Genomic DNA, 71,559 nt, shown 5'->3' on the forward strand with positions numbered 1-71,559 from the left:
CGTGAGCAGGGTTGGTGGGACGGGAAGATGAACAGAGAGCTGGGGGTTAGGAAAGTGATGGGTGTGAGCAGCCGTGTACGTGAGGATCAGGATCTGCTATTTGAAATGGTAAAGAAATGGATTTCTCCTTACCGAGGAGGGAGCTGGGTTAGGAGAGACAGGGGGTTTTTGGACATGCTGTCATATGGCTAATGGGTTAGGGGTGAGCTTAGTCCCTGACACCGTCCTCTTGTTCCTGCGGTGAATTACTTGGTCTTTCACTCTCCCAGCTGGAAAATATCCCCCTGACATAAAGTTCACATTAACGTGAAGCACAGGCTGGACTACCAGACAGACAGCACGGAGTCAAAACAATCGGCTGTCCGTAATTTAAAATAAAGATACTTTGGAGGAACCTGAGCAGTGGTTTCACGCTTGACCTTGCAGCTGTCAGCCGGGGCTGAGGGACATGGTTTAGTGGTGGCCTTGGCAGTGCTGGGGTAACGGTTGGACTCGATGATCTGAAAGGTGGTTCTGTGATTCTACGACAACCCCAGGGCCCGACGGGGACGGGGGGGCTTGCTTTTAACGAACACGGGCAATCTGGGGGGCACACGGCAGAGCCGCGCCGCAGCCGGGGGGCCCCGCATGCCCCCAGGCCCCGCCGGAGCTACCCTGGGCCGCAGGCCGCCCTCCCTGCTCGCGGCACCGCCTGTTCCCGCCGCCGCCGCTCCCGCACGGCCCCGCCGCACACCTGCCCGGGGCCAGGCCGCCTCCTGCCGCCTCCGCCCTGCCCTCGGGGGCCCGGCCCTCCGCCCGAGGCTGCCCCGGCCCGGGCCTGCCCGGGGGGGCCAGGGGCGGTGGCGGGGCGGGGCGGGGGAGGGCTCGGCCTGTTCCGGAGCCCCGGCCCGGCCAACCCGCGGCCGCCGGGGCTGAGCCATAAAAGCGGCGGGAGCCGGCGGGGCCGCGGCTCCAGCTTGGCCGCAGCCGTGCCCGGCGCGCCTCGGGGTGGGCAGCGCGGCTGGCCCCCTCCTGCCGCCCGGCCTTCCCCAGGCACCGCGCCGGGCCCCCCCCAGCCCCTCCTCACCGCAAGATGCTGTTTTGGCACACGCAGCCGGAGCACTACAACCAGCACTCGACAGGCAGCTACCTGCGGTGAGTCCCCGGGGCGGCGCGGAGCCCTCGGCACGGGGACTGGGGGGGACGGGGGTCTCCTGCATCCCCACAGCCACCCCTGCGCTGGGCTGCCCGGCAGGGACCCGGCGGGCAGCGGAGCCGCGGCATCGGCCGGGGTTAGTGCTGCGAACTCGGAGACATGTGGGCTCTCTTTTCTTTCTTTTTTTTTCCCTTTTTTTTTTTTCTTTTTTAATTTTTCCCCTCGCTCCTGGTCAGACAGCTCTCTGCAACCTTGCTTATCGCTTCTGCCCGCTTCCCTCCTCCCAGGGGCTGAGGTAGCGCAGTTCAAAGGCAGGAGGTGCGACAGTAGCGGAGCGCTGCCAAAAGCCTCGGGAAAACGTCTCTTGGCAAACTTAAGTTTCCTCAGGACGGGATTTCTTTTTCTTCTTTTTGGGACGATGGGTAAAAACCTCAGAATTTCACTTTCTGAACTTGTCTAAACCAGCTTTTTCCTGCCTCCACACAGTCGCGTTTAATTAAATGGGACTAATTTAAGCACAAGGGCTGCTAAACAATAGCCTGTGACATGTGTAGCGCAAACCCGTATTTCCTCCCTCCAAAAGACAACAAAGCAGACAACTTTGGGAGTTTCCTTTCTGCTGGGTGCTTACGAATCTTTTTTTTTTCCTGAATATGTAAAGCTGAGCTCTCAGGTGGTGTCAATTCCTGCTGCTGCTGCTCCGCTGAAGTGTGATTTTGCTGAATTGTGGCAGTGGAGAAGCTGGCTGTGGCCCAAGAGCTTTGCTTTCAAATGGTCCCCCCAAATAACCACTGCTGAGGGAAGAGAGAGTTTGTCTGGCAAAGCTCTTCAAACACAGATAATACCTCCCTTTCAGGGAGACATGCAGTCTTAGCTATTCCTACTCCATATCAGTGTGTTTGCAAAGGATTTTTTTTTTTCCACTGAATAATGATTTCCCATTATCAAATGATACAATACGGTGAGATTCTTCCTTTCTGGCAGCTTCCCTGTTTCTTCATACAAGGTGCTTCGCTTCCTTCCTCTGTCCCAGTAAGTCTCTTTTAGCAACATGTATGTGGCAAAAGTCTTGTTCTCCCTTGCTTTGTGCTTGCAAACCTGGTTAGTTGGGGACAGCGAGAATGGCAGAGGTACAAGTATTGGTACTTGTGTGTATGGTCCCTGAGTTTGAGAGCATTTATGGTGCTTTAGGTTGCTTCGTTAACACCATGGATTTGTAGCACCAGAGTGCTACAAGGTCATAAAGTCTGGGTCAGGCTCAAGCCCGCAATTCACATTCCTTGGAATTGACCAGAAAACACATTAGATGATTTCTCCTGACTTGAATGCTAGCTGGGGGGATAAAGGATAACCTGATCTGGCAGGAAGGCTGCTAGTATGAAGGTAACCTGTCAGTATTTTAGGAGCAAACTTCAGCTTTAGTGTGTATCTGCCACTGTGATTATGGTGGATTTGATCTGGGACTAAAAGCCCTAAAACCAGTTTTATGGCAGCAATGGCCTCAGGTGTTTCAGGGAAGGTCAGCTGAATAAAACCATTGGTTTTTTGTAGGGACCTATAATTCTGGCCAATTCACTCTGCATGGGAATGTGTCAAGACATGCATTTCTAGAGGGGCATTTTTTTGCTGAGTGGTGCCTTTCTGAAGGATCTCCATACCCACTTGTAGCGACTTTGCGGAGGACGCTGAAATAGTACAACCCTTGAAGGAGCTGTAGGAAAAGTTTGTATCAATTATACTTTGCAGAGATCAAAGGCTTTGTGTGTATCTGAGACACCTGTGTAAATTCTGCTGTACCTCTGTGTTATTTGTAGTTATAGCAAGGCAAATACTACAGAAAAATCCTTGTAAATCTTCATTCATTTTTATGGAAACCCTGTATGTGTTTCATTCTCTGTTCTGCCAGGTGGCTGAACTGTCTCAAATAGCTTTCTCCCTTCCCAGGTAAGTGGACTAGCCCTTGTTTAAGACCAGGATTGTAAAGCTTTAGCATAAAGGTGAAACTTGGGAGAGTTTTAAGGGTTTCCACCTTCTTTTTTTTTTTAAAAGGATGGGAACTGTTGTAAAAACCTGCTTTCTCCAAAACTTGATTTGCATCTCAAGTGAAGAGGGTTGAACAAATACTGTGATGTCTTACATACCTATAGCTTAGAAATTCTTTTAAGCCTTGATCTGTTGTTCACAATGTTCTAAGTTCCAAACCTTTTTAATAAGGTGCAATAATTTAGATGAGCTTCATCCAAAGCCATGGATACCCCTGACTGTTGGTTCAAATGCTATAGGAATAAAAATGTGATAATGTGATATATGGGAATAAAGCTTGTGTGGCTTCATCAGTGCTTTAATATGGCGAAGCTTTCCAGAAACCAAATCCTGGATTCCTCCATGCTTGGTCTTCAGTGATCAGACAGCTGTTCCAGCAAGTGTAGGGGTGTTAAGAGCCTGATGTGAAATACGATATTTGAATTTCAACTTCCCCTTGCCTAAATTTCTCAGCTGTTTCAGCTGAATAGGTGTACAAATTCCTCACCCTTAACTGTTAAACCTGGGCCAGATTTTGTGCGCTGTTTTTTTTTTTTGCACAACTGCAGAAGCTTTCGGGCTTCAGAGTTTTTGATCCGTTCTGATCTGTAAAGCAACATGCATTCCAATAGCATTGTGCAGATGAGCACGTTAAGAGTAGATGTTGGCATCCAGGGTGAGTGAGATGACTCTCAGGAGAGATATCAGATCCTGTATGTGTGGAGCAATGCTATCTATTTCAGAAATCTACTGCAGGCATCTCTGTCACTTCATTACTGTAGTAAATCATCATCGCTAAGGGGGGAAAAAAAAAAACCCACTCTATGGCTGCAGTTAGGCAAGAGCTGTGATTACGTCAGTAATGCCAGTAAGCAAATGGGGCTGGATGCCTTCGAGTTGGTGCTAATATGGAGAGGGTGGGCTTGGAAGAGAGAATGGAAGCAGACTTGGGTGTTTCTTTTTTCCTGTCAATATCTGAAATGGCACAGTTAGCTCTCTGGCTTCATTTTGCCATAAATAGGAGTACCTGTGTTTGAGCCACGTACTTCAGCAGTTTGATGTGAACTGCTGCACTTTTTCACTGATGACCTGGGTAGTCTTCAAGGTTGGGGGTTCTATGAATGAACGCAGGGTGGATCATTAACTGAGCAGGCAGGGAAAAAATTCTTAATGCGGCACTGGTGAGGCTGTACCTTGAATATTGTGTCCAGTTCTGGGCCCCGCACTTCAAGAAAGATGTTGAGGTGTTGGAGCGAGTCCAGAGGAGGGCGACCAAGCTGGTGAAGGGTCTGGAGGGTCTGACCTACAAGGAACAACTGAGGGAGCTGGGGGTGTTTAGCCTGGAGAAGAGGAGGCTCAGAGGTGACCTTAGTGCAGTCTACAACTACCTGAAGGGAGGTTGTAGTGGAGTGGGAGTCAGCCTCTTCTCCCGGGCAACTAGCGATAGGACAAGAGGACACAGCCTCAAGCTTGGCCAGGGGAGGTTCAGGTTGGACATTAGGAAGCATTTCTTCTCAGGAAGAGTCATTAGCCATTGGAAGGGGCTACCCAGGGAGGTGGTGGAGTCACCATCTCTGGAGGTGTTTAAGAAAAGCCTGGACATGGCACTTAGTGCCATGGTCTAGTTGACATGGTGGTGTCAGGGCAACGGCTGGACTCGATGATCCCAGAGGTCTCTTCCAACCTGGTTGATTCTGTGAATGCCCTTTCCATAGGGAGCATGCCTGTACACGCTGGCATGTTCCTGAACAGTTTTTCTTAAACCTTTTTGTGTCTGGGATTACTGAAAGGAGCAGAACTGCAGCCTCTGTAATGGCAAGCTCAAGTCTTCATGCATCTGGAGGAAATGGAGGAGAAAAAAAATAATCACTTCTTATTCTGAACTGTCTCCATGTTCAACATAATCCTCCTAATTTGGAAGGATATTGATGTCTGTGGACACAATGATCAGCGATGTTAGCGACATGGGAAAGGCTAATGTGGTTCTTCAGTCTCAGACGTGCTAAGATAAGAATCCTGACATCTCATTTTGTACTAATCACTCTGTTGTGCTCTCAGCCTTGTTAATACCTCTTCTGCTTGGGGATTAGTGTGGGTTAGGATCAGTTTGACTGTAAATCAGCAGGCAGGACAGCATGAACCCCTTGTGAAGGAGCCAGAACTGGGGCTGTGCACAGGTCCTAGTGAAGCTGCCCCTGAGCACTTTTGTGCCCATTTAGGAAGGTAGCCCTGTGCTCTCAAGAGCTATGCAAATCCTTGGGACCAGGTTTATTAGAGGGCAAGATGTCACGAGTCAATTAATCCAGCAGTTCATGCCATTGGTTACCTGAATGTCTCATTTTTACACCAGAGCTGTGTCTGCTCCTCACCCTTGGCTGCTGGTTCTAGACATTCTACTAATTTGACATTCATCTGTCAAAATAAAGTGCCCTTTCTTGCCTTTTTTTTTTTTTCTGAAAGGCTTTCATCTGAGAACACAAGAACTCTTAAACAAATGTGTTTCCATAAGGACAAAGACTCTATTTTTTTATAATTTCTTTTCCTCATCAGGAAGACTGTTTAACTGAAAAACAAACCTGATTTATGTTTTAAAAACGTAAATTAATTATCAGAAATAGACTATTTTGTTAATGCTCTCTTCTGTGTCTAGTGCTGACATCCTAGAGGCAGAAGTTGCCTTGTTACGTTATACAGGCCAAATTCTCTTTTTTTTTTTTTAGCCATCATAACTCCAGTGTTTCTCCAGAAACCATCTTCCATTATCTCAGAGCATGAGAATCAAATGCAGATTGAGGTGAGAAGATTCCATGAAGTCTTTGTAACTAAATGTGTGTGAATTGTGTGTTGCAGAGATGTCCTTGCGCTGCCGATCTTCAAGCAGGAGGAACCGCAGCTGTCTCCTGAGAACGATGCCAAGCTGCCTCCCTTTCAGTACGTCCTCTGCACGGCCACGTCACCCGCTGTGAAACTGCACGAAGAAACCCTGACCTACCTCAACCAAGGTAGGGTTTGTACTACACTGAAGGAGGGCGTGTTTCCTGGGAACAATTCATGGGAGAGAGATTGAATCCCATACTTGTGCCTTACCAGGAGGGCAGCGGGATGGGAAAGAGATGGGGAGGGGGATGGAGGAAAGGAGGAACAGTTAATTTTTCACATTCATATACCAGATTGTCAACTGATATAAAATAGTGAAGTACCGTTGATTTAACTGTTGACTGAAAGCAGCATTATAGCATGCACATTTGCCTGTGGCCGGGTACTGGTTTGATCTCAGACAATTTAAACTGCAGCCTCCTACCTTCGTTCTAAAAGGCCAGATTAATTAAGCAGGTTGGCAAACTTTGGGTTGGGGAGTGTCTCTTGACATTGCAAGTCTCCAAGTGCTGCTGGAGGGCGTTGCCAGAGGATGAGTTAGCAAGTATTCAAGGTTTCCTCAGCGGTCTGGGCAGTGTGATGTTGCCTCCACTGGCTGGGTGACGTGGTCTGCTCAGTCCCTAACTTGGCAGGGTTGCTGGACATAGGTCCTGGAGGGATCCAACTTCTCCAGGCACAGATTATGCTAAAACTTACTACACTTATTTTCTGCCAGGTTGTAAACAAGGGCATTGGCCTAGTGACAAACTGAATGCTGTCTGCCCTATGTTACTGAGATCCTCTCCTGCTTCAGGACACTGCCCCAGCTCTTCAAGCTTTGTGCACTGGGCGTGAAGCTCGCTCAGGTGCTGCTCTGGCTATGCTTCTCTCAATGTTTGTATAAAAGCAGGGCTCTGGTCTCGGGTGCGTCTGGCTGCTAGATCTGTGTTGCTAGCTGGTAGGCCCATGGAGCCCCCCTAGGAAAATCAACCAAGTGCTGCAGGCTCTGTCCAAGGAGCCAGATGTTGCTTGTCACATAAGATGGCATGTGCTGTCTCATAGATCAAAAGATTCTTGAGACTTGTGACTGTTTTTGCAGTTTATCTGTCCAAATACAGCAGAGCCCAGGAGGTGATACGGGGCATATAGAGGATGAGATGGACGTGAATCTTCCTGTGAAATAGTAAATTCTTTCCTGTTTCAGAGTAAAAGATTTTCTGTTGTGAAAAGCAGTTGACGGCCAAATATTTTAGCATACATGAGGCAGTGCCTGCTGCTTTGCTTTGGTAGGGCAAAAGTTGGACAGCTCTTTGCACAATACCATGAGTTTTAAAAAACTGTCTGACTAGAGCAGTCTAGGTTTTCTTATGTAAAGTAAGACTGTTACTGCCTTTGCAGATAGGCCATGTTGTGCTAGGCTTTCTCCTGCTTACTGTCACAAGGAGTTGTCTCTTGCTCCATCTTGACAAAGTAATGACCTGTCTCCTTGGCAGACCACCAGTTCTCATATATGTTCTGCATCTGTCTTTCATCCCTCAAGGGGGAAGGTGGGATGTGTCCTTGCAGAATACACCCTGGAGAGCATGAGGCCAGACAGGCCTGTTGGAACAAAGGAGGGATGAGGCTGGCAGGATCTGTGCAGTGGGACAGATTTGAGAAGGGACTGGTGGAAGAAGTGGGCACTCCTTAGTGCTGTTGGCTTGCCACAGTGGATGGAAACAGCACCTTTTCCTAGCGGGTCTTTGGGGTGATTAGTGGTAAAAGGTGGTGCATCTTCTGACAGCTGAATGGCTCACTGCTTTCTGTTCCTCTTAGCAGGAGCTTCGCATCTGCCTGCCACCTTCTCAGGAGCATCCTCACCTCATTTAACTCCCAAGCAACAAATCTTCCTTCCTACACTGACATGCTTTGTGTTTCTTAAAAAAACTCTTGAAATTCAAGCTGCTCTGTATGTAGATGAATTTTTTTTTTTCCTTGAGATCTTGTGATGTACCTACCTTAAAAGCCATTCTGTTCCACTCCAGCAGGTTGCTTCAGAGGCCACACCACTGGCTGCACTCTTGCTCCCAGCATTGACCATTTCCAGTACAAGGGCAGACCTTGACTGTAAATTCATCTGACATGTAGTCTGCCTTGATACTAAGTCCCTTAGACTACAATCCCTTGCCATGCTAGTTAGGAAAAAGGGCCTGGAGTCTGCTCCCACGTGGATATGAGCTGCTGTGAGAAGCTTGTGTGTTCATTGAAGGTAACTACAAATATGGGGAGAAGAGGATGCTGGATGCACCTTTCAACCAGCTGTGGTCAGAGCTGGGGAGTCTAATTTCTGTTGGTGGGATATCAGTGATGACATTGCCTGGGCTTAGAAAGAGATGAAGATTTGTCTTGCAATTCCAGGACAAAGAATCAATTTGAATTGTCAGGTAACCTCCCATTTCACTTGGAGATTTCTGTTTAGGAACATCTTTCATGACATCTGTGTCAAAAGCATGTTCCTCATGCATTGACCTTCTGGGATAAAAAAATAGAAGGTGTGTCTGTTTAAAAGCAAAAATTAAAGTGCTTGAGTAAAATTTTCTTCTCCTTTCAGCAACAATTCTCTGTGGGAACCACTTTTGATTCTTGAGCTATATATTTTCCCTGTTGTGTAGGTATTTTCCCTGTTGTGTAGGTATTTTCCCTGTTGTGTAGGTATTTTCCCTGTTGTGTAGGTATTTTCCCTGTTGTGTAGGTATTTTCCCTGTTGTGTAGGTATTTTCCCTGTTGTGTAGGTATTTTCCCATCCCTTCTCCAAACCAGAGGAGGGTGCTGCAACTCTTTACCTGCTCAACACAAGCCAGGGAATCCCACGCTGATCCCAGTTGTCCTGCCCGAGCTAGAGCTAAGTGCGAGTTAAAGGCTCTGACAGAAAATTAGTCCCATTAATAGAATTACGTTGTATGAGCCTGAGGAGGTGTGTGAAGGGGACCTGGAGGTAGCCCAGGTCCCTGGAGCTGGTACTCACAGCGTGGCAGAAGAGCTGAATGACTCCAGAGCACTATGACCCAACTGCAGTGCCACAGCCATCTCAAGAAGCAACTTAGGCCATTCCCTACACCTTATCACCTTACCCTGACTGTAAGCAAAGGGACACCTCTTGCACCTTACCCTCTTTCTGTGCTTATCATGGCCTGGCCAAACACAGTTACACAAAAACTTCCCTTCCTCCTTGTATGCTTGAGTTTTGTGATGGATTACTTTAGCAAATGGGTAACTTCGTTAGTGTATGTGTCTCCACCCTGTCTGTGCTGGTGAGAGCTTCAGTCACAGCTAGCTCCTAGTAAGGCAGATACAAAGACACAGTGGCTGTCCCAGCTCCAACAAAGCAATTCACATCCAGTGTGGTTACTTACCCAAATCGTGAGGTCTGGGTTTGGGGTTTTCTACTTGCTGGGTGACTCTTGCCACTTGCTGTCCAAATGTTCCTTCCTGACTTGAGCTCTTCACCATTCAGTAACTGACCTTTTGTCACCATGAAGCAGCTCTACTCCCTGCCCTGGAACACTTACTCCACATGTGACTGGTTCCATGGGGGTTGGTGAGTGGACCAGCTCAGGAAATAGTCCATGTGCAGGACTGGATAGAAGAAAGGTCAGGTCTGACAGAGCTATGGAGTGAGGAAAGCTGGAAGAATGGGTAGCAAATTGAAGGCCAAGTTGCATAGCAGAGAGAGACGAGGAACTTGTGGAGAGATTCAGGTGGGAACTGAAGGGGTTTCATACAGTCTAGGAAGAAAGGCTGTCCAGTGGCTGTGTTTGTGTACAAATGGGAGAGGGCTCCAGGCTTGTGGAGCATAGTGACTTCTTGTGGGATAGACTCAGAGAGATGGTCAGTGGCATTGGGGGGGGTAAAGAGGTCTTTGGCCTGGGCTCTACACAAGGGTGAAGGAGGAAGCTGACTCCTGAGCTGGAGACCAGTGTTTTCAGCAAGGGCAGGGGAAGAATTTGTGAGGGAGCATAAGGGAGTGAGCTTAGCTGTTGTGTTAAGTTGACTTGGGGACATTGAGCTGTGGCAGCCTCCCAAGCTTGTCTGCTCCAGTTTGAAACCATGAGTGCTCGCTGGCTGCAGCTCTAGAACCAGCCTGTAAATGAAGTAACTAGAGTCAAATCCTTAGCTTGGTTTCCAAAGACTGACTCATTACACTTGTCCTTCCTGATCTCTTTTCCCCCCTCCGCCTTCCCACATTCCTTGGGAAACTGTAGCCAGAGCCCTGTTAGCCCAAATTGAACATGATCTTGGTTTGCTAATCCTTGGGGCAGTTCCTACATTAAGAGATCTTTACTGGACCTCAGGAGGATTACTCATCCGATGGGACAACGGATAGACTTAGTATGGTGTCTTAACACCAGTCCACCTTCAGTCCACAAAACTGGTAAAGGTGCTGTGGCCTCACATCAGGAGCTGCTCCTGGCATCACTCCTTTGGTCGGGATCACATCTGTCAACAGAGCTACACTGTCCAGAAGTCTGCACCACAAACATCGCCTAACGTTTTTGGAACTAGCCTGCCTTTTAGCACTATTTCAGTGTCTCTTGTGGATAGGGATTTTTCAGACAAACAATCAACCAGCAACCATATTACAAACCGCTGCTTTAGCAAGAGGGCTTGATGCAGTTCAGTTGCGTATTCCATGGTCTGCAGTCATATGGGGTGTGGTTTGACCATGGCTGGTTGAAGCTAGTTTCAAACACGGACAGAAATGGGAGTGATGAAGGTGGTTCAAGAAATTGCACCAGGAGGGGTGTGGAGGAAACAAGCACTGTACAGCAGATCTGAATGCTAATAAATGTGAGGAAATAAAATCATTCCTTTAAAAAACAAAACAAAAAGCCAAAAAACACAAAAAACCTGAAAGTCATTGCCTAAGGGAATCAGCTCGCAGTGCCAGAACCACATGTGGACTGTGAGCTTATTCAAGTCATGATTTTGTTTCATGACCAGCATTGGGTTGGCTCAGACCCTCAGATCTAAATTACTCCAAATAGAGGGTGGTTAAGGTTGATGGCAGGGGGTCACTGAGAGCAGGCTGTGTGACAATCCAGCCCTGTCCCCCAGTGGTACTTCAGAGTAACTGGCCGTCACCTGCCTGTAAAGTTTTCCTGGGCTCTGTTCAGCTCTTCAGATCTGCGGTATATGACTTGTGGTTCTTGGCCATGTGAGGATTTTAGCATACAGCTGGTCAGGATTAGGAAGGCTGGCCATCTCCGCTTTGCAGTGTCTTCCAGGAGTCGTCTTTATGGCCAGTCCTAGACAGTTCAGAAAACAAACAAGCCAAAAACCCAAACCATGAGAGAAAACCACTAACATCTGAGAAGACCTGTGATGATAGGGGGAGCGTTGCTGTGAGGTGCACAAGCAACGGATGCCTCATGAAGATAAAGATGGACTTAGAGTCTGGGTCACGCCTAAATGAAAGCCCCAGATTTCAGCCCTCAGGTGCAAAGGCATGTATCCAGGTTCAAGACATGTGCGTAAGCTGGTACGCTTTAAACTGTGCTGTGTTTAAAATCTGCTGGGTGTTGTCCTGCCCCAGCTCGCTGCAGACACGTCCTGGCTTCTCCTCCAAAGAAACATGCAGAAAGCACTGGGCAATGAGCAGCTGAAGAGGGCATCTTGAAGCTGATTGCAATTGCTTGGGTAGGAGATGAAATCGCTTGCAACAGAAAGCAAAAGAAAACCTTTGCCTCCCTTAAAAAGTCTGAAGTTCAAGTTCGGTTGTCTAATCTTCCGCAACCAGAGAACCCAGTTTTAAACACTGAGATTTACAGTAAATGAAAAAAATCTGGTTTGTATTGACGTTAACTCATACGTAATTGAGTTTTTATGGGGTCACAACTGACTGAATGTTTTAGTTTCCTGGAACAATTCTTTATTTGCCTAAATGAAGTGTAGAGAAGGCTGAGTGACCAGCTCTGCCTGGGTGTGCTTCTGGTTTAATTATAGCTCTGTTTGTGGGGATATTTTTTGCTTTGTCCCATGCTAAGAACTGTCTCTTTTCCTGACAATCACTGCCATTGCTGACCGGGCCCTGGGTATTTCAAGGAGCTCTGCTGCTGGTGGCCTCTCCCATGTGAACATGCGCTCCACCCTTGCCCGAGACCACAAGCGCAATAACGACTCTGTGTCGTTGAGACTGTGCCTATCAGGTGCTCCCTGGTGGCTGCCCACCTGTGTGTCCTTGACCCCGATTGTTGTGGGGTGCCGTACTGCTCCTTGACCCCTTTCCACTCTGTTCCTAGGTTTGGATGGCTTAAAAAATGGCTAACAGAGCTGGTTTGTCTTTCCCATTTCTGAGACTGGCTACTTGGTATTTTTGGTTCTTGTGGTGCACCTCTTCGTCTTTGGAGAAGGAATTTGTCTCCTGCCTGACTTTGAAGACAACTCTGAGTAGGTTTTGGTGTCTCGGCTGAAGCCATTAATTGTGCTAGCAGCAATTTCCCCATATGTTTGGCAGCTCCGTCTTCACTTGGCAGCCCAGGATAAACAACCCTGTCTCCAAACCACACCATCCCTAAGCTCACTATGAATCTTGCTTCAGATGACAGGGCACCTCTGCACAAGTAGAGCATCTGACTTCTGTTGTCCCTAGGAAGCTAGAATCTCAGTTGTCTTTTAACCAAGAGGCTGTTTTCTATTCTCTCTCTAATCCTTTCTTCTGTTGCTAACATCTGGATGAAATTCAAATGGGATTGTGAACTTGCTGGATTGTAGCCTGTGCACAACTCCTACTGGAAGCCCCTAGACTGCCTTTTGGTCTCCCACTTCCATAAATCTTCAATATCTGTGAAAGAAGAAAGTGCTCAGAAGTTCCTGGGAGTGTAGTGAGAAGTAAGAGAATATTTTTCAATTAGCTTTCCCTAACTTGCAGTGTCCTAAAAGATCACAGTTTAGGTAGCATGAGAAGCTTGGGAAGCACTGTAGGTTTGACATGATTAGCTGTTTTTGTAGGTGTAATGTATGATACCTTCTTTCTAAAGAAGCTGGGCAAAAAATGCCCTTTTTTCCCCCTTTCATAGAATCACAGAATCGTTTTGTTTGGAAAGGACCTTTAAGATCATCGAGCCCAACCATTAACCTAACACTACCAAGTCCACCTTGGTTCTTCCTACCAAGCATTTATTATTCCTGAAACTAGACAGCAAGTACTTGAGCAGTGAGATTCTTCTTGTCCTAGCTTGGTGCCACATTTGTGACCTGTGTTGAAGGTACAGTCTGCTTTGATGGGATGGTTGTAAATCACATCTTCTCCCCCGCTCTGTGGCAGGCACTGAGTAGCCAAGTGCGGGAGTGGGACTTGCTTTCTCCCAATTTCTTACTGCAGAAACGTGGTGAAGGAAGCGACTTACCTGAGGGCATCAGAGGGAGCTGCTGGGTGGGGTCAGGAGCCATACTCAGCTCTTCTGCATCCTCTCTTCAGCACCCTCACCCAGGACCATTCTTCTTAGTTATCTGAAACTCAAGTAAATATTACACACAAAGCTACTCTTACAGAGCTATAAAACCTGTTGTCCAAATTGACTTAGAACAGGTTGAAACCAGAAAAAGCCTGTCTTTTTTACTTACACAGAGGGAGCTGAAGTTTTCTGAGCTGGGCAGATGTGACTAAGATAGTCCTGGGTGTTTCAAGTACATGCTAGAGAAGTGGAAATACAGGAAGAAATTATTTTCACAGGGCAGATATTTTTTCAGTTTTCCAGCAGAAGTCCATAGTTTCTTCACTGAATAATTTGTATTAAAAATCAAAGTTTATACCATGGCTTAGATTATGTGGGGTCCAACAAAGTGGATGAGGTCAACGCAAGAGAAGCCGAAGTGCACACGGTGAACTTAGCAACTGGGGGTGTTTCTGTGTCTACTGGCTGGTTTTGCGTCCTTGATTCAAAGTTAGACTGTAGTCTTGGAGGAATTAAATGTACATCCCTCTCTTGAGTAGAAACCACTGTAAATGAGGACTGGTTCTGTTAGTGCCTGTTAGCTATGAAGTGTCACCACTTTAAAATAGGCCATCTTCAAAAGTCTGGGAAGAGCTGGGCTCAGCCAAATGTTCATATAGTAAATGAGCACTGCGATTTTTCTCCAGCAAACTTGGCTCTGAGGCATGTGTTTGGCTTTCCCACAAGAAAGAGGTAGGGAGAGAGAAGAAGGGGACAAAGAAACCCCCTCAAGTTGGGGGGCGGATTGTAAAAGGAGGAAAAACACAGGAAGAGACGTGATGACAGTGTAGCTCTACGTGTGGTAGTAGAATTAGTAGCTGAACTGGTCTACTGTGTTGCTGGAGTCTTGCTAACCTGGTGGTAGTGGCAAGTAGGGCAGGTATCCTCAGTACTGGGCTCAGATGGGTACCGAAACATGGTGGAGCTAAGGTAGCTTTGCTGCAAAGGGAAGCAGTCAGGAGGCAAGTGAAGGGCAAGACTGCGAATACTAAAGCGAGGCACGTGTAAATTGTGGTTCTTATTGCCACAGCAAAAGCAATTTCAGAAGGAGATCGTACAAAAGAGGAGTTTGTGTGCGTTGGTCATAACTGGGCAGCTTGAGAGTGGTGGTCAATGGGACTGAGTCCAGTTGGAGGTCTGTGTCTAGCGGAGTCCCTCAAGGGTTGGTACTGGGACCAGTACTATTCAATATATTCATTAATGACTTGGATGAGGGAATAGAGTGCGCTGTCAGCAAGTTCGCTGATGACACAAAACTGGGAGGAGTGGCTGACACAACGGAAGGCTGCGCAGCCATTCAGAGAGACCTGGACAGGCTGGAGAGTTGGGCGGGGAGTAATTTAATGAAATATAATAAGGGCAAGTGTAGAGTCCTGCATCTGGGCAAGAACAACCCCATGTACCAGTACAAGTTGGGGACAGACCTGTTGGAGAGCAGTGTAGGGGAAAGGGACCTGGGGGTCCTAGTGGACAACAGGATGACCATGAGCCAGCAGTGTGCCCTTGTGGCCAAGAAGGCCAATGGCATCCTGGGGTGTATTAGAAGGGGTGTGGTCAGCAGGTCGAGAGGTTCTCCTCCCCCTCTACTCTGCCGTGGTGAGGCCGCATCTGGAATATTGTGTCCAGTTCTGGGCCCCTCAGTTCAAGAAGGACAGGGAACTGCTAGAGAGAGTCCAGCGCAGAGCCACGAAGATGATTAAGGGAGTGGAACATCTCCCTTATGAGGAGAGGCTGAGGGAGCTGGGTCTCTTTAGCTTAGAGAAGAGGAGACTGAGGGGTGACCTCATTAATGTTTATAAATATGTAAAGGGCAAGTGTCATGAGGATGGAGCCAGGCTTTTCTCAGTGACATCCCTTGACAGGACAAGGGGCAATGGGTGCAAGCTGGAACACAGGAGGTTCCACATAAATATGAGGAAAAACTTCTTTACGGTGAGGGTGACCGAACACTGGCACAGGCTGCCCAGAGAGGTGGTGGAGTCTCCTTCTCTGGAGACATTCAAAACCCGCCTGGACACGTTCCTGTGTGATATGATCTAGGGAATCCTGCTCCGGCAGGGGATTGGACTAGATGATCTTTCGAGGTCCCTTCCAATCCCTGACATTCTGTGATTCTGTGATTCTGTGATTGATACGGGTACGAACTGGACACTGAAGTCATGGTCAGGAAAGGGTGGGCTGTATCCACCCTGCTCCATCCCCGGGCGCTTGTAACTGCGTGCTGTGTTGAAGATGAGATGTGGGGCAAGATGGGCTACTGTGTCAGGGTGACGCTTGTGTTCCTTTTGCATTTCCTGGCCCACAGTTGGTCTTCCTTTGCAGGATTTCCATGTTCCTAGCGTAGCGGGAGCTTTCAGGGTGGCCTATTGTGTAGCTGGTGAATTCATAATATCCGCTGGATAAACATCTCCTACAGAATCTTGTCAAATGAAGCTGTAGTAAGCAACTGCAGAATATCCACTGCCATTTGTGGCCTGGGGAGGGAGGATTCTGCCCTTTCCTCTTGTCCTGCAGAGCATCTGCACATGGGACACTTCAACAAGTCTTAGGCTAAGTTTTATTTTTGCTTTTGTCTGGCTGAAAAGGTGTGGGCCATCAAGCATGCAAGTTCAGATGCCAGCTCTGTCAACTCTTGCCCGTTTACCTTGTGGGTTCATTAATCTTTCTTGTCAGAAAAATCTTTGTGTGTGCCTGATGCCCTGAATAGTTGCGTTTGGCTGTTTCAAAGGTGATCCTTCTGCCTGCTGGATGTGCTTTGGTTTAGGAGGATAAATGCTTGCTTTCTTTTTCCTCCCCCTCCTTCTGCATGCTGCGTTCGACGGTCAGCATTCCTTTGCCTTTATCTGTGCACTGTTTAGGATGTCCATATAAAGTTGCTAAATGGAATTTTTATTGGTCAGCTTGGCTTAATAATCAAACAGTTTCTAGGCTGGTTCTGTCTAGTACTGTGTGGATCCGTTCTGAGAAAGAGGACTCAATGCTGTGGTTTTTTTTTTTTCTTTCCACTGACTTTTGTTGGGGATATTGCTTAGTATAAGGTTGGGGTTTAATTAATTGCTGGCAAGGCAAGCAGACTGTTTGGCTAGATTAAATAAGACATGAGTCATATTGGTCTGGAACATCAGCATCCTAATTGGAAATTAGTGTATCGTATCAGTGTATTGTGCAGAAACCCACAAAATGCGTAGTGCAAGTGGCCCTTGAAACGTAACATCAGAACAAGAAAAAGTAAGTGGGGTGTTGTGGTTGTGTAGCAAATAATCTTTGAACAGAAGGTAACTTTGAGCTTGAAATAATAATCACAGAATCAACCAGGTTGGAAGAGCCCTCTGGGATCATTGAGTCCAACCGTTGCCCTGACACCACCATGTCAACTAGACCATGGCACTAAGTGCCATGTCCAGGCTTTTCTTAAAAACCTCCAGGGATGGTGATTCCACCACCTCCCTGGGCAGCCCCTTCCAATGGCTAACGACCCTTTCTGAGAAGAAATGCTTCCTAATGTCCAACCTGAACCTCCCCTGGCGAACAGGTAGCTTAAGGCTATGTCCTCTTGTCCATGATAATCTATAATCAGAAGTTGCCCAGAATTCCTGATGGCTGACTAAATGCCAGCAATGTTATAGCTTGTACCTTTTGAGCGTGTGAAAGTGTTCCTGTGTTGCACTAAATTATTTTTCATCCATAGCAAATCGTTGACTTTCAGTTCTCTTGTCCCGAAACTAAGTGGTCATGCCTGCATTTAATGTGCGTTAATTACCAAAGACAATAAAAGTTTAAAAAGCAAACAGTCTATAAATCCTCTTTAAGATGGATGCAATTGCTTTATGAATCACCAAGCAGGAACTCTCTGGACCTGGGTGGTTACTACTTTGCTGGACACTACTCCTGTTTGTAAAGCAGAGTTGCTCAAACTCTAGCCTAGGAGGAGATTGCATAAATTTGCTGTTGCTCAGGGAATGTCTGTTCAAAATACAAATTACAGTGTATCATCACCCGCCCAGGTTTTTATTGGTGCCCCTGAAGCTTTCAGTGAAGCTGTGAGACAAATTGCATCTCAGGAATTCAATGTGGTTTTCCAAGTATTTATTACTGTTCTGTTCCCTGCCTGAGGTAGTGAAGGAGGGTTGTGGCCAGCTCGGTGCGAGGGATGCACTGGGTCGTGCAGGCAGGAGGCTGCTTTGGCCTCGGCTATGCTGGGGATTTGCTTGCAAAATGTATTCTTCATTTCAAGTGGTGATAGAGATGCTTTAGGTGCCCTTGTTATGTATGTGTCTAATATTACGACGTGACCAGAGTCCAGGCTGGTCACCAACTTCGAAGCTATCTTGAACCCGTGTTGCCTGTGGTGGGGCAGCTATGGCCAATGCTTAAACCCTTTTCCTTCCATGCTCTCAACAAGTTGCTGGCCTTTAGCACTGGCTTTAAGACTAACGTTCAGCAATGTTGAATATCATCCTGGTAAAGGGGCACTGCTGTGAAACCACCACCGCTGCTCTCCATTGCCACAGATGTTTTCTTCAGGCTCTTTCTTCCATCTGAGCCCTGTGGATGTTGAACCCTTGTCAGCTGAGGACCAGATACTGCTCTGGTCAAGGTCAGACTGTTCAATCAAATCATTGCAGAGTCTCAGCATCAGCGTTCTCTGCCCTTGTCTCCAGCTTTACCACCAAGCATTGACTTGGAAAGATGTAGTCTAACCTGTATTAATCTGTGTTTCCATCTGAGACAGATGGAAAATCTCAGTATAGAGGAACTCTCTCTATTTCAGCTGTACATTTTGGGCTTAGCTAGTTGCAGCCTGTCTTGGGAACTGGGAATACAGACTGTTCTAGTCACACTTGCAGCCACATTTCTTTACAGATTTAGATACCTGAGTAAGAACGATCTGTTACTGATTTAGTTTTAACAGAAAATTGCAGTCTATGCCTGGTAGTGCTGATGAGTCAGTGATGCAGGATTCACGGATGGGCTCTGTACCAGAGCCTTGCGTGACTTTGCCCTCTTTGATGCCATGGGGAGTTCAGCTTTCAGGTTAGGTTGCTGCTATTTGTATTATTTTATGAAGAGAGCCTGTTTTCCAGCATCCAAATACTGATTCTTGAATTTTGTTTTTTTTTTTCCTACAATTGCTATAATTGCAGGGCTGAGGTTGTGATTCACCATTTCAGGAGTTTTGCTGGTAGTACTGGTGGAAAACATAGGGTAGTCAAGGTTTGGAAGGTATTTTTCAAGGAAAAAATATAATCCAAGCAGTTTAGTGCAATAAAAGTACAAGTACCTGAACCCTGTCCCTACTATACCAATGAATTATGGGTACCATTAGCTGTGAAGCAATGTATTTGCTGGAGAAAGTTGTAGGGAGAAATAATTTTTCAAAATCAATACCAAAACATTTATATATTAAGGAATTGTTAGGAATTAGGGCCAACTTCTCACTGATAAGAGTTCCACAGAGAGGGAAATAAAGTGCATGTTTGTGAAGCTTGGCTGGGAGCAGTCTTGTTTTGATAAGTCCTGTGTAGTGACTGCAGTTGAACATTCAGAGGTCAAGGGGAAAGCAGTTAGCATAAAATACCATTTTGATTGAGGTTTTTCATGGCGTAAACTGAGTTCCAGGGCTTACATCAGATGACCCATATATCTTTCATCAAAGCATTTTATTTCCTCTTTGGCTTTCCAGTTAATATTACCTCTGTCTCCACTACAGTTTTTTTTTTACCAGTGGTCAGAATCTGTTTCTAACTCCATCCAAGCTGAATCACTCCCATCAGGAGATGTGTGATGCCTGCTGTCTGCCAGGTTGCAGTATTGTTCCTGTCCCATGCAAGTGGTTGGAAGATGCACGCTGCAGAGTTTTTGGCTGCTTGATGCTAGTTGGAAGGGAACATGGCCGATGTTTTTATGCCCATTATTTTTTTTTGTCTCATTGGAACTACAAATAAGCAGATCAGGCTGATCAAAGAGTAGGAGTGTATCAGTGCACAAAGGTGTCCCAAAAACCCGCTCGTTCCTGAGATACTCACTGAATGGCTGGCAGTGCTTCTGGTTCTACTGTTGCCTTCCTCTATAGCACAGCTCATGCCACTTAGTTTCTCTGTCCCTGTTACCCCATCTGTGTACAGAATCACAGAATCAACCAGGTTGGAAGAGACCTCTGGGATCATCGAGTCCAACCATTGCCCTGACACCACCATGTCAACTAGACCAGGGCACTAAGTGCCATGTCCAGGCTTTTCTTAAACCCCTCCAGAGATGGTGACTCCACCACCTCCCTGGGCAGCCCCTTCCAATGGCTAATGACCCTTGCTGAGAAGAAATGCTTCCTAATGTCCAACTTGAACCTCCCCTGGCGAAGCTTGAGGCTGTGTCCTCTTGTCCTATCGCTAGTTGCCTGGGAGAAGAGGCCGACTCCCACTCCACTACAACCTCCCTTCAGGTAGTTGTAGACTGCAATAAATCCTGTACAGTCATAGATGTATTTTACAGTCTCTGGGATGCTCATGGTCTCAAATACAAAATTAATTTTCTCTAATGATTAATTAGCCTTATACTTGCATGGGAAAGAACTATGAGTGCAAGACATGCTTGGCTGTGTAAATTTGAGGCAATGAACTGTATCGCTCCACAGCTGATGAAATCTATCCCCAAACTGAGCCATCAAGCAACCAAGTACCTCACAAAACATAGATACACGTGTACAACATATACACAGTACAACATAGAAAACCAGTTTTGTGAACCTCAGCCCGATTTTTTTTATGCTAATGCAACAGTATTGATTATGTGGCGAGATATGTAATCTCTCTAAAAATTGCCAAGTGAACAATGTCAATGTGTATCAGTGGGAACATTAGAAAGTCTCTTGAGTTAAAGCGTGGAAGACCTCAACTTCAAGGACTGTGGTTTACAAAGTCCGCTTTTGTTGCCCAACAATCTTCAAAAGAAGGTCACTGTTGTTATTTTGGTTTATGTATGCACAAAGAGATGGGTTAAGATCTATGCATGTTTCCAGTGCTTAATTTGATACTTCGTATGGTTCATTCTCCCCTCTCCCTATGCCCTAAGTCACTTGCTGGATTCAAGGGTCATTTCCTGTTTGCAGAACTCCTGTTGACATCAATAGGAGCGTTGTGCAAACATTTCGGGCTTCAGTATGGCCTCTCTTGTCCTTTTTTTTGTTTGGTTTTTTTTTTTTTCCTCCCCTGCCTGCCAGCTGAACAAGCACATTTATCCCTGTGCTCTAGTGATATGGTCTGTACTCACGCGGGCAATGGGAAAAGCTGGGATTCCCAAAAGGGAATCTGTGTGAAATGTGGTGCCCTCCTGACACATCCGTTGTCATAAGTCTTCTGTTTCTAGATCCAGAAATGTAGCATTATTTGTCTCTGCTGGTAGCAACTGCTTAGAGGGAGGTATATCTGCTTTGCAGTTTTCTGCAGGGCCAGTTCGGAGGAGATACTGGTTGAGCCAGAAAACCCACACTGATCTCCTCCTTGGTGCCTGCCTTGTTGTACTTGTTCATTTTGCAGTAAAAGGGAGGATAGCAAGATAAACAAGAAAAACTAGCTAGAAGGAATATGTACGCTCCATTAATCCTAATGGTCCTGCCCTGCCTCTGTACCAGCTGTAGGTTTATTGTACAGAGTTGGTCCTATACAATGAGCTTTTGTGCTGTCTCAGCCATTTGTGCTTAAGGTATTGGGACATCAGTCTCCCTTGTCTACTGTCAGCCTTGGAGGGAGATGTTATTTCATAAACCAATTAGCTAAATTCTACTGAACTGGCTAAATTCCTTATGCTGAGGGTGGTGGTGGGGTGCTGGAGTATGAATTCCCTTCCCAGAATTGGTCCTTGCACGTCCTGTAATACCTATTGCTGCTTCCACATGCGTGTCTGAAGGAGTATTTATGCCCTGGGCAGCCATGTCCAAGGCCTTATGGAGCAAAGCTTGTATTTCTGCTTCACCGAAACACCTTACAGACCTGACTGCTCTCTGAAGAAGGCGAGTTTTCACCCAAGTTGCTATCCTCTGCAGAATAGTGCCTAGCCTTGTTGTGCCAGCAGCTCTTCACACAACCATTGCTTCAGCAGAAGGGACAGACGAAGGCAGTGCTGTCACAGCCACGTGAGATGGGGGGGACAACAGCCTCAAACACCTTGGTGACTTTCTGAAGGGTGACCAGAAAAGCCCTGGGAGACAGACTGTGATTGATGCCCTAACTGAGAGATTTCAGCTGCCAAAAGACAAACCTTCCCCTCAGATTTCTGCTGTGCTTTAGTGCCTACTCGATTACTGGGGGCAAATGCATTATGTTACCAAAAATGAGCTTTCCCTGATCATACGTATGCTTTATTAGCCACGTAAATGCCAGCATGACTCTCTCATTGCTACAACATATTAAACACCTTGGAAATGTTTCCTTAAACTCTAGGTCAGTCTTATGAAATCCGTCTACTTGAGAATAGGAAATTGGGAGAGTTTCAAGATTTAAACACAAAATATGTAAAGGTAAGGAGAAATATAGATTTCTTTTCTTCCTGCTACTACATACAGCCTCTAATGAAGGGCCTGACCTTGCTCGCACTGAGACAATGGAAAATACTTTGCCATTGTTTTTAGTGGGAGCAGGGCTGATGGAGTTGTTGAGTGCAAGTTTCGTGGGACTATGCAGCTTGGCTTTACAGGGCTTTAGGGGAACCTTTATTCTCTTTGTGATCATGACCCCAGGGTTTCACTGTGACTATTGGGTTCAGGGGAATCCCAAAGTTCAGAGGTGAACATGGTCAAAACTGCTGAGAGGCAAACTTGTCTCCCTTCTTAACCCTAGCAACACGCCTGGGTTGTTACACGTCAAATGGAGGACCCCGGTGTTTACATCATTCTGCCATGCAGATTCTGCATAGCTCCAGTTTACTTTGGTAATGGGCATAATTATGACCATACAGAACTTGATTGTTTGGTTCTGGGGACTTTTTTTGTTGTTTCTCACCTCCCAAACCAGTGCAAATTCAAGAACTTGGGTCCAGATCTTGGTTCTGGATCCAAACTTCCAGCCTTCCTCTCCCAAATTCTTGGCTGTTCTGCCTCAGGATTTCTTTTGAGAAGTGGGGACTAGTTGCAAAATTTGGATTCCAATCTGGATTTCAAATGTTGTCCAAGTTTAGGCAGTTCCCTGTTTGTCTTTTGGCCCATTTCAGGAAGCATGTGGATTGGGATTCCAATTTTGCAGGCGTTTCCACTGTGGCTTGCTTTCTTCTTAGAGATAGGTTTGATCTGGGTGTTTCTCAGGTTCATTGGCAAAAAATGCTCACTCCCATTTGATACAGAAATCCCCAGCAGGAGCATGGACTTGAGAAACTGGGAAGTAAGGAGTCATTAACTCATGCTAGTGTAGCACTCAATATACAAAAGGATATATTAGTTAGGGGTACTTTGGACTTGTCTGCCCTGGGGATTGCTCTTATTCCAGCCTTTTTTCTCCAGTTATTGACATGGCTGCACCATTGCAGGCTAGAAATGGAAATTCTCCTGTTAGAGAAGCTTTCCTATTCTACGCTTGTTTAACTGCGTAGTGGGGTAGTTTACCAGAGTACTGGGGCAAATCCAGTGCCAATGACTGGCTGTTAATGGCTGGAATCAAGTTTAATTCCCACTGGCAAGGTGTCTGGGCATGTCAGCTCCACCGGTGCAGGGACAGGTGAGCTGGCTTTCATATTTGCTAGTCAGAGTGGGATATACTGGGGCTGGGGCATGGTACAGACACATTCAGTATTATCCCCATGTGAGCCGTTTTGGGTGTGGAGGCAGTATAGTGGTGTTTACGTGGCATGACACCTAAGATGAGGTGGACATTGCTATAGTGCTTCCAGACCGAATCCCAGAAAGCTGCACAGAGCCGCATTACGCAGCGTAGATGTGCGCTGAGAAGGGGGAAGTGTGTTGCGCTCTCACTCAGGGGTCCCTTAGGAATTTGATAAACATGGTGATGGGTCTCTTAGGTGGACCCTCTGCTCTCCTCATGAATGGGGGTGAGAAACGTAACAGATCAGCTTTTGCTTCTACGCTGGAAAACCAAAGTCATCTCAAGAGAAGGGCCTTTGGATCACGTTGTTCATCTTGCCATCTTTTCTTAACAGAGCATAATTCGTGTAGTTTTCCATGATCGACGCCTGCAGTACACAGAGCATCAGCAGCTCGAGGGCTGGAGGTGGAGTCGGCCTGGGGACCGCATCCTTGATATAGGTGAGGCTATATTTCATTATGGTTCCTGTGCAGTCTTTGGAAGTGAGGTGCTGAATGGTGTATGGCATGTTTGCAGGTGTGTTTAGGTTTTTTTATATCCTACTCTCTTAGGAATCGTGTATGTCTTTGGGTGGGAAGGAGATCTGTCACTATGGGTCCCAAACATATATCATTGGTGGCATGGCTTTTCACATGCAACTTGTAATTGTATAGAAATGCTTTCTCTTCTTCAATTTAATATTTTTAAAATTTTAGGGGTTTTCTTCTACAGATATTCCGCTGTCAGTTGGTATCTTGGATCCCAGGGCCAGCCCAACCCAGTTGAACACCGTTGAATTTCTGTGGGATCCATCAAAGAGAGCCTCAGCATTCATTCAGGTAAGAGAAGTGATATTCCTGTGGTAAATACGATGGCGAGATATCTTACAAAGATCTGGAGAGTTAAGGTAGCCAGGACATGAAGAAGAGAGAAAGATGCTAATGATAATATACAAACTCAAGAGATAGTTGTGTATAATTAATTAGTAGGATACTTGCTAAACGAACTTGCTAGCTGCTTGCTAGCTTTGGAGTACTATCCATTACAGCTAGGATTTTCTTTTTTTTTTTTAAAAAAAAAGGATGTTGCTTTCTAAGTATGGGTTTTGTCTGGAGGAAACTCTTCACAACCTGTTAATTTTGCTTGCTTTTCTCTTTCATGAGTGTTTCTCATCCCAAACACCAACTATCTGTTTTTAATCTGTATGTGAGATTTACTTAAATCAAAGGATGCTTTTCCTGATGCCCTGTTTCTCTCCGAGCTTCTTGTTCTTCTAATTGTATTTTTTTTTTTTTCCTGAGGAATAGAAATGAAAACATTTTGAACTCTTCTGCCTCTCTTAATTTCTCAGGAGGAGCCAAAACTTCATGTTCAGGCACCCTGCAAGTTCAGGGAGTCTGAAATTCAGACTTGCACAGCTTCCAACTGTCTCCAGAGATGAGCACAGCTTTTGTTTTGCCAGGTACATTGCATCAGCACAGAATTTACTCCACGGAAACATGGAGGAGAGAAAGGGGTGCCCTTCCGGGTGCAAATCGACACCTTTAAGCAGAATGAAAATGGTGAATACACAGACCACTTGCACTCTGCAAGCTGCCAGATCAAAGTCTTCAAGGTACGAGGTAGTTGTAGCTTTGTCATCAACGGAATTAAACAAAGACACAGGAACATACACTGTTTTTAAATTGTGTAGGAGTGATGCAAATAGTGGGGTAAAAGAACAGACTTTTAACTGGGTATGCTTAAGATCTTAAACAGGACTCTTGCACACAAAGTGGTGCAAGCCCTCAGCTCCTACACAGCATTTCTAGTTAAATTCAGATGACCCAAGTACCGCTCCAAGACTTATGCCAGTCCGTTGTGCCTTGAACACTATATAAATACTGAGATATGCGCTGTGTGGATGTAATAGTAATAACAATAATAATGAAACCCCCAACAACTTAAACCTCGACTGGTTGGAATGAAAACCCATTGGAGAGGCATCAGTGCACAGATGATGTGTATTGCAAACTATACAAAAAACGGTCCAGTTTCTTGGGAGTATTGAGGCTACTGGTTTAACTCATTTTGAGTGAACATATTAACACTGATGATATTCAGGGTATCCACTATATTTTGGTGCTCCTAAGTATGGGCATCTCCAGTTTCTTTGATTCAATCCTCTGTGAACAGTGAAAGTATGACTTGGAGATCTTAAATACCCTTTGCTGGTTGCAGCAGAGTTCCTCTCCATGCTACCTGGAGGAGAGAAAGATGATTCAGTTCATATCTGAAGCTCCTAATTTGTGCATGGCAGACCTGTAGTCACTTGACAACAAGCTTTTCACAGGCCTGTTTTCTCAAAGGATCTGCTGCTCCAGTCTTGCTCCTATGAGCAGTGTCTTTTCCTGTTCCTGGAAAAGAGGTGCAAATACCAGTCAAAATACATAACTCATGGGGCTCATGATCTGAAATGGTATCAAATCTCAGGACTGTGGTCAGCCTATTTTGGAACTGCAATATGCCTTTATGGGGGATGTTACAGAAACAGCAGAGATGCTTGACTAATTTTTTTTGGTCTAGAAAATGCAGATTTGATCTTGTTCCATATGCGAAGTCCCCATAAATCTTAAGGAGACTTTTGTGAACAGATTAGAAAAAAAAAATCTGTTGGCTTCTGTCTCCAAACTTGTAATACTTGGCATAAGGGAAAGCTTGTGCTTGTGCTTATAGCCTAAAGGAGCAGACAGAAAACAGAAGACTGACAGGGAAAAAATGGAGAAGAAGACCACCCAAGAGAAGGAGAAGTATCAGCCTTCCTATGAGACAACTATTCTCACAGAGGTAAAGCGTTTTAGACACGTGGTGGACTACCTCAGTATGTTGGGGGAGAGATTTGAGAGAAAATGCCGTCTAACTGAGCCTCGGAGATTGTTTTGTAGAGACACATACACCCAGATCTGACTGAAATTGTGACCTGAGTGGAATTATAAAATGTCTCTCACTGTTGAAGTTTATAAAAGATGCCAAAGTTTATGAAAGATGCCAAACTTTATTATGTTTCAGGGTATAAACCAACCCTTAACAGCCTGACTTTAACAGAAGTGTTTTCTCTATCTTCTGCTGTGCTCCCGGGCACTTGTCATGGCACTTAGATGCCACTTGTATGAGGTGTTTTCTTCAGAACTGTCTGGCAAAAGCTCATGTTGGAGATGGGGCACTTGAAGAGATGATTAGGCTGTCTCATTATATTAATCTGTTTTTCTGTGAATGTGCTCATGAGGCTACTATTACATACTAGATCTCAGCAAGATTCTGCCTTGGACTCTAGGAATATCTTGAATGTCTTATATTCTGATGCATCGGGTGTGGAGATGTATGTGTTTCTACCCCTCCATGACATTACTAAGTTGTCTATATAAGCTTACCCCAGGCTGCAGAATTACTAAGCAACAGGACTCAAGACAGTGGTTTAAAAGTGCTGTCCCGTCTCCCTATGGGAATATTTTGTCGTTTGATTTAGTTCTTGATTTTTTTTGAAGTGGCATACTGGGCTTCCAGAAATGAGGGGGTTTTCTTAATTTAAATAAACTTCCTGTTTGTGAGATCCAGTCCCTCCCACACAATTTTCCTCAAGTTGACCAGCATGCTTTCTAATTCGACGTGATCATTGTTAACAAGGCTCTTGTGTACACAGACCTGATTCTACTGAGTTGGCAGATCCCAGACTCTTCCTGTGAGCTCTGATGCACTTTGACATATTGCAGGGGGAAATGTGGGTTGCCAAAGAGTTAAATATTTGCTAGTGCTTGCAGAGGTGATAAAATGTTTGCTGGTATTTGTGGAGATGATAAAACTCCAAAGCTGCACTTGTCTTCTTTTTATCATTGCAAACAAGGATACTACAGAGCATTTTCTTGAGCTCTTGATGGCGGGGGCTTCCACAGGGCTAGATTTCTCCTGCTGATTACAGTGGCCTAAATTCAGCACAGTCATCAAGTCTAGCTGGGTTACTCTGGTTTTACACTACTGTAATGGAATACAGAGTTTGACCTGTATTTGTGAAGACTTTTAGTAGCTTTGTGTCTGTCTATCTTAAATTTTCTCCCTGTAATACCCATTTATAACTCAAGCTCTTCGACAAATAGCCAGAGGTTTTAACTGGCTGGTTCAAATTCTGCTCTTTCACTGGTATAAACCTGAAGCAATGCCATTGGAGTGTATTTGTCACTCTTGCCTGGATTTAATTAGGGATTTATAATTGAGACCAGGAGTATTTCTGTATCATTGCTGCCTTCAGTCTGAGTTGACTTACTGGCGTTGCTCTGACTTACAGCTGTGCACACTTTGGCCCAGTGTTATTTGGGGACAGGCTTTGTGAAATGGGAGAAATGTGGAATGCACAACTGGAATCAATCTGGCCCCCTGACAGCTTGCTTGGAGAGCAGCGTAGAAAATCTATGGCCCGTCTCCTCCTCCCAGCAGGAGCGATGAGCTGAAGTTAGTGGCGTGGCAACAGCATAAATGTGGTATGAGAGGAGAATCGAATCCTTTATTTCCATCCTTATGAAAGCATCCCCGCTGCCTTTCTTCCAACAGTGCTCGCCCTGGCCAGATGTGCCTTATCAGATGAACAATGCTCCATCTCCGAGCTACAACAGTTCTCCCAACAGCTTCAACCTTGGAGATGGGTATGTAACAAATAAATGCTTTATCTTTCCTGTTGATACAGTAGACTTTGTGTGCATGTGTTTTGTGTGTCCATGCATTTCATACCCTAGAAGAAGAGGGCAAGGACCACCATTTCCCCCTCACATAGAAAGGGGAAAAGATTTCCCACAAAGCCTTTTAAGACCTTCCATCCAGGAATTCTCTGTAATGCCAGAGTACTGTTTGTATGTCTGCCGCTTATGCGGTGGCTGGGAGATGACCACCAGGGCAATTCCTGCCATGAATATCTTCTCTTACTCTTCTGTGGGGGTCAGAGAACACACCATGTCCTGTACCAGCAATTCCCAGTATCTTCCGACAAGAGTCTTAGAGGCTTTCAGCCTTCAGCACCTCTTCAGAGTTGGTTTCTTGCTTCCTTTCTGTCTTGAGGTAGTTTGGGGTGCTGAATTCCCAGTTGAATGGGACATAAAGAAATCCTGTCTGGGGCAAAACAGCCTGGATTTTGAGAAGCCGTTCCAGAACAAAGGACCAATAGGAGGCATGTTTAATTTAACAATATAGCCATCATAAAGAAACAGTTTTAGTTGTCCTGAAACATCCAAGATAAAAGCTGATGACAGAAATATATAGCAGGGTCCCTCGGTACTTCTGAGTCCTCCCTGAAACATACTTTCCTCTGGGAATTTGGTGTAGGCCTTTCTTTTCCTCCTCTAGGACTCTGCAACCTTGTCACCTTCCCACACAGCTTATTAATTAATCGATGTTGTATCACAAATTTTCAGTGAGCGACCTCAATCTCTGAATAAGGACAAACACTGAAATGACAAAAATTGGTGTTAGCAGAGAGATCTATTGAGCATTTTCTTCCAGTGGTAGATTATGAACTCTTTGGGAAAATCCTTGACATGTTGAAGTCCTGTCTATGTTTTAGGAGGGTTTAGTAGAAATGTGGTTTTGTGTAATATAGTTAAATTGCAATTTACTGTGTTTGAGGTAACATCAGGTTGAATTATAAGGTCCTTTATTCAATTTTTGTGAAGAATCATTATTAGACAGTGGATTTAGTTAGTGTTTTTTTGGCTCGTAGAAGGTTTGAGTTCAGCCACCCTGTAGGTAACACCTTCCTTGCTTAAATGGTGTCACGTTAGCGTGTCACCGGTATGGAAAAGCTTGAATGAGGTCAGCAAACTTGATTTTTTTTCTCTCAGTGTTGAATAGGACCTCAACTGACCAACAAAAGGCTCAAGCAGAGATTTTTTTTAATATTTTTTCTTTTCTTGGTCCAGATTTTGGACACCTTTTTTTAAAATCTGATAGAGAAAAAAGCCAAGTTGGTACGTAACTTGTGACAGCTGAGTCAAATGGAGGAGGGGGAAGAGGATGGACACTGCAATGTAAAATTTAAAATAATGTTTTTTTTCTCTTCCAACTTTATATAATTTTTTTTAGCAACAGTTCTCCAACCCACCAAGTGGAGCTCCTGCCTCCCAGCAATGATGTAAGTACTTGAGATCATGTTAATGTGGTGCTTTTCTTTTTTTAGGACACTGGTGAACAGTTCATTTCAAGACCTTCTTATTCTTTTTGCAATGTAGCATCTCCTTCCTTCTGCTTCTATTCAAGATGCCCAGCAGTGGCTTCATCGTAATAGGTTCTCTCCATTCTGTAGACTCTTCTCAAGTTTTTCGGGTGAGTTTAAACAGTCCAATTATTTTGTCTTTATTCTCTTTTGTAAGTGCAGCTGATGCTTCATATCAATAGCATCTGCTGCTGGCCACTGTTGATGGGATCACTGGTCTGATCCAGCGTGGTTGTTCTTTTGTTCTTAGATGAGTTAGCATTTGCCAAAGCAGTTTGTAGAAATATAGAATGAGGAAAGATGGAAGAGAATAAGTTAAGATGGTAGGGACTTCTTGAGTTCATTAGGTACAAGCCTCTGCTTGAAGCAAGCCCAGGGCCTTGTGGAGTTGTGTTTGAGTATCTCCAAGGTTGGAAATTCCAGTTTCTCTAAGCAACCTCTTCAAATACTTGACTACTCTGACAGTGAAAAAGTTTTTCCTTATACCTAATCAGTGTTTCCCATCTTCCATCTTCTGTCTGCTGCCTCTCATCCTGTCCCTGTGCACCTTTGAGAACAGTCTGGCTCCATCTGCAGCTCCGTCTTCACCATACTCTCCCATTAGGTAGTTGTACACAGCAGTAAGATGGTGGAAGGGGGAATTTTTAAAGATGTTGAAACCTTGAGGGGCCTCTCTCTGACTTGCAACATGATTAAATAACCTGGTGAACATGGCAGTTAGAGAAAATTTGAGCCATTTAATGGCCAATGTTAAATATCTAGCTTGTCTCTGAGTTGGCTAGAATATCTTCCAGTGCAGCACTGCTCTTTTGGCAGCTTCTAGATCTCTGTTTCACAATGATTGATTTGCAGTGTACACCTCTCTGAATTTGGAACTTCTCTAGGCAAATCTGTCTGATTTAGCTTTGTGGATTCTCTCCCCCTGCCCTTTCCTGCTGCCCATACACACAATTTGGAAGCTAAGATTTACTTAACTTCTGAAAAAAAATCAATTTGAAATACGTAGGTGCTGACTTACTGAAGATGTCCAAAGAAGATTTTGTTCAAATCTGTGGGCCTGCTGATGGAATTCGGCTCTTTAATGCAATCAAAGGAAGGTTTGTACTTCTTCCTTCCTATTTTTTTTTTATTATGGCAGCATCCCTTGGTAATTTCAGTGTTAACTAGAAGTTAATCGTGGAGCTGTAGCGTTTAGACTTCCTTTAAACACTTCAGAGAGGTCATCTCAGAGCCTGGAGATCACAATGGTATTCAAATCCAAGCACAGCTCAGAAATGTTGCTGAAATGAGGCAGCATAATGTGGATCTCCAGTGGTTTACTTGCTACCAGCTGATAGCTTCCATCCACTTTGTATGAGACAGCCTACAATACCCTGTGTTGCATCTCCATCCCACGTAACAAACAAACCAACCAGCCAACCCCTGGAGCCTCAAATTACTCTAAAACTTAACTTTTATTTCAATAACATCATAAATTCTACAGCTGGGCAGGATTCAAGTCAGTAAAGGCAGGTATGATGAGCTGCTTGGCAAGTGCTATAAACTGTTTATTCTTATCTGACCCTGAAGAGATTAAGGTGTTCTGTACTGTACCACCACCTCCCAGGGGGCTTCTACTAGACCTCCTAAGACATCTAGTTACTAGCATCAAGACTATCCCTTAGCTGGCTATTTATTTATGCACAGCCTGAATGATTCCATCTCTCATTGTTTGGTAGCTGACTGGAACAAGTTTAGATGTACTAAATAACTCACTACTGTTTTTCAATAATCCATAGAAATGTAAGGCCCAAGATGACAATTTATGTCTGTCAAGAACCAGAGCAAAACAGGTCCCATCTCCACCAAAAACGAGAAAATGGAGATGGCAGTCTTTGTGGTAAGTTTTTATGTATGGATTTTTTTAAACACTTCTCTGGTGAGAATGCTTCTTTCTGACTGAGCTCCTATGCGGGACAGCTTGGTGTCCTGAGTGTTTAAAGAGGTCCTATTTATCCCAGTTGTGCCACTTTGGTTAGTTTCAGGGCTGCAGATTCCAACTGGTACCATCTGCCTGGGGGACAGACCCAACTTACAAGCTATCTGTAGAATGCCACAGCAAAATCTCTGTTCAGTTCTTAATAGGTACCATAGTATTAAAAACTACCTTCCCATACACAATTTGCTTTAGATTATGGCTTGTTTGAAAATATTCTGGGAAATGGAAGGTCTTTATGTCTTAAAGTGAGGTTCTAATTCTTGGAAGTTCAAAGCTTTTGGGGACTCACTGCTCTTGACTATCCCTCATGACATGATGTGTGAGCAAATGAGAGTAAAGATAGTCCTTAGTTTTTGCACGTAGTATTAACAAGGCACAGCTTTTCTACCTGGTTGTTTCTACCATTTGGATGGGTTTTAAAAAATAATACTGTCACCTACAGTTGTTTGATACATGGTAGTCTTTAGTTTTTGTCTATGGGATCAGTGGGGTGACTTCTAATAAAATACTGTGTGTAACATCATATCATTTGTTTTACTATTCAATTGGATCTACTTTAAAATGTCAAAATCAGTAAAAGTAGATTATCCAAAAATATTAGCATCTTTATGAGAGGGTTTTTTTAGTGCCTCATGACACATGTTGTCATTAGACCCTGTGTTTTCCTCTGGGCAAGTGACATGTGCCTTATTTGCCCTCTGCATCCAAATACTGGGTATTTTTCTACAAATCATCAAGCTGGATATTTGGGGGCTGCTTTAAAGGTACTAAGCTTGTTTATCTACTGTCAAGAAGTGAACCTTGATCTTAAACCCATTTGATTGTTGGTATTGAGCATCTTGGTGATATCTGTAGTTGCTATTCTGTAATTACTCTGTAATTCTGTAATTACTTTCAACTTGTTGCAGTATATCATGCAATCTTCTTGGAAGAATTGACCACGCTGGAATTAATTGAGAAGATTGCCAACTTGTACAGCATTTCTTCACAGCAGATAAATCGAATCTATCGGCAGGGACCCACAGGGATCCATGTGTTAGTGAGCAATGAGGTAAGGGCTTAAATGAAAACTATGTCAGAGCTATAACAGTTGTCTGACTTCTTGAAGTTAGAATGACCTTCTAAATTATGGAATGAATTTTCAAGGCAGCTTTGCAAGGTTTCTAATCCCAACAAGTTAAAGCAAATACTCAAAGCAAATAATTAATGCATACCATTGATTTTGGTGTGGATTTAAGGTTGTTGCTTTGTAAAAGTTGTTTTTTTAGAGAACAAAGCAACACGCACCAAAAAAATGGTGATTTCCTTTTTGTGTTGGCTATTTAAACAAATTCTGAAGTGAGAATTTAAAGGGAGAAGCTTTAAAATTGAGTAGGAAAGTTTCCTGAAGAAGGCAAGTTTGAAAATTTTTAGGACAATTAGTCTGACATCTTTGCCAGTGATCACAGCCACTGGGTCAGAGTCAGTGCTGTGTAAGTGCACACTATAATTTCATGGACCTCTGCTAGCTGTTTGTGTCCCATTATATGACTGCTTAATTTAGTCCATTCCATTAACTTGCGGGTTAATAGCGAGTTGCCCTTCTTCCTCTTTTCCTCCCACTAAATTACTTACTCATTCATGCACCAGAATCACTTAAGGAGCTTCATTTATAAGAAACATTGTTAAAACAAATGAAGCAGAGCATAGGTCTCAACTGGAGCCTAAATTGAAGGCTATAATGCTTATTCCTAAGGTCTCCTTGCTATTTCAGCCTGATTAAATCTGAAACCTTGATGCTTTATGGATGTAAAGTGCTTGGAGGCAACTCTTGGTAGGGGAATTGCCTGAACCAGCTTGGGTATAAGGCTTTAAGTATTTATTTAAGTCAATTATTAACAATTTCTATTGCTTTTTTTATATTTTTTTTTTGTCTTGTTCTAGTACTATAGTGGCAAGAGTGAGGCACTCTATGAACGTACTTCATGCATCATTAGGCACAGGCACACAGAGTAGCCGGTGAAGTTTGATTTGCGGGAGCAGGGGGTGGATGTTATACCCAAAAGAGAACAGGGAGATTAGTCTAAGCTGAAAAGGATATTTGGTGTGAGAACTTACAGCTGGAAAGTGCTCTACTTAAATGACATTCAACAGCTAGGAGAAGGCTTTTGCTTAAAGGTGGATTTTCTGAGCTGATCAGAGAGGTTCTGGTCACCTCCCCTCTGAGGTTAGGTGTCCAGCATCTGCTCCAACTGCATGAGACACCTCCTGAAGGTAATTCACCTCCTCTGTCCCACAGAGCTATTCTAAGGTGGAAGGAATGACTAAGTATGAAGCTTAAATGAGCATTTCAGATTGGATCTGAAGTCAGCTGAATCTCTGAACTCACCTCTTTAGTTAGGGGCCTCACTAGAACCTGCACATGTTCTGAAAATCTAGTTGTTTCTCATGAATAACTCAAATAGCTTTAGATACTGATCTTGCTTCCCATGATCTGCCTTGCCTCTCATAGCAGTTTCATTAAGATTCCTGTGCCTCGACAAAATACAAGCAGGTAAATGATTCCTGCAAGAACAGCATCTATACTAATGTCTGGTCAACATAACCAGGTGGACGCCACTGAGATGTCTTTATAGTAACAATATTCCTTTATGCAGCAAGGAGTCTGTTTCTCAGGGCTGACAACCTCTAGATATTATCCCAGATGCTCATGTAAGCTCAATGAAGCTTCATGGTTCAGCTGAGTGTGTGTGTGTATTACCATTGCTAGATTTTAGGAGAGGGACTCTCTTCATCTAGTCTAAACTAGTATAACTTCATTGAAGGCAATTAAGAGCACAGTCTTTAACAGACTAACTGGAGTGGTATAAGAACTTGCAGGATCAAGAGCTGCGAAGGGGGTGGTAAAATGCTGAACAAGCCAGATCAGTTCCAAGCAAGCACTTCAGTGTAAGCTTCTCTTAATCACATTAGCAGCTGCAAGATAAATTAATCAGTCATGTACTTTAATAATCTTATGGGCAGGGTTACTCGGGACTGTGTAGGACTAGATACCAAATGTTGTTTGATAACTCTCCTCTAAATTCTATACTGGCACTGAAAGAGACTTGAATTAAATTGCTAGAAACATTTTGTGTTGGCTTTTTTCCTTCTGCCCTTCAGATGGTGCAAAACTTCCAAGATGAGTCTTGTTTTGTTATCAGCACATTGAAAGGTATGTATTGCTGCCGCTGTTACATGTAGTTTTAAAGATAATTTCTCCTTTCGATTGCACTAAACGTTATCACAGAGTCAGTGCTGTTATCCTGAAAAGATAAGTAATCTAATTTAGTGTGCATCAGCTTACACTATGATAGACTGATTGATCTATGCTTTCGTCTCAGTTACACTGTTAGAAAGCTTTCATTGATACCACTGACATAAATGAGCAGAAAACCTTCTAGTAAAATGATAAAAGATGGCAGTTAGTAAGTTGTATTTTTTTATATATAAATACTTTGACCTAGATGTTCAACATTGATTTTTATGAATGGGTTGTGGAGCAAAAGTACAAACTATTGCAAGCTACCTAGCAAGAAAATGGGGAGTTCTGTATTTGTGCTGTTTTCTAAAAGCAAGGAAAAAATGCTTTGCGTTTCTTTGTTACAGCTGAAAGCAATGATGGCTACCACATAATTTTAAAATGACCGTGCTGCAGAGAAAGACTTTAACAGCCTACAATTTAGTGCCTCACTGAGATTGCTACAACCTAGACTGGAAACATGAAGAACCTTCTGGATAAAATGCTCCTATGAACTAAGAATTACCAAACAGCTTGAGGAAAAGCTTGCTTTTACCGATATACATTTTTGGTGGTGTGTGGTTTTGTTTTCATTTTTTCTTTTCAAAGCTGGAGCTGAGAACATCCTCAAAGCTTGTATGTGTTTCTTCCCTCCCTTCCTCTTCAGTCGAGGTTTCTGCTGATTACTTAGAAACATCTGCCTTGTACTAAAGGGAAATGAAAGATAAACAAAACCCAATTCTCTAGACCCCTTATGGTTGGATGAATTGATTTATTTACTGTTCTGAGTGCTCTTTTGCTTTCAACACACACCCTGTTGCTGATGGACACAGGCTCCCTGGGGCTTTTCTTTTACTCTTTAAGGTAAAGGCTTGGGGCTAAATCTAGAAACAGATTGGACGATGCAGAGGGTGGACTTGGTGCCTGGTCCTCACCCAGAGTGTCAACCCTGGAAGCCCATATTGAGCTGCTTTCCACCTGTAGATGTGCTCAAAGTCCAGAGCCCTCACTCCGTCCTGACAGAGCTTCTGTAATACCAATCCAAAAGAACAATTTTGCAGGGTTTGAGGGAGGACAGACGACCTGAGGCAATCAATTCAGTACCATAGTATATCTCCAGCTTTACAGTAGTCTCCTTGAATGGAGTATACGAAGGTTTTCTGAGGAAGTATTTTGAACATTGAAAGTTCCAGAGCTCATGACAAATTCTTACTATGGATTCATTCTACTCTGCAAAGCATTAAGTAACTGCTACCTTTACTGTAACTGGGAATTAGGTCATGATCTTAATGATTTTTTCCTCCTGTTATTCACTGAGTTTTGATTGAGTCCAGGTAACGGATCATCTTTAGTTGCTTCTTACATTCTTGCTGTTTCACTTTTGACTCCTGTTTCAAGTATGTGCAACTATGGTCAACTCCACCCTCCCTTGGTCTTTTGGAACACCATCCAGGCTCCACTAAGCTGAAAAAGTGGCTTCCACTGATCTCAAAGGCAAACTGGATCACACCCTTCTTGCATGGTTGGAGTCATTTCGCTGTTGTCAGCTAATTAATAAGCCTGTTTCCCAAACTAAATGTCCATATAGCATCAAATTCTGATACTTGAACATTTAATTTCATCCTGAATTGAGATGGAAAGCTGAAATACCAAAAATTTTCCTGGAATGGAAATTTTTCAAAAATGAGAAGTTGTCAGCTGGAAAACGCTGAATAAAATGTTCTAGCCTTTTGAAATGGAAATAACTAATTAAATCCATTTGGCCCTTAAAGCAGCACCAGTTTGAGCTACTGTTGCAGACCTCAGAAATTACCATTCAAGTGCCTTGTGCACCATGTCTCCTTTGGGGCCCAGCTCTTTGGCTGGATTACAGATCCCATGATGCTCTTGCTGTGGGTTAGTCGAAGGGGGAATGCGTCATGAAAGCTGGAGGGGTGCCCAGGAGCCCAGCCTTCTGGGAAAGAGGGGGACATGCAGCCCATGAATTACAGCTCCCAGCTGACACTGGAGGAATTCGGACAGACACGGACTGATATTTTTCTGACAAAAAATGATGTGTTTCAAGTTTTCCCAACAGAAATAAACTGCAAAATATTGAGAAAGGCAACCTTTTTTCATTAAAAGCATTAAGTTTTGCGCAAATAAACCCACCCATCCCCACTGATGTTTTTTTTTACACCAAAAATGATATTAGAATAGAAAAATCGTGTTACAATGGGAAAACCTTCAGCCAACTCGGCTAATTGAGTAACATTGCCTACTTCGGCACAATCTTGCTCAACTGGCTGTCCTGGATGCTCCATGAATTGTAGTGTTTCTCCAAAAGTGTTTGGGACACGATGTTTCCTCCCCTGAAGTGAAGGAGCTTGAGGCTTCTTGGTTGGGGACCAGGTTGCATAGGTGAGGAGGTTGTAAGCAGTCTCCTGACAGAGAAGGGAGGTCAGAGAGGGCAGGGGGAGCTTTGGGGGAAGAAATGTCTTTGTGGAGGATGGGAAACACCATCTTTTTGAGAGGAAGGTGAGGCCATGCCAAGCTTGACCCTGCCTTGGTGCCTATGTCACACACCTCATAGTGGTTCAGTAGCACTTGCTTGATTAATTTTGAACAAAAATAACTCTCTGTTAGGGTCTTGTTATATTTAGGGTTTTTTTAAATAAAATAATTTTATACTGATATGAGGGTGAATTTGACAATATATCTTGTTCTCCTTTCCATGCTGTAAGACGATGTACCAGAGTAAACAATCACATAGATTATAAATATTGTCCTATGCAGAGGGCTCTACTGTTTGATCTGTGTTAGCCTGTTGGTAAAGCTGTATAACTTTAATGCGTGTGTAAGGGCTACACTTACCTGACAGAGTAGTTCTAGTCCTTGTTGAACCTCTCTAGTCCTAGCAGAAATTTGGAGGATTGTGCTCAGTAACATACATGCCCGTGAAGATGCAGCACAGCTAGTTTAGTATCTAGGAGAACGCTGAGTTACTTCAGCTTAGAATCATAGACTATCTCGTGTTGGAAAGGACCCATAAGGATTATTGAGTTGAACTCCCTGCTCCTCAGAGGACTACCTAAAACTAAACCACATGACTAACAGCATTGTCCAGATGCTTCTTGAACTCTGCCATGCTTGGTGCCGTGATCACTTCCTTGGGGAGCCTGTTCCAGGGACCGACCACCCTCTCCTTGAAGAGCCTTTTCCTAATCTCCAATCTGGACTTGCCCTGATGCAGCTTCATTCCATGTCCTTGTGTCCTATCGCTGGTCACCACAGAGAGGAGATCAGCAGCTCCTCCTCTGCTGCCCTCCTTGAGGAAGGTGTAGACTGTGGTGCGTCTCTGGGTGTAAGGAAAACACGTTGCACCCTTTGCCCTTGTTGCATGATGCTGCGTAACCAATGGGGGGTTGTATGTGAGCAAAATGGCCATAAACCATCGTGGCTAAGCAGCTAGTACAAGTGGTTGGAGCAATGTTGGTGTGAGATTGGACTGACGACGAACCTTCCCCTCTGCCTCCCAAAAGCATAAGGTCAAACCCTTGCCCTGTTAAAGTTGGTGAGTTTGTCCATGCAGGAACCAAGCAAAGCCTTCAGGATTTATGTTAGTGGCTTATGTGAAGAGTGAGAGCGAGACTTGTCTCACCTGTGTAAGTGGCAGGTAATCTAGCTAATCACTTAGATTCACTGTGGTTACAGAGGATCTGGCATCCCTGGAGAGGCTCATTTGCCCTATTTGAGGATGTGACAGCCTCCAGGAGGAAGCTTTTGTCTTCTCAAGGCTGGAGAAAGTGCAAATGATTAGTCTGGGCTAGATATCTAAATTCTAGATAGGCTGAAGGCAAGGGAGATCATCTAAACATCCAAAAGGGGGTTGCGTTTACTTTGCTCTTAAGTGCCTGTTACATTTATTCTTGCTTTTTTTTTTGTTGTTGTTGCTCCTATTTCTTTTTTTAAAAAGTAACAAATGAAACCTCCTGCTCAAAGTGATTTAAATTAGGCTTTTTTCAGCTCTGTATGTGAAATTTGTACAGCAGATCTTTATAAGTTCTGGGGTTTAGGATTACAATGAATAGTGTGGTATCCTAAACTGTCCAGCTTTTAGGTTGTATGTATGATGACAGCCACTATGAGTAGAAGTGGGTTTGCTGGGGGTGAAAAGATAGAGCCATTAAATGATTAAAAACAACATGACTCCAGCCAGTACTGCTAAGTTTTCATCAGAACTGTACTGGCTGTTTGAAATTATTTCATAAATCGTGGCATTTTCTCTGGCAACTGAATAAATTGATACAGATCAGTTAGTACAACTCTGGTGATGCTCTGAGAACTCATAGAAATGCCCATGATACACAACTGCAGGGCAGGGAAGGGACAAATAATGCAGTGATAGAAATTTGTGCCATCTGCCTGAGGTGGCAGAACTGGTGTGATTAAAATTAGAGCTCCTGTTCTTCCAGCTGGCCCTGCTTGACTAATTGGCTAAAATAGAAATAATAATTCAACCTGGAAAATATTGGGAGTTCTCATTGTCTTGGTGTGAAATTTAATGGGGTGGAGTTTCAAGACTTGGAGGTGGTAGAAGGATTCTTGCAGTTGAGAAGTCCTGAATGGCACTCTCCTTATAATGTAACATACATATTTATGCGTATATATACACACATGCATTCTGTACTGTATCAACACATATATGTGCCGAGTACTTGTGCTCTTTGGCTTTAACTGGTACTCTGCTTTGTTTAATTGCAGTTCAATGTAAAAGACTCTGGTTGATCAAGCTTCAAAACCCAGCTGTTCCTTGGGTAGAAAAGTGAAAGGCCATAATAGCAGCTCTAGGTGATTTGGACATGGTGCACTTGGAGTCATGTAAATTTGATGAATTTCTGCAATATAAATCCCAGGCCTTTGGGAAGACGAGCATATTCTTGCACTAACACTGCAGTTCTATATTGCAGCTTCTGAAAATTAGTTAGAGTAAAAGAGAAATAAATTGCCCGATGCTTTGTAAACTAGTAAGAGCTACTCCCTGAGCAGAACAACCGTACAATGACTTTCCTAGCTCGATGTTGTATTGCTTAAGCATTGGCTGTCATTCTAACAATCATCTGGTGGATGACTGGGACAGGGTTTTTTTTGTTTGTTTCTATTTTTATTTTTGACTGTTCTCAAAGAAATACTTGTATTCAGGCTGTAGCTTCTCTTTCTCCTCCGGTTATGAAATTGTTTAACTTTATGCTACTAATAGAAATATTTTCTTAAGATTATAATCTGTTTGACAGCATAGGGTACTCAAAGTGGGGAGTGTTTGTTTGGCCTTGATCATCACTCCTGTGGGTGAATACGTGAAGGCAGACCGGAGGTGTATCTTAACATCCTTGCCTCTGTTTAAAAAAAAATGGGTTAAGCTGGTGCCTAATTTTTTGTGCGTTTTCGATTTGTACCTTTTTTTTTTTTGCCATTCCCTCAAAATTATTCTGCTCCCTGTGGGGGGGACGCACTGGTGAGCAGCTGGTGTGTCCAACTTTTGAAAGGAGCCTGCTGTTGTCCCAGTTTGCTTGGGGTGAGCGTTTGTCTTTCAAAGGGCTTAGGGGAGTTACCTTTCTTCACTGACAATGCAGCCGTTCAAGACAGGCGATGCTGACCATGAAGTCAGCATGGTGGGCGAGGGCGAGTGGAGGTGGGTCGATTGGAGGCTGAGGCGTACCAGTTGTGGGTAAATACTGCCACACTCTTTGTCTTTTCGTTTGTTGGTTTTTCTTTTTTTTTTTTTTACGTGAATAATAAAAAAAAAACATATTTTGCACTGGCTCTTGTACTGTTGTGCAGAAGAAATCTGTATCTAGAATCTGTGCTCCAGTCAAAATGCAAATAAACCTGTTTGTAAGAAGCATGGGTTTTGTCTCTGCTTTGCTTGGCATGGATGGGCGCAGGAGAGCCTTGGCTTCGGCTCCTCCTCAGCATGCAGCTGTAAGGTGCTGGGCACCCTCTCAAAATCAGTGGGACTGGAGTTTGCAAAGTGCTGGTGAGAGAATGTGAGCTGGAGCCAAATGTCCTGCAGCGTGGGACTGCTGCCCAGAATGGGCTGCCCAGGGAGGTGGTGGAGTCACCATCTCTGGAGGTGTTTAAGAAAAGACTGGACATGGCACTTAGTGCCCTGGTCTAGTTGACATGGTGGTGTCAGGACAGCGGTTGGACTCGATGATCCCAGAGGTCTCTTCCAACCTGGTTGATTCTGTGATTCTGTTTTCTTCGTGTTGGGACTGATGTCATTTTTCTGCACCACAATTCAGAGACCAGTTCATATTTAGTCCAGGTCAAGGCATGAGGAGAAATGCTTAGTTCTTGCAAAAGCCAAGATAACAGACATATGCTTTAGTGAGAGCACAAGTTGTGCTAGATGACAGCTGCTTTTGGTCTTGCAGTGCTCAGAGGACACGGGTGTTTCAGAGCCTGGTCCTCGGTGACATCAGAGACAAGCAAAAGGTCCTTCCTGGTGGCAATGCTCTGTCCCATTTAGCAGCTGTTAGACACATGCTGGAGAAGGGGCAGTGAGGTTTGGACATGAAGCATCCACAATGGTTTGCCTGGGAACACTTCAGTGTCTTCTAAGGGTTAAGCCATAGATCTAATAATAGACACGTTCAGGAGACTGATAGATGTCCATTGTCATCTTCCAGTTGGAGAAGATGGAGCCCAGTTTGCAAATAGAATCTTCCAGCAGCCAGACTTGGCATTAAAGCAAAGCAAAGGGAATGGATGTACCGCTGTGTAAGGGTGCTGCTTAATCTGGATTAAGAAGCATTCTGCAGACTGAAAGCCTGAAAGTGAGCAGCTTCTCCCAATATTTATTTAATCTCAAGAGCAATTTCAGCTCCTTTCTTTTGCAGAAGAAGTATTTGAATCACAAAACTAGAAAATGCAGCACGTGCCTCTGTATATATCGGTTCATATGCAAAGTATAACGGCACAGGCCTGGGCAAAGGTAGTTGAGAATCGATTATTTTTCCCCTACTGGTGACTCAGGCATCCCTGAGAAGAGGAAACAGTCTGTCTACTCTGGTTTCTTTTAGCTTAAAGTTTCACAGCAGGTAAAAATGAAGTTATCTGAAGCCTGAGTGGTGAAGTGTTCAACTGCTCTGGGCGTGGTTAGGTAGCATCATGTCTCGTAGGCCTGCTGGGATTCAACGTGGCTTCTCCAGGTTCAGCATAGGTTCAAGTCCACTTGCAGGCAGCAGCAGGGGAGCTGGACGGGTTGTACTGTGATGGCAGGATGCTGGTAGGCACTTGGGAGGTCCAAGGCTGGCATTTGGGGTCTCCAGGTCTGGCTGGAGGGTGCTGAGTGCGTGAGGCCACCAGCAGCAAGTGCTTGGTAGCTGTATGGCCAGCTGCAGCGGCCATCCCTGGGGCTTCCAGGAGGATGGAGGTGCAGCCCTCCCTGAGCCCTCCAGATGTGGGGTGCCACGTGAGCATTTCACACGTGGGTGGTTCCTACCGAGCACCACGCAAAATTCTCTCTTCTCCTGTAAGCCTGACTCGTACTGGCAGGGATGGGTAAACACAAAAAAAAAGAATACTTGGAAGGTTTTTACTTAAAATTGCCTAATTAAAGGAGTTCAAAGACAGAGAAAGGGGTAATGCTGCACAATTTAATTTCTATAGGAAACACACCAAGAGAAGCTTATAGGAAAAGACCTCCTAGGGAACATACCCAGAAGTCAGTGGCAGCTGTAATCGAGACTGGACAGGAGCTGAAAAGAGCTTTTCATGAGTGAGGAGAGCCAAGACTGAAGACCAGAGCTGCTTAGCCAAAGCATTGGCCTAATCTCATGTAAATCCTCAACAGCAAGCAAACATTTTACAACTAATTTTCCAATTTCCAAAACAATGCAGTCTTTCAGTTAAAAGGATTAGTCACAGCTATGGAGCAGGCAGGGAAATCACATCCCTCATACTCTTTCTGTAAAGAAGCTAAATGCTTCCAGGCTTACCTGGGTAGGAAAGATTTGACACTGCAATAATTTAATTGTTTAAAGTATATTACAGCAGAGGCTTGTTGTCCCGATCAAACTGGTGTTTGAGACAAGCATAGACTTCTCTGCTCCCCAGAGATGTGTGGCCCAGGGAGGCAGGACAGCCGCTGGGCTGTGGGGTGCACCAGCCTCTCACATTTCAGGAGGGAACTAAGGTGCCAAGTGCTATAAGTCTGCCTAGGAGAGCACAACAGGCTGTAGTGCCTGTCTTGGTTCATAACAAAAAAATAAGTCCTTCCTCCCATTTCCTGGAGAGCGGTGATGCAAATCAGGCCCTACACCCAATGCTGCTAAGTTACAGCAACAAATAAAATCCACTTTGGAGCCTGTTGAGTAAGGACAACAAACAGAAAGCTAGAAGAAAATAATGTTTTAAATGAAACAAAATGAAACAGTAAAAGACGGTATACCACCACCCCGGATAAAGTCTCCCCCAGGTGATGAGGGATCTTGGAGTGCCTCGGCACTTATGTCCTTATGCTGGGACTTGTAAACCAGCATCTACCGGTTTATCTTAAACACCATCCCTGGATGTGTTTAAGAAAAGACTGGACATGGCACTTAGTGCCATGGTCTAGTTGCCATGGTGGTGTCAGGGCAATGGTTGGACTCGATGATCCCAGAGGTCTCTTCCAACCTGGTTGATTCTGTGATTCTGTGTTTAGTCCTGTGGATTTGTAGGCACAGGGCCCTGATTTGTCCTTTTCCCTCTGAGGGTGCCTGATAGATATGCTAGAAGTGCTGCTCTTTGTGAAAATATACATACACTTTTTTTTTTCTTTTGCTATATAAAAAGAGTGATTAGCAGGGATCCAAAATTAGCTGAGCACATTAGTGAAATAGTTTTCCAAAGGTGAAAATTTAAATGCTGAAGTTAAGATAATGCTTTAGAGAGGAGATGTGCTAGAAGTGTTATGTTGGATAGACTTGAGCAAATCACAGAATCAGCCAGGTTGGAAGAGACCTCTGGGATCATCAAGTCCAACCATTGCCCTGACACCACCATGTCAACTAGACCATGACACTAAGTGTGCCATGTCCAGTCTTTTCTTAAACACCTCCAGAGATGGTGACTCCACCACCTCCCTGGGCAGCCCCTTCCAATGTCTAATGACCCTTGCTGAGAAGAAATGCTTCCTCATGTCCAACCTGAACCTCCCCTGGCAAAGCTTGAGGCTGTGTCCTCTTGTCCTAGCGCTAGTTGCCTGGGAGAAGAGGTCGACTCCCACTCCACTACAACCTCCCTTCAGGTAGTTGTAGACTGCGATAAGGTCACCTCTGAGCCTCCTCTTCTCCAGGCTAAACACCCCCAGCTCCCTCAGCCGTTCCTCCTAGGTCAGACCCTCCAGACCCTTCACCACCTTGGTCACCCTCCTCTGGACTTGCTCCAACACCTCAACGCAACACTGGGAGGTATTTCTTTATGAAAACATTTTCACAGCTTAGCATCTCCCAGAAGAAAGAGTTTCTGGATGGTTGGCACCACTTTGGGAATTAAGATCTCTGGGACATCACCTAATAGTTTAACCTGTGATAGTAAAATCAGGGAAAAGTTGAGTGAAAAATGGGCACATAACTTTCTGCAGGAATAAAATTGTGGCTGAGGCTGCGTGGGTGGAGCAGCCCAGGGAAGGACAGCTCAGCGCAAAAGCATGGAGGCCACATACATTAAGCCAAATGTGTGCTTCAGCACAGCTGTCCTGAGGATAAAGAACATTGTCCTGGGCAAAATTATTCCAGAACCACCCACAGTTTCCCTTTTCCAACAGATTTACCTCATTTCATGTTGGTGCCTGTGTGGCCACAACTTTTGTTTCTTGAGCAGCCACAGTTTTTTACTGTCACATGTGTGGCCTGAAAGAAATAAAGTCCAAGTGAGAACATGGGGATAAACTTGGTGATTGTTGAAGTAATTAGTGGGGGGAAGAAAAAGGAGAAGCATTCTGCTTTGCTTTTTCAAAAGCTTTGGCTCCCTTCTGGCCCTGCCAGTCCCTGCTGATGGCTTCACAGCATCCCCACCATGTTTGGGAGATGGAAGACCTTCCTTTGTTGGAAGGTGTGCCTCTTCCCCAAAAAATATGTGTGCAGCCACGTTGCTGGTTTAAATGTGGGTCCACCTCCTGAGCACCTTGCTCAGAAATGCAACCTACTGCTCAGGAGGACGCCTCTCTCCATAGTTTAAACAAAGTGAGTCCGCAGATTTTGTAGTGAAGGTGGGGAGGAGGGTTCTGCACTACCAGCTTTCACGACCTGGCTTGGGTGTCTGTATAAAGGGAGCCTGAGCCTCCCAGCTAGGCTGTTCCTCTTACTGATTTCTAGATGATACTGTGTCTCTCCATGGACAATACGGAGTATTTAGTGATATGAGCCTTAAGTGATGGCTGAAAGTGGGTGATGGGATTGTCCCCTGGAGTCTCATCTTTGGGCACCTTTTTAAGGACTGGCGGCTCTTCATATTTAAAGTAGGTTATTTATGGAGTGGTTTGGTTTCTTGTTTGTAATCAGAAAATTTGCTTTGCTGTCGTGCAGTTAAAATTAACATCAGAAATGATGTTAATTGGATGCTGCTGGTTTACTCCTGTCTTCCCCCAAATAGCTAATAACCACGTGAGCTATTCCAGGATTGTTTGGGAAGGGGGTTCAGCCAACTGCTGGTGTGAGGATGTCCTTGCTCATGTGAAGTCGTGACAGAGTAGCCATTCTTCTTCATGATGGTAGCCGATGTGTTCCCAAAATAATCAGGGGGTCCTCTATCAACACCACGCATGTCATTGTTGGTGGATAATTGTCTGACTCGAACTTAAAGACTGTCTGTGATGGAGAGTGGGGACAAGCAGGGTGAAGCCTGCAGCAGTAGGAACAGGGCTGGGGTGTTTTAGTCCTGTTTCATGTGTCCCTGCCTGGAATGGAGGTGAATCCCAGCTAAAGAAATGGTCTTCAGCCCATCCGCCAAGGGTAATTCAAGCAAACCCACCACCATTAGCTGATGGTGACTAAGGCAAGGAAGCAACTTAGCTTGCACTTAAAATCCAGCATGAACCACTTTTAACACCGTGAGGACAAAGTGGCTATGCACTGTTGACTCACCTCGAAACTCAGCTGGCTGGTGGCAAATGGCTCACTAAGCAACCTGTGAGAAAAGGAGCATTCACCCTCCCGTGTTATTTCTGAGGTTAGTGCCATGGCCTTTGTGCAGCTCAGAAACCACGGCGAGCTGTTTGGCACGAGCGCCAAGAGCTGGATGAGGTGTGTGGTGGCCTTGGCTGAGTGTTGGTGTCTCGCTATGGAGGGAGGGGGGACCACCTGGTACGCACAGCTGAGCAGGAGCTGGCGTGTGTGTCTGCACGGCGAAGAGGGTCCTGCGGTTTCGTGTGAGAGTGATGCAGTTTTACACATGGTTTTGGGTTGGTTTCATTTTGCACTTTTCAATTCTCTGTTGAACAGTTGAATTTTCCATCTAATTGTGGTGATGATTAAGGTCATGTACTGGCCAGCTACACAAGCAAAGCAATTGAGTAAATGAGCCTTTTGATTCTTGGAGGCTCCTACATTAAAACAATGGAACATTTTTTCCTTTCTCCTGAACGTCACCGAGTGGTGTTAATTTGTCACCTTTCAGGCTCTCACACCCCCAGGTGATGTCTCTCCTAATCTCTCTCAGTGAGTAAGTCCTTAAAAATTACAGTTAAATGCAACGCCTCTGAGCCCCAGCAGTGCAAAGAGAAGGATCAGGAGACAACTGAGAACCTGGGCCAAAGAGATGTACACGTTCATCAGAGCTTGGTGGCTGTGGAGAATCACAGAATCACAGAATCAATGAGGTTGGAAGAGCCCTCTGGGATCACCGAGTCCAACCATTGCCCTGACACCACCATGTCAACTAGAACATGGCACTAAGTGCCATCTCCAGTCTTTTCTTAAACACCTCCAGAGATGGTGACTCCACCACTTCCCTTGGCAGCCCCTTCCAATGGCTAATGACCCTTGCTGAGAAGAAATGCTTCCTAATGTCTAACCTGACCCTCCCCTGGTGAAGCTTGAGGCTGTGTCCTCTCATCCTAGCACTAGTTGCCTGGGAGAAGAGGCTGACTCCCAGTCTGCTACAACCTCCCTTCAGGTAGTTGTAGACTGCAATAAGGTCACCTCTGAGCCTCCTCTTCTCCAGGCTAAACACCCCCAGCCTCCCTCAGCCGTTCCTCATAGGTCAGACCCTCCAGACCCTTCACCAGCTTGGTCGCCCTCCTCTGGACTCGCTCCAACACCTCAACATCTTTCTTGAAGTGCGGGAAGTGAGAAGAACTAGCTCAGCTGCCAAGGTCCACCAGGCCCTGCGGGAGGGGAAGGGTCCATTGGCTGGAGGGAAGGGCCATCATGGGCCCTTTTAAACTTGCTTTTAAAATGAAATCCTCATGACGTTACAGCATTGTGGAGCTCAGAAAACCCCAAACCATCAGACTCCTGATAAAGTCCTGACTGGTTGCCAGCAATCCTGGTTGAATGAATATGGATATGAGTTCAGGTAGAACAAGGTAATAAATATAAAATGCATATATTAAAAAAAGAAATTAAATTCTATGTAACATCTGCTAAGCACTGGAAGAATGGTAAGACAACATCATGTGCATCACTTAGTTAATAATTGACCTAAATATAGAGATTCATTGTGACAGTATGTGTGTTGTCTGTAGTGTCTGTTTAGGGCATATCACTAAGCATAAGACAATTTTTAACTTGATTCTTTCTGTAGAGATTTAGAGTCAGGATAAGCCATTAAGTAAAAAAATATAACAAGCCATTTTGGCAGTCGCAGTACAAGACACTAAACCCCATCCCAGCAGAGTGCTGAACCTCCAAAGCTCTGACTTGCATCCCCAGGGTCCTTTCTCAGCTCTTTTGCCTGTCACCTTCAGCAGGGTGCCAGGTGGGGTGAGGGCAAGAAAGCCTCTTATTAGTAAGTGTTGGAGAAGAAAATGATGGCCCTTAATTAACAATGACACTTTCTTTGACTTTCTGGAGAGGTGTTGAAAGGAAGCCAGGGCTGGAAATCCCCTTTCAACCAAAGCTGGGAGAATATTCCTGGCAGATCCTGCAAACAAGCCAGCAGGTGTTTCTGGGAATTTTAATTTCCCAGATTGTTCCATGATGGCGTCAGCCTTACTACTGCAGAGACAAGGAGCCCTCCTTGCACCTGGTCAGGAGACCTGGCTTTATAAAGCCAGTCATTTCCCTTTCTAGGTGGCTGCAGGAGAGGCAGGGCTGGGGTAGAGGATCCATCCCAGGTGAGTGGCTGAAGAGGTTGAATTTGTGTGTTGTTAACCACTAGTGTGTACTGCACTTCCTGCTGGGCTTTATTATGCTCCTTAAAGGTCTGTCCCAGGTCTCACAGTGAGAAAATCCCTATTGCTTTCCTCTTTCCCCACCATTAACAGTATTTTCCCTACCTCTCTGCCCTTCTCTCTCATTTCCTTGGGGGCTGGCAGTGCCTTGTCTATGCCAGCTGTGCTACAAGGCTTTGTCATATAGCAATGGGTGCTACCTCCTTAGGGATGATGCTAATGGCATAGTTTGGAGAAGTTTTGTGATGGGAACCTCTAGTGATCCTGATGGTCTTTTTCTAGTGAGTGATGCTCCATCTGCTTTTTCTGCTTTGTTCCTTAAGGGTCTGTGTGACTTGAGGTTTTGCCTATCCAGTCATGTAAATTAAATAACTTCTAAGCAACTCAGAGCAAAATTCTTGTCGTCTAAGCTGTCTAGGGGATAAAAATGGGCATACAGGCAAGTAGCTTTCAGACCCCAAACCATAAAGCCAAAGTCTTGGGGTAGCCAACAGTATTGCCTGCTGCTGTGAACTGTGCTGATCCCTCCTGATGTGGCTCACCTGTGGGTGTTTAATCTATTACCAGCCCAGTGCTGGTTGTGTAGTGCTTGGCATTGGTGGGAGCTTCAGAAAGATGCAATTAAACTAATTACAGGCTGATGATTTTGTACTCAATGAGATAATTACCCTGGAAAACTGGCAGTATGGATGAAACTTGCTCCCAGCCTTAATATCAGGTTTCACCATCTTGCCAGAATGTATGGTTGATGTCAACCTGTGACTGTGACAAAGGCTATAAACTCATATGCTCATAAAATAATTCAGGGTGGAAGGAGTCTTCAAAAGTCATCTGGCCCAGACCTTGCTCAAAGCAGGGCCAGTCCAAGGGCTGCTTGGTGTCGTGCAGGGTCAGCAAGTGGAAGCCCATGGCCATGCTAGCCAGGAAATCTGACCAGAGATCATAATGCCCCATTCTTGCCTCGGATAATCCTCGAATACACTCACTAAGAAAAGCTTTTGTCTTTCCAGTGCTGGGTGGGAGAAAAGTAAAATAACACAGGCATGCCAAGACATAATTATCCTTCAGTTCATCCCTTAAGAATGACTTTTTAAAAATTAAATTGGGATATATTTGTTTACTTAATAATTTTTCCCAGCAAATAGAAAGAATATAACTTGGCAACTGCTTTCTACTAAGTCTGGCAGTTCAAGTAAATGAACTACAGGCTTCAAGTAAATGAAGATGCAAATTGTCTTCCTTCCAGTGCTTTTTAATTTGAATGGAGAGGCTGCAATTGGCAGGGCTCTCTACCATGAAACTAAGATAAGTCTAACGAGCCGAGTCTGGCTCATAGGCTATATGCATGAGGAGCATTACATGGTGCCTTCATGCCTTTCCTTTGAAGGAAAGCATGATTGTCTTGCTTTCCTTCAAAAAGGGGGAGATTCTAGTAGGTGCTCTGGCATCTTCTTTAATCACCTGAGTTGTGACCGTGGGCTCCACACTGAAAAGCCCAGTCCTAAGTGCGACACTGTCACGATGGGCGTGGGACAGACCTTAGGAAGGGTTTGACCTTTCAAAGACCTAAAATGTGGAGAACAGCATAATATGATGATAATAGCAAAAACAGTTATATATTTCAGGGTTTTTCCTCATTTCAAATCTTACCTGACATATTTGCTGCTGGGGTTGTCCCCACCACCGTTAATGAGGATTTGTGGATACCACGGTCTGTTCAGTAGTAAATGCATTTGTGGAATTTCATTTTAAACTTCCCTCAGTCACCCATGTCTGATATGGCTTTTGAGAAAGAGAAGACTTCTTTCTGTTTCATAGCTGGTAATTTTTTTTTTTTTTAAGTAATCTGTATTTAGGGTGAAAATAGCACTTCAGAACTGTAACTCAACAAATGGTAAATGTAGGTTTTGCCATTCAGAAATACTCCTGCCTCATTTCCAAAATGAGATGTTCTGACACAATTCAACAAACTTTTTTTTTTTTTTCTCTTGGCAAAGAATAATTTAATTCATTGTGCACCTCAGTAAATGAAGGGCAGTAGAGCAGGGTAGAACACCGATTGCCGAAGGTACATTTTTGTTTATTAAGTTATTTAGCCTGTACGCTTTGTTCTCACTGCTTTGCCTATGCAAGCTGTCTTCTGAAAAGGTGCCTGACCTAGTGGCTTGGCCAAAGCACCTCCTGGAATATTGCATATGCAGTTGTTCATGCTGCAGTTCCTGGCCTAGGAAGGACATAGTTTTGGACAGCCCAGGTGCGATATCCCTCGTGCCTTCACCTGAGAAAAAGCACAAAAAAACCCAAAGAATGTCACTCATTTTACTACTTGAACTTTGGGCAAACTGGCTTGTCTAGCTCTTGTCCCTTGGACCCTCACATGTCCCTCATAGCTAAATAGCTTATTAGCTGCTCTACTGATGGACTTCTGTGTGATCTCTCCCGATCTCCCAGGTTCTTCCCAAGAGCCTGGAGAGGCTGGGAGGTACTCTTCCTCCTTGTTCAGTGAGGGGAAAAAAAATCCCAAGGACGTTTATATTTAGAGCCTCTTAATTACTTGACCTCCACACTGTTTAGTGCCTGGATGGTGTTGTGGACTTCAGGAGAAATGACTTAGCTGTGGGCTGAAGTCTGTGGCAGAGTAGAGATTTGGTCCATAGTTCCTTGATTCCCAGTGACTGCCCACACTTCAGAGTAGGTCTGTCTACCAGGGTCAGCAGTTCTTCATTTCCATGGCACTAGCCACAAGGCCTGGAGATTCCTTCCTTAAACAGACAACAGAATTCAGTGGCATAAGATATGGGTATTACAGCTGTGGGATAAGTAGAGGGAGCTTTTAAAAACCCAGTCTTGGATCAAATTTTTAAACATTTTCCTTTCAGGAAGAATGAGATGCGTATGCAGGACTGCCCTTGCATAACATGGACATCGCTGTAGCTGTGCCTGGCACTGGGCTGGGTCATCCACAAGACCCATGGAAGAAAGCATTATGCTGGATAAATCTGAATGCCTCCTGGCTACGATTGCAGCATCCCAGGGAACAGCTCAGTTGAAATCTGTAGGGTTAATAGCATCAGCATTTATGTTTTATTTCTTTATATATTTTTAATGAAGTGCCTTTGAGAGATCTTAGGAGGGCACGGTGTCTGGTGTGGGGGGGGAATTTAATATTGTCAAGGATGGGTTTTCTCCATGTGTGAGAGGCAGCCATGCTTGGTAAAGATGCCCTAGTTCTTGCAAAAGTTGCTGGAGAAAGGGTAGGAAAAGGTTTTTATGTTTTTGTAATATTTGGATGGACTCTTAGAGTAGTGAGGGTCTTTCCTCCCCTGAAAAATTTCTGGAAGTGAAGATTCTGTAGTGCTGAAAAAGCTTTGCTGTGGCAGAATCCTGTGACGGTATCTCTGCTAGTGAAGCATGGCTAAGCTCTCTTTGCCACAGGGAGAAGATGTACAGTGTGTGATTGCTCAGCGTTTGAGGTTCCCACATAGTGCAACCAAGAGCATCTCTTCAGTGTTGCTCAGTGAAATAACACTATCACAGAACTGGACAGGGAGTGCATCCCACCACAAAGGACAATATATTTGGTGTATATTCTTGAGTAAGGACTTTTCTGTGTCATCACGTAGCAATTGATACCCAGGAACGTGTCTCTCTGAGGGGCTGAGCGCTCTGATGTTCTTAAGCAGATACAAATAGTTCACAGGTTAATAAAATATTTTCCCCAAGTAACTATGACAGAGCTATTGGATTGGTTTTGCTTAAGAGCTGCAAAATTGGGTGAGGTGTATGTTGGATCACACAATCACAGAATCAACCAGGCTGGAAGAGACCTCTGGGATCATTGAGTCCAACCGTTGCCCTGACACCACCATGTCAACTAGACCATGGCACTAAGTGCCATGTCCAGTCTTTTCTTAAACCCTCCAGGGATGGTGACTCCACCACCTCCCTGGGCAGCCCATTCCAATGTCTAATGACCCTTTCTGAAAAGAAATTCTTCCTAATGTCCAACCTGAACCTGTCCAACCTGATAGATGTTTCTATCAGCTTCCTTGAGGATCACTGGAACAATACCTAGAGATGCTACTGAAGAGAAACTCCTACTGCAGCAAACAGTGGGTGAAATTATTCAGGAGTACTCCCGCTCATGGCAATTCTGCCTTTCAATCTATTGATTTCTCTTTGTGTGCGCTCCTTTTCCACCTAATTTGGCACAGTTCTATTGCCACTTGGTTGCTGATATTACAATGCAGGTGTTGATAAGCACCTGCCAGCATTCAGAAACTTTCCATTCCCACACTGCACAAGCCCTGGCTGTTTTTCAAACCTGTCATTTGAAGCCATTTGAATTGTGGAAGAACAATGAGAAGCAAGGGAGAAAGTGTTACTACTGATATTTATCCAAGAGCCTCCTTTGGTGCAATTACCAACTGGGGAGATAAAAAGTGTGGTGGAGACAGAGTGTATTTCGATGACGGTCATGCGTGGAGGTTAGTGCCCTCTAAGAGAAGCCATAGAAGTGCTGGATCAGTACCAAGCAGGTATAGCGTATCACACCATACAGACTGGGCCCTCCAACATGGGAAAACGTAGCCGGGGAGAGCCCTGGGACAAAGGGCAGGGAGCTGTGGCTGCACCAGTTCCCACTGTCACCAGAGATTTAGGGCTTGGAGGTGGGACTCCCTGCCCTGTGCAAACAGGAGCAATATTTCATCTTGCTGCACAGGTAAACGGGAAGTCATGGGCCCTCTGAGCACCTGCTGGTGACATTTCCAGCCTGTGCGTCCCGCATCTACAGAGACTTTGTGAGCTTGTGGTCTACCAAGAGGTAAAATCCTCATGTAGACATTACGATGGAGCCTGCTCTTTGCTCCTTAGCAGATCAATGTAAACCCTTTCTCCTTCCTGGTCTTGCACACTGCCTGGGTTAGGGTGTGGTCTGGCCAGACAGTCCCAGTGATTAATGTGCATATTAATGACCAAGCTTTTGTATTGTCCAATATTTGTCATTGACGTAACACCTCACTACACACTTGTAGGTAAAACCAGAGAAAGGTTGCCACGTGGCTTTGTCTTCCACAGTATTTTTTCCCTCATTTTCTTCTCCTTTCAGCTTTCCTACATGTGATTTGCCCTACTCCTACTGTCAATCCAGCACGGCTTGTCTCGGGATGAGATGTCTGTGGGTTGCCTGGGAATGGGTTCTTGCAACAGGAGGTGTTTGGCTGCCGCACTGACCCGAGGTGTATTCCTGCCCTGCATTCATTCCTGCCTGGGCTATGTGCTGCCTGTGCTGTGTGCCAGTGCATGCACACTGACTGCTCTAGGTTAGAAATAAATGATTTGGTTTGACTTGGAGAATTTCCTGATCTAATTCATCCCATAGCTACAAAAATGGTTATATTGGCCCAAAACAGTGTGTTTGAGGTGGCTGGGGAAAGAAATGTGTATTCAAGTTTAACGGTAGCAGCCCTGAATTAAAAATGTGTATCTTGTCCTCCTGAAGACAATACCAGTGAGGTGAGCAAAAGTTATGTACGTGTTGGGGAGTTGTTTTCTTTTTCCAGTGGAGTTTGAATGAGGGGCCAGATCTCCACAGATCAGCATCTCCCTCAGCCTCCAGCAGTACCCCTGAGATGGTTTAACTTCACCCCCTTCCTACTGCATTGCAACAAGGCTGTGACTGCCCTCTCAGTCCCTCCATCTCTTCTCATTGCCCAGGGTATCTCTGGCACAGGTGGTGGTGAAGTTACATTGTGAAAGGGGTGGGTGAACTGAGCACTTGAAGTGTCTTTTTATTTTTTTTTGAGCAGTGTCAGTTGCCTCATCTAATTCTTAATGACTCCATCCCAGGCTGCTGAAGCCCATCACCAGGAAGGGTTGGGGCATATGGCTCGGCTGTGGCCCTGCAAAGTCCAAGGCTGCCCATGGCAGAAGCTGCCACCAGCAGGGCAGGGAGGTGCTGGGTACGGGGACAGGCTGTGCCTGAGGGTGATTGTGTCAAAAGGATCACAGGACTGAGGTGCCTGACCTCCCAAAGAGCAGAGCTGCAAGGGTGGGGGTAGTCCTTTTGGCTCGCTCCTGTGCTGTTGGAGGCATTTGTGGCTGAAAGGCAAGAGGCCATGACTGCCCTTGCTGTCTGCTGCTCCCTTCTCCTTCTTGACTCTTTGCTTCTCTATAGGGAATCTGAGCATGGGCTCTGGAAGATGCTTGTGGATCTGACTGAGGTCCTCAGCTAGGAATGATGCAATTAACTAATAAGGGTAGCTTAAAAAAAACCCCAAAAGCCCATAGAGAAACCAAAGTCTATTGAAGGAGCAGGCAACAGAGTGGATCTGGAGCTGCTTGATGGCTTCCTGCTGCAAGTATGGTGCAGCCCATGATGTGAGGAGGTGCAGCCCCAGTTCCTTACCTCTTCCACTTTAAAAAGTAGTGTGAGCAGAGCTGTTACTTGCTATGAACTATTTAATCACCCAGTGGGGCTTCCACTAAGTACAGCTCCTTAAAAGACAAACAAATCCATGCTCTTTCTTTTTGTTTTCACTTGAGAGAAAGCTGGAAAACAGCCAAAGCCCTCAATGCCTCATGATGACTTTGTGAGAGCCCTTGAAACGTCACACTATGTAAAGCTTTAGGATTGCTCAAACCAGGAAACCTCACACAAAGAGCTCTCATTTTTATCTGCAACAACAGACATTGTGTCATTGGTCCTTAAGAATAAAGCTGCAAAACAGCTTGATGTGGGTTTTTCTTTTAACCAAAAACAATGTGTTAAAGAATTCAAGATGTGGCATTTTAGTAAAGTTCATAGAGTGCGTCGAAGCCTTAAGATCTTCTACCTGCAATGACACATAAATGCCAGCACCGCTAATTTTGATGTGTGACTTTTTCCATAAGGTTTGAATCAGAACTGCTCTTTCAAGATGAGTTATGACCGCATGAAGTTCTAGCAAGACAGCATGACTGCAGAGGAGACTCAGTGCATGTGCTTGTTAATCATCACAGGTAGCCCTGCTGTGGCAAAACTACTTTCACATGGGATTTGGCAGCACACAAATACAAACTGGGAGATGTGGTGACTTGGCAAAAGTGAAAAAATTGGTGCATAGACCAAATCCTTGCACTGCAGTATTTTTTTGAGGTGTTAACTGGGGAAAAAAAACCCAAACCCAGAGTGCCTGTCATTCTGCAAGGCAGCACAGATCATCATTTTTATTTAATCCTGACTTCTGCATTCCCACTTGCTGTCTCTTTTGTGCAGCAAAACAGGAAGCCACCAGCCTGCTGCTTCCTTGGGGAGAAGTGGCTGATGTGTGGGAAGATAGGCTCACTTAATTGCTTTGAGCTTGGTGCGGTGCAGGTTTTCCTTAGCGTGCTGACCATTTCTGATGGATGAATGAATGAACTAGCTTGCTTTAGCCTGCTCGCAGGCCTTTTAAAACCCAAATGCTGATTGCAGGGGCAGGAAGTTTATCCTTGTAATTTCTAAACAAAATAAAGGCAGTGACAGAGAAACTAGATTTTTCTGAACTGAAGGAGAAAACTGCTAATCACACCAGATTTGGGAAATTGCCTTTCAGAGCTGAAAAATTTACCCTGACCTTGTTTTTAGCATAGGAGCGTTGCTTGCTGAATGAAAAGGATATTTTCCTGGAGGAGCAATGAATGAGAATTAATTATTTGCTGGAAGAATGGACTATATAATCAAGCATTCTGGCAAAGAAAAAAGAGTGGATTTAGTTATCCTATGATGGCAAACTCAAAGTTGAAAACAAGACAAGTCAGTTCAGTGAAGGAGATACAGGTACATGATATCACATGTGTTTTTCTTCAGCATCATATTTCTAAAGGTGTTTTTATATGCTGTGACCATTGTTAGACCATGCATCGTAATTCACAATAGGTCGTCACTTGAATTTCACTCATATCCCACTTGACCTAAAGCAAATGGATTCCCTGAAGGGATGGGAAGGTTTGTAGGTAGAGGGTAGGGCAGAGGTAATCAGGGCAAGGTTTGTAGGCAGAGGGTAGGGTAGAAATAGTCTGTGCAACGTGTGTAGCTGGAGACCACACCTTTTGTTAAATTGGCTGTTGTAGTTGGAAAAAGTAGGTGGGTTTTCAGGCACAAAAGGACACTTTCAGAAATACTGTCTTCTCCTCAGACATGTGCCATTAGACCATCACAACCACTGCTTTTTTTTCTCAAAACATTCATTCTTTTAGTTGTCTTCAAGATTTACCCAAAACACTTCGTGTGTTTCCCTTAATTTGCAACTCAAAATACAAACAATATCAACTTTGGCTTGTGTTCAGCAATAATCCTGATAAGATTTCTCAGGAACTTAAAGAAAACAAGTTAAAAGTCATTTCATTGACGCAGTTCAGTGGTATACCCAAATATATCAAGATGTCATTTATGACATACTTGTTTTCTTACTTGACTCACTCCAAAGACATAAATAACATAAATAATTGTAATGGATTATTCATCATGTTTTAAGAAAAAAAAATGTTCTAATCATATGTTTTAGGTTTCTTTCAGCATTCTGCTTTTTGCTGCAAGGTCTGGAAATAATTAAACCTACTAGACTCCAAAAGAAATGCATATGGAAAGGAAAAATCTGGAGGTAGAACCTCAAATATCTTATATTAAAGAGAGTGAGGAGTGAATAAATAACATATCGAGATGAACTAACCTGGGAATCACTGGCTTTGTGCCCTGGATTTCTGTAGCTGATGGCTATTTGCAAGCCTCTGATGAGCACTGGGTAACTGTGGATATAGCTACTGATGTGAACAGTTTTTGGAGGAAATATCTGTTTAGAGAAGCACCAGGTAAACCCTTCTTGACTTGTCAATGGGACTGTGTTTTAGGCCATGCTAATTTGTTCCTCTTTCCAGGTCTCTGCCCTATCCACTGAGAAGGGCTTGGTTCCTTACAGCTGCAAGCATCGTTTTCAGTGCATGGTTTATTTGTAGTAAATGTGCCATGCTCAACAGCACAGAAAAATTATGCTCAGGCCTGAACCAAACTTGTAGGTGTCAAGAGCCCCTGCATGAAAGACTACTCTAACTTGAACATCATTTCTGTAGGTCTTACTCATTAGAGGAGATAGACCCAAGGTCTACATAGTGAATGACCCCAAAGCTGGGCCATTGGAAATCTAATTTGAAACCATCTCTAATGAAGATACTGAGCAACTGAAGAGATAGTTTTGAAATATATCCCTATGGGTAGTAGTGAAGAGGCTAAGCATGACATTACAGTCTCCTTGAAATGCCATAAATTAGGAAAGTGGGTAATGCTGGTTGGGAATATAATTGTGTGTGAATTAGTCTGCTAATGGTGGGGGAATGAAGCTGTGGTGTATACACTATTACTAGCTCCTGAATGGCTTCCAAATAATATTAGAAGATAATTTCTGTACAGATGGGTTTTCTCTTTCTGCTTTTCAAACCTCTCCACAACCATGTGGACAAGAATATATATATATTTTTTTTAACCTGGACATCTCCAGGATTTTCCAGCACCCTCTGACCTTGGAGGAAAAACTCTAATTATTGCATCTCTACAAAAGCTCAGGACTGGAAACATTTGTACATATCCAAGGAAGGAATATAATTCCTGTAACGAACCAGGCTTTTAAGAAACCAGAGAGGTTTCTACTTGATCTCTTAAGGCCCTCTAAGAAAGCTCAAGAGAAGGTGGTTTTCACTCTTTTTATTTTTATTTTTATTTTTTTTCTTATTTTCACCTTTTTTCATTCCTGGCTGTATACTTAGCAATATGCCTGTGTGATTTGAGAGCTGTTGAAACGGATTCTCAGAGTCAGGATGGTATTTCAGTGGTGGAAGAAACAATAATATAACTGTCATGAGAATGTTAGGGATTTTTGGATAAATTATATAGCAAACAAGGCAGTAGCTTACATGGTCTGAGCAGTGACTTTTTTTTAATTATCTCTCAGTCATTTTTAATATATTTTTCCATACGCAGATTCCTTCTGTTACGAGCCTTGACCTGATAAAAATCTGGCCGTAGTATAAATTGATCTTTTTATTTCACAACATCTAGCTCTTAAGAAGAGGAGGACATAGTGGTGACATGTAAAATGTACCATTTCTTCTTGGCAGGGGTGGGCATTTTGCTTCCCAAAAATGAAATCAAGATTTATAACAAAACAAACATATTTTATTGAAATGAATGGGAGGTGGGGGCTGGCCAAGATGAGTAATCTGCTTGTAACAACCCTCAAGCTTCTTCTCTGGCTGACTAGATCCATCCAGAGAAAGCTTCCTCAACTCCAGCATCAACACACAGGAAAGCTTTTGTAACTGCAGAAGTACCTCTTGTGCTGAGTGTGAAAAAAGGTGTAAAAGGATGAGAGTGGAAGAGGGCATTGGTGAAAACAAGGCAACCTGGAATTTTGTGTGGTCTCAAATATTGGAGAAGCTGCCTTGCTATTTTTTAGTGGAAAAAGGGGTTTTCAGAAGATGCCATGCTAATGTGCTGTAGTTCCTGTGATGGGGAGCACTGGGGAAGTCCCCTTTCTTTCTCTGGACCCAAATCTCCTCTAGCAGAACTGGCCCTTTTCCTTTTCGCTACCGCAGTGAAAGCGGTGACAGCAAAGCTGAGCAGGAGGAGGAAGGATGGAGCAAGAGCCGGAGGCTGATATTTGCTTTGGGACTTCGTTGCAGGCTTTGGTTACTACATTTCTTCTTTCTTATTCATTGTTTTCTTTTTTTATATCCCCCCCCAACCTACGTCAAACTTTCTTAGAATGCAAATGCCAAGGGCTAGTTTGAGATAGACACTCCCATTAAATTTTCAACTCCTAAGCATTACTGCCCAGCAGCAATCCACTTCAAGAACAAGTCTGAGCCTTGGCCTTGATATATCCTGGCCCTTTATGGGAAAGGTTTTTGGGATTGCAGTGCTGCGGAGGCAGGCAGCTGCATGCAGGGAACCACACTGGCCGTGGGACGTGAGCAGGACCAGTGGCTAGTGCTGTGCATGGGACAGGTGGACGGATGGGTGATGTGGGGAGGCTGTCCCCATGCGAGCTGGGGAGGAAGCTGTTTGGGATGGGCTGTGAGCAGGGAGGGGACAATATAGGATATCCCCCAAGCCCAGATTGAAAGATACTTTATCCCACCTTGCAGACTTGAGAGGACTGCTTGGTGCCACTTGCTGCTTGGATGCAGCAGTGCAGCTTATTGCCAGCATTATCAAGAGCCATGCAAGTTGTTAGGACTGCTTGTCATCTTGGTTACACTGTCCTGCCACAGCCCCACTCTTTGCAGAAATATGCACGGAAGCAGAATTGAGCCCTGCCTTTTTGTTGTGATCACCCTGGGCTGTAGCTGTGCTCCCATAACATTGATGACTGACTGTGATGTCTGTCAATCACCATATTTGAGTAAACCTGTGCTTTGACTTCTCACCTGGGTTTCCATCTGCACCTACTCTAAGTGAAGGGGCCTCTTCACTCTGCAGCAACCCGTAGGGTTTTTGTGGTCTGAGCTGCTTGAGAAGTAGCAGAGATGCAAAAGGAACCAGCCAACCCATTGCAGAGAAGAGATGCAAAAGGAACCAGCCAACCCATTGCAGAGAAGGGATGCAGTGCTACCCTTGTCCACTCCCCTCTTTTGAGTGCTCAGTGGCTACACTTTGGTTTCCACCAGCAAGGTCTCACAGGACTGACCCTTCGCATCTGACTGTGGTCTGATGTCCTCGATGCTCGCTTGGTTGGACGGTGGGATGTCTGGGGAGAACAGCGTCTTCCTCCTTGCGCTCTGCAGAAATGTTACATTTCTGAAATGAAGTATGTTCTTTGCATGTCAAATGGCATGGGACATTTTCACAGCTCTCCTGGCAGCCCGCAGGCTTGGCATACAGCATACTGAAGAGCTGCCAAGGGCAAGGATTTAAGGGGGAAAAAAAAAAAAAATCCCTCATAGGCAACTGCCAGAGTTTGGTGCCAGATTAATCAGAACTCCCCATTGTCTCTCTGAGACAAATGTTCTGATTAAATCTATTGTTGTTGGGCTTGATGGGACAAAGTGTTACTGAGTTACATCATAGCTATAACGTGGAAACTGGAACCCAGCACAATTTATGATGGAATGTTCCCTGGTATTGTTCAGAAATATCACCACAGAAGAAGTTTGTGGGAATGATTATTTGAAATCTGCTGGTCTAACTGTGGCTTGAGCCCAGCTCCAGGATGCCGAACTAGGCTCTGCTCCATAGCTTAAGTAAACTACTTAACCTCCTTGCCTCTGCTTCACCCTTTATTAGCAGTGGTGTTAAAGTGCTTGTCTGCCTTCCTGCAAGCATCTGTTCGTTTCCAACTGGCTCTGGTTCATGCACCACTGCTGGTGTTGCAGGCTTTTGCCATGTGCATTGAACTGGCTGTTCTCCCTTCCTTCTCTGTCTGACCTGGTCATCATGTTCTCATCACTGCGGCATCTTGGGGATGACTTGGAGTGACTACAGTGGCTCCCAGTTCCCCTTGTGAGGGAGATCACTTCCCACAGCTGCCGGGCTCCAGCCCCTCTGCTGCCTGCTGGGGCTTGGAGCCACGAGGTGGATTGGGGGCAGATGGGGTTGCTCCATTGCCCTGGACCTGCCATGCTGCTGGGGCTAATGCAGCAGGCAGAGCCCAATATCCACTACTTCTGTATCTTCCTCCTGCAGGTCTGCGCCTGGACTAAGATAGATAAGGCATTGCATGTGAACTGGGAGCAGGAGCAGAGAGCAAACCAGAGTCATGTGAAGAGCACTGTGTAAGGACCACCTGGTCCCACACATGGAAAAGAAGCAAGTAAAGCATGGGTTGTGCAAGAGGCAACAGTGACGAGGCCTTAAAGAAGCTATTGTAGGACATGAAAAAGGTGGCAATCAGACTGTCGCGTCTAGCCACCTCATGTGACTCTTAATAAAAGACATGTATATCCATGAGAGACATTTACTGCATAGGACTGCATCCAGATTTTTTTGGCTTCAGTCCATCTCCACTCAGACTGAATCCTGCCTGGTTCCTGGGTGTCTTTAGCTAACAGGGCTTACAGATGTGACAGAGCACTCCAGAGAACTTGAGCAATCTTATGGTCATCAGTATTAAGCTGAACTCTGAAATTCAGAGAGAGGGTCAGCTGCCTCTTCCTCACTGACAGTCACAGGATCATGTACCAAAACAGCAATGTTTGTATTGAGTGCCTTCTGACATTTGGTAACTGTACACAAAGAATCAAGATGTCTCATCTACTTCAGTTGCAAGGGGGAGAACTTCTGTTCATTCTGCAAAACGCTTCCTTTAATTTTATGGCAATTTGAATTTTAAGTTCTTATTGTCATGAACAGCTACTTACGCATGAGGTTCCACAAAGAAAATGAAAAAACTTGCTTGAGAGGCATCGACTTTTTGCCCCATGGGTTACGTGTATGGCTGCTCCCAAAATCCAGTTCTGCAGTCTGAAAGCTCAACTTTCATCTGTCTAAAGTGTCATTGTGTTAGGGGCCAGGAGACTTAGGAAAGCAATCCACAAAGCCTATGGATGTCTTAAGTGTAGTTTGAGTAGCAGGTCAGGTTTTGTGTGATAGTGAATCATAGTGTCTCATCTTATTTCTGTAATTGTGTGAGATGCTCTAGGCTCCCAGACCCTGAGGAAAATATTTTCTATGATGCCAAAAATGCTCAGCCTTTGAAGGACCTCCCTGACCTGGCTGAGTTACCTGCTCAAACGCCTTTCTTCCTCCTCATGCTGTTTGGGGTGGAGAAAAGGGGTATGCATCTCAAAGGTGCACTGGCTGCTGTATGTGCTCAAACCATGTCTAATTCTTTTGAACACTGAGTTTGATTAAAAACAGTCATGGTGGTGCTCAACTCTTATGTATGGAGTTTTGTTTTGGGAAGCATATGTGTGCAAAGTACTTGGGTGTGTTATAACTTGAAATTGTTCAGAGGCCTTCAAGATAACCTCATTTACAACATCTTATATCCACAAAGAGTTATGGTCAGCCATGAGTTATTCTGGGACAGGGGGCTCCAACTCAAAGATGCACAAATTAATCACACAAAAGTAAACATTTTGTAGTTGCATGAAAGCTCTGACATTCTTGAGAAAATACTTTTTTCTTTTTTTTTCTTAGGTCTTTTCTACTGTAAATGGCCAATATAAACTTGCAGGACTCCAGAGCTGAGAATAGGGTTGATAAGGAAGTTTCTTTATGATGCTGTGTGTTTTCTCATCTCTGCTGTGTTGGGGTTAGATGAGGCCAAGGAGCTGGGTGCAACCTGGGCTTTAGCAACATGTGCGAGCCATCTTGAGTATGGTTCTTGCTGGTATATCTGATGCTGGCTCATCCAGTCTGGCTGTTGGAAAGGAGATCCTTGACCTTCAGTCTTATTGTATTTCTAAACAAAGCAGGAGAATGGGCAGGATCAGTGGCTTTACCTGTGCCACGTTGTAGCAGAACACCTTCCTTTCCTTTGCCTCTTCTCTTGTCTTTGCCTTTATCTTTATCTTTGTTTTTCTCTCTGCCTTTTGTTTTGTTTTGCCTGGGCTTGGGGAGGGGAGTGAGGGAATTCTAAGCTAAAAAAAATATTATAAACTCTGGTACTAGCAGGTAGCTTTCATGTTGTAATCTCTTGGATTGTGTTGTTTTAACTTTGTTGGCATTTTGACCATAAACACACCACTCTCACTCAAGACACAAAGCCCATCTCTTTGTATGTTAATTTTGCCTGGCATATGCACTTAGAAAATAAAAGGTTGCTCTTTGTCACATGTGTTTGGAGAAGCTAGTTGGAAAGGAATGTTAACATATGGCATTAGCCACCAATTGCAAAATAACAACAAAGCTAAATTTGGTAATAGTGAAAGAGCATAAGCCAAGTACCTACACCAGCAGACAATCATTAGTGTTACCAAAAATGGTTTGTCAGTGATATTGAAACAAGTGAGAATAGCTCAGCTGACAGCTTGAAGATCAACGTTAGGACTAGAAGTGTAGACAGAAATGAAAAAAAAATATAGTGATAGAACTACTTCAAAAAGAGAGATAGATTACTGCATGGATTAACTGCCTCACCAACTGATGAAGTTAGCTTGAACCCCAGCTGGTGAAACTATACCACCGACTTCCACAAGCCATAACAATTTACGTCCTCTGACAGCTCCCTTTTGGGGGGCTTAGAGAAGGTCTTTGTTTAGATCTGAGAATGTGCTGTGCCATTCAGATCTGGTATGTCATCTGAGCTGCAAACCCAGCGCAGATGTTAAATCTATTAGGGTAATAAATTGTCTCTGTGTATGGTAAGCAAGAGTTACCATGACACTTCTCATCTTGTGTGTTAACTGCAGCCACTGACAAAGGCAGGGAAAAATGCATAGTGTTATGGGATGTATCCTTGGACAATGCAAATGAGCTACAATGAAGGAAAAGGCTGAAAATGTGTGTAGTGCTGTGAAGACTGAACTCAAGACAACATGAACTAGGAGTGTGTGTTCTCTTCCCAGGAGGGGAAGAACAAAATAGTCTAAAACGGTTTTAGGAATAGCAGCTCAACACAAGGACACCACAAGAAATAGGAAAATATTAGTTGGAGAGAGTCCAAAGATGGAAAATTATGGACCCAGAAACCCTGCTTCTTCCAGAGAGCAATGAAATTAGAGGAGGTCATAAAGACATAAGGAATGGGGAAAGGAAATCTACCAGCAGTGAAGCTGATCATAGGACCTGAGCACTGAAACTAAATATTGTAGCAATGTATAACCAGGCAAAACAATGATCTAGGTTGTTAACATGAGAGTATCTAGTGATGTGATTTTGACATCAGTGAAGATCAAGGAGGTAAAGTAGCTCAACAGACAGAAGGGGAGAAGCCTTCCTGAGGGGAAAATAAGGGGGAATAGCTTGATGTGTGCAAAGGGCGTAAGATGCCTTCTAACATTAGGGAAGACTTTAGTGGTTGATGGGAGGAATGAGACACTAGACTCATGCCTTCAGAGAGCAATACATGCCAACTGTCTGACTCAAGAATACATATGGCTTTTGGTGGATAACTATCTGCTAGGATGTGACAGTGTGATGCTGTTACCAAGCATGCTGATTTAACTGGGTATTTTTCTCAAGATCCAGGCTTGTTAAATGTCCATAACTCCTATTTTTGTGAGATAATTTACTATGCTCTGACTTTCTAGAAGACATTTATCAGACAGAGACTGTCAGTGGTCAGAACAAATCTTTCCTTGAGATATTTTGGATGTAGTCAGATGATAACTTTAGCTAAGCGTAATGGGGCTCAGGAGTCCCTCTGGGCAGAAGTGATTGAAAGAAACCCTCTGTATTCAGTAATGCAGCTCCACACATCTCTCTGCCTTCCAGAAAAATGCCATCTCCTTTGCCTGAGAAACTGAAATGCTTAAAATAGGCAGTGGCTCTGGAACAGCATGGGACCAAAAGTAGTTTGACTTTGACTGTGACTCCCAGACCCAGTGCCTGATCCTGTTGTGTCCCAATGCCTGGCAGAGACAAGATCTTGACATGCACAGGCTGGGTGTCCATGGGAAGATGATCTGGATGCGTTGGCCGACAGGGAGCTATGGCATTATCCAGTAAAGAAGAATGAGATGTGGTAAATCAAACAGCACCAAAGCCTGGTCTCAGGCTCTGACTTACTGCTGTCCTTGCTGTTTAATCTTGAGCACACTCCCTGCATTGGCCTCAGGTCACACCTGGTGTCACCCTCCCATGCAAGGGCCAGGGGCAGTTTGCATGCTTTCCTCCACTGAGGAATGCTCCCAGGAGACAGTCTGCCCCCAGTCCCACCATGGTGGAAGAGAGGGCTTAGCTGTAGGGGCACAAGGCCAGCAGAGCCAAGTGGCCTGTTTTATTCACCAGCCTTGGGGCCAGGACCCCAAACAAGTCTCATGACTCTTGTCTGTATGAAGGTTTTTGCTCATAGGATCGAGGAAATATGGCATGCCTGGGCTCAGAAGTGTTTGCTAGCAATGCTTGGCTTTCTCTGCGGCAGCTTGGATTTGAAGGTCTCCTTCAGTTCTGCCACTCTTTGGAGGAAAAAAACTCAGTAGATCAGGCAGTGCTGGGGCCTGTGACTGCTCTGTGCTGCCTGGCACTGAGACCTTTCCAGGCAAGTGGCAAACCATTCTTAGAAGCCATTTTTAGCCACCCAAAAGTCAAGTATCAAGCTAGTGGTATCATATCCCACTATGGTCAGCTAGCGTGCAGCAATTCCTCCAGCCTACTTCAGGTCTCCACGTCAATTTGAGGTGAATCCTCTTCACCCGTTGATATGCAGAAGGAGCCTAGGTGACCAGCTTACACTGGTGACTAACTTTCAAATGGTGGAGATTGAATTAGTTGAGCCCAATCCTCCCTAAGTGTATCCCTCTCTTTTCTAAAAGGTGGAGGATTGCCCCTGGTCATCTTCTCTCTACATCCCTGTGTGCAAAGGCCGTGGGTGTCTCTGCCTGGTTGTGCTCGTTGCATGGATGGGTCAGTGTGACGTTGGTGAAGTGGGAGCATTCCTGCGGCCTCATTTCAGAGAGCCTTCTTATTTAGCTTGAGGTTATCTGTTTCTTAATAAGCTTACAAATCTTGATTTCCTCTGATCTCAGTTTCTGCCGTTCCAGGCATTTTTATTTTCAGTTTTCTGTTACACAAAACGTCGGCAGGTTTTAACGGGATAGCTGTGTATCTTAACAGGGCTAAACATGCATCAGTCAAACTTCAAAATCCTTTTAGGACTTATTTTATTATTTTAAAAAATCACAGAATTGTCTTTGTTGGAAAGGACCTTTAAGATCATTGAGTCCAACCATTAACCTAACACTACAGAGTCAACCACTAAACAATATCCCTAAACAATATCCCTCAGCATCACATCTACTCTTCTTTTAAATCCCTCCAGGGATGGGGACTCCACCACTGCCCTGGGCAGCGTGTTCCACTTCTTCATAACCCTTTCCAAGAAGAAATTTTTCCTGATATCCAATCTAAACCTCCCCTGGCACAACTTGAGGCTGTTTCCTCTCGTTCTATCGTTTGTTACTTGGGAGAAGAGACCGACACCCTCCTCGCTACACTCTCCTTTCAGGTAGCTGTAGAGAGCGAGAAGGTCTCCCCTGAACCTCCTTTTCTCCAGGCTAAACACCCCCAGGTCCCTCAGCCGCTCCTCATCGCACTTGTGCTCCAGACCATTCACCAGCTTCATTGCCCTTCTCTGGACTCGCTCCAGCACCTCAAGTGTCTTTCTTGTAGTGAGGGGCCCAAAACTGAACACAGGATTTGAGGTGAGGCCTCACCAGTGCTGAGTCCAGGGGGACAATCCCTGCCTTAGTGCTGCTGGCCACACTAGTGCTGATACAAATCAGGATGCTGGTGGCCTTCTTGACACCTGGGCACAGAAATTGCCAGAAATTGATCTCCTGGCTCTTCCTGTTTCTTCCTTCATCACACCCTGCAACAGGAGGGAAAGAGGAGAACACTACTTGTGCCCCTGACCCCTTGACCAGTTGACCCAAGACCCTGAAGTCTCCCTTAGTTAGCCTCTGACTTCTCGTAGCTTCTTCCTGACTGCCAACCTGAAATATCAATAATGGATAATAATCCGACGGCCTTACCAGGGTGGGAAGCTTCCTCTTTATGCGTTTAACCCGGGCCCCAGGGAAGCAGCAGACTTCCCTGTGAAGTGGGGAAATCGTTTCAAGGGGCTTGTTGGATTGCTAGTAGTGAGGCCAAGCAGTTATTTGCCTAAAAAACACCTTAAGGTCTTTAAAGCCAAACAGAACTATAGCCTATGTGACCACCATCCCTGTGGCAGATGAACTGTGTCCAGCAAAAATATATCTAGCACGCAAAATCGTCGCTTTGGCTGTGTTATCTCCAGCTCAAGGAAGTGAGAATAAAAATATACATTAACTTCTCATTCAATTTCAAGAACTCCGCATGCATCACCCTCAGAAGGACACATTTTCATATTCCACCATCATGAGGCCTTTGCCCATTCTGCAAACTTGACCAATGTCCTCCAAGTCCACTACTTATTCAAAGCCAATAAAAATAGTTTGGGACTTTAGAAATTAAAGTAATTTCTAACTGTCAAATAACCTTTGTGGATTCTTTCACCATATTTTTCTGTAATGTGTTACTGAGCACTTTGTTGGTGCTTTTCAACAAAACCCTGCCTGTTACTGTGATGTCTACCTTGAACTGATGGGAAAATGCTATCCTGACCCAACTGTTCTTTAATTACTGTCTAATTCTCAGCGGTAACTCTGGCAGTTGTGGACACCATTTGTTCTGAGATCAGACAGGGTTTTTTCTTGATATAACTGTCATACACAGAGTCTCTGTGGTCTCTTCTCCTCTCTGCTTTTGTCAAACCCTTTCTTGAGTCCCTCACTCTGTCCCACATTTGTCTTCAATTTGCAGAGCGCATAATCTCTATAGTTCTGTACTGGGGGCAATATTTGGCAATATACATCGACAGGGGGTCGTATGGTACATGAGGATGCAATAGCTTTTGCCTCTAAGCCAAAGCTGCTTTCCCTGTTTCAGCACGTTGCCACTGCTGTCATTAGTGTGAATACACAAGCCACTTGTCTCCACTTTTGCTGCTGCTCCAAGGGGACTGAACCAGTGTCTCATTTTTGTGTGCCTGGGAACATCTTAGTTTTATGTCCCTGTATACTACTGCAGGGCTGGTGCTTTGTGAACTGTCTCCAACTCTCTCTCTCTCTCAGGCTGCTGGATGCTTTTGCAAAATAGATTTCAGTTTCCTTTCTGGGCGCACGATTTCCCTGCATCGCTCGTCACCTTCAGAACTCCTCATATTACTCTTTACCTGTTGCAGTGGGCATGTCATGCAGATGGTATCATACAGATTATCCTCATTGCAATCAAACTGTGTCCCATCCCACACTGATTTCCCCTCTCCTTGAAATTATTGTGCCATTCTCTTTTAATCAATCAATCAGTCAGGTTGGAAGAGCCCTCTGGGATCATCGAGTCCAACCGTTGCCCTGACACCACCCTGCCAACTAGACCATGGCACTAAGTGCCATGTCCAATCTTTTCTTAAACCCCTCCAGAGATGGTGACTCCACCACCTCCCTGGTCAGCCCATTCCAGTGTCTAATGACCCTTGCTGAGAAGAAATGCTTCCTCATGTCCAACCTGAACCTTCTCTGGTGAAGCTTGAGGCTGTGTCCTCTTGTCCTATTGCTAGTTGCCTGGGAGAAGAGGCCGACTCCCACTCTGCTACAACCTCCCTTCAGGTAGTTGTAGACTGCACTAAGGTCACCTCTGAGCCTCCTCTTCTCCAGGCTAAACACCCCCAGCTCCCTCAGCCGTTCCTCATAGGTCATACCCTCCACCAGCTTGGTCGCCCTCCTCTGGACTCGCTCCAACACCTCAATATCTTTTCTAATTTCTTTCTGCAAGCTTTGCTTTGGCCATGGGTATTCTTTACAAAACTTCCTGTGTCCTCCAAACTCTGATGGCTTTTCTTTAAATCAAGCTAGACTAAAAAGAAACTCCCTGTAAACATTATTTAGTGGCTTCCTGGTGAAGCACATAAAATACTGTGGAAGGTGGGGGGCACACCTCAGCGAGCCATGTCCACACTCATCCTCATCTGGGAAGCACAGGCTGAGAAACATCTGAGGTGGCTGCATAGATGTCAGGGCAGATCCTGGAGCAGCGCCTCCTCTGAACAGAGGGTGTCTTTGTACCGCATGCCTCCCCCATGCTCTGGCACTTGGGAAAAGAAAAGACTTACAGGTCCCTGATACCTGGAGGTGTCAGTGGCCCTTTTGATTCTCAGGGCTTTTTTGCCCCCAACCCATGTGCATGGAATATTTGAGGCCAGAACAAAAGATATTTTGAGTAGCCAGCTGTAGCCGCGATGACCAGAGGTGCTCCCTGTTTGCTCAGGGTTAGCATTTTCCATTTGCCTCCTCTGCCTGCAGTTATCAAATTTACTTGGGCCAGAAGGTGGTTATTGCCTGATAAACAGAAGCATTCTCCAGTAAAACCCCCGGTTAGATGCGATGGTTTGTGGCAAGGATTAGCACGCAGGTATGGAGCGTGTCCCCATGCACAGCAGAGCCATCCCTGGGTGACAGCCATGTCACCAGCGAGCACCACCATAAGTGCCTCCCTGGTATGTGCTGCAGCCCAGCACGTGGGCAGCTTCAATTACCACGGTGTCTGAGCACCGAGTGTGGGCTGCCTGCGAGGGCAGGGGCTGGCAGGGCTGTGGGCAGTGCCTCAGCCACTACAAACCGCCTTCTGGTCCGGCAGCCCCATGCAGAGTGGTGTCTGTGTACCTCCCTGCTCGCAGATGAGCTTAGACCCTGGCATGGGACCTGCTGGTTATCCTCTCTGTCTCAAACAGAAATAACCGCTTCCCTCTCTCAGCGCTGCCCAGAAATAACCGCTTCCCTCTCCCAACGCTGCCCAGAAAGACTGGTCTCAAGGCACGGGTACTTGTCCCAGTTGCACACTAACATGTGGCTTCTGTGCAGCTGGGCAATTCAAGAGCGTATTAACAAGGCATTATACCAAAATATATTATCTGTGAAGAGGACCCTACAGAATCCAAACCCTAATACCAGTTTAATTCAAGAGGCAGCTGGCTGTGAGCTACATCTGTGGCTTGTTATGACTGGTTCTCTGTATTTTATTACAGTGCTGTAGGATCCTTTGTGGCTGAAAACGGCTGGTGGCACCAGCAGCAGCAGTTGTGTAGGGGTGTGGGCACGGACCTCTGGGCAAAAGCAGCAGCTATTTGCAAAAGGCAGGAGGTCTTCGTGGTAGTGGGGCAGGACCCAGGGAACACACGATCTCTGAGGAAAGTGTATTCTTATGCTTCATAACTAGGGTAGAGTTAGGTTTCGCTTCCTTTTTCTGGGACATAAATGCTGAACGTCCACACCTCCTGGCTGTTGGTATGCTCAGCTAGCACGGAGCAATTCCTCTGTAGTTCTGGTTTACGTCTCTGGTGGCTTCCAACCAAGGAAAATGGACAAAAAGCAGAAGCGAGGCAGAGAAGCAGGCCTGGGACAATCAGAATAGCAAAAGGGCTGTATTGCACAAGGAAGGTGAAGGAACATGGCTTGTTTGTACATTGTTGCTGTATTAAACAAAGTAAATTGGCAAAGGATGGGAGTGGACATGACAGTCTGTCCCTCAGTCTCATTTCTGAAAGAGGCTTTCCTACAGTTGCCAAAAATGGTGGGAACTGGACTGAATGACCTACTGGGTCCCTAGTTTAGTTAGTCGGTGATGTTCTTGCAAACGTGCGTGCATATGAGATTCTCCTTTGGAAAAAGTCCTGGTAGCACTAGTACAATTTCTGCCTGGCTTTGAACTAGTCTGTGGAGATTAGGGTTTGCTGGAAATTTCTGGCATGACATTTCAGCACGTGACTGCAACTTGCTGTACTGCCTGCCTGCTGCATGGTGCAGCCATCCCTGCCACTGCTGTCACCATCTAAACCAGCATGTTGTCACTTCTGCATCTTCCTTATCTTCTCTGGTGTGTGGCTACTCGGCTGAAAATATCTAAACTGACAAGTGACTGAGGATTTTGCATGCCCAGCTTGAGGTATGCCATCAGGCACCCTCATTTTTCTCCTACCAGTATTTTAAAGTAGCAATATATAAATGCACATGTCACCTGTAGACAAGTCCGTGTGATTTAGCAGTAGGAGGACCACATGCACACAAGCTCAACATGAGGGGAAGCTGCATCACCCCACCTACCTGTCCCACCACAACTGGCACTTGCCTACACCTCTGGCTTGGTGGGAGGGAGCTGACGCCGAGGTGAACTGAGGACACATTTACAACTGCTCATTCTTTTATATATGGGTTATCTGAGATGAAGTTTATATGTGTGAAAGTATAATAACCCCAGACTGACGGCAATCAACGTTATTGGCGTGTAGTATCTATTTACTGTCACTGTTGGGATTAGAGTACAATTAAAAGGATTTCCATAGCCACCCAGAGTGGTGTTTCAAGGATCATTTCCCTTTAGCTTTCCTTGCAAGAGACTGATTTCTGATAGAAAGGACATAAATTTCAACCTGTTTGAACCAGTTGTAACCAGTTTTCCATAAAACACATTACTGTTTTGAAACCAAGGAATGCTCTTTAGAAAGGACCGTGAGAAGGGAATGGCATGCATCAAACCAATGTGGCTGCAGAAATTCTGGATAGGCTTTTGCATAATAAACATCATGTATGCATATGTCTGTGTGCATACTTCATTTCATTTACATAGCTCTCTGTAAATAATCTTGACTCATTTTTCAAGAGTCAAACAAATACCTACAGAAATATCATATTTTAATGCTGGTTTGATCATTTGTTCAGTATTATACCCATTTTTGCTCTTTCAGTGACAAGGTGGAAATTATTCACACA

At 44.7% G+C, this 71,559-nt stretch overlaps 1 protein-coding gene across 1 annotated transcript; it reads left to right on the top strand.

The window, feature by feature from the left end:
* The first annotated feature begins 1,072 nt into the window (after positions 1-1,072).
* Positions 1,073-35,145, top strand: TFCP2L1 (transcription factor CP2 like 1). Its single transcript, XM_068407773.1, has 15 exons — positions 1,073-1,134; positions 6,008-6,159; positions 21,921-21,997; positions 23,626-23,731; positions 24,003-24,109; positions 24,733-24,885; positions 25,986-26,096; positions 27,852-27,943; positions 29,373-29,421; positions 29,519-29,612; positions 30,509-30,599; positions 31,281-31,381; positions 32,389-32,531; positions 34,622-34,673; positions 35,108-35,145. Exons 1-15 carry the CDS (start codon positions 1,073-1,075, stop codon positions 35,143-35,145), a joined length of 1,428 nt encoding a protein of 475 aa, XP_068263874.1.
* Positions 35,146-71,559: the final 36,414 nt, after the last annotated feature.

The sequence above is a fragment of the Nyctibius grandis genome, chromosome 9 (assembly GCF_013368605.1).
Source record: "Nyctibius grandis isolate bNycGra1 chromosome 9, bNycGra1.pri, whole genome shotgun sequence".
Taxonomy (NCBI): domain Eukaryota; kingdom Metazoa; phylum Chordata; class Aves; order Nyctibiiformes; family Nyctibiidae; genus Nyctibius; species Nyctibius grandis.

What these genes read in the sequence shown, in the direction of transcription:
- TFCP2L1 (XM_068407773.1), top strand. Translation starts at nt 1,073, where the DNA reads ATGCTGTTTTGGCACACGCAGCCGGAGCACTACAACCAGCACTCGACA. An exon ending in CCTGACCTACCTCAACCAAG is followed by an intron (nt 6,160 to 21,920) that starts GTAGGGTTTGTA and finishes CTTAAACTCTAG; the next exon opens with GTCAGTCTTATGAAATCCGT. An exon ending in TGGAGATGGCAGTCTTTGTG is followed by an intron (nt 31,382 to 32,388) that starts GTAAGTTTTTAT and finishes AACTTGTTGCAG; the next exon opens with TATATCATGCAATCTTCTTG.